Consider the following 60,948-nt stretch of genomic DNA (forward strand, 5'->3'; position numbering starts at 1 on the left):
CGAGGAAGATCCTACACATGGAAGTAAACGCCATCAGGGAAGAGCCTCCCTTGCTGGTCTATGAGGAAAAAGAGGAAATCCAAATCCATCCCAGTTCGTCAGAGGCCACTACCTTCATTGCCTTCGACCTGATAGAGGAGAAGAAGGCAAAGCTGGTCACCTGCCTTAGGAGAAATCACGATGTGTTCGTCTGGTCGACCCATGAGCTCCTGAGCATCTCACCAAGTGTAACTCAGCACGAGCTTCGCGTTCAACTGGACGCTCAGTCGGTGAACCAACGAAAGAGGGACTTCAGTACGGAGCATAACTAGATCATCCAGGTAGAGATAGAAAAACTACTAGAAGCTGGTCATACCCATGAGGTTTAGTTTTCGAGCTGGCTCGCCAACGTCGTGCTAGTCTTCAAGTCAAGTAACAAATGGTGAGTCTGCATCGACTTTCATGATCTGAACAAGGCTTGCCCGAAGGACTCTATCCCCTGCACATGATAGACCAGATGGTGGACTCCACGGTGAGTTACGAGCTGATTTGAATGTTCGACGCATACCAAGGTTATCACCAAGTGTTGCTCCCCCGAGAGGATCAAGAGAAGGTCATCTTTATCACAACCGATGGGACTTACTGTTACAATATCATGTCATTCAAATTGAAGAATGTCAGCACCACCTATTAGAGACTGATGAACAAGATGTTTCGATGGTAAATTGATAACGTTGTTTATCACACTCGTAAAACAAATTAATAATGTATATTCCATGAACCCCTTATCTACACAATCATGTTGTAGTAACGAGCCCAGGATCGAACCTCGAGGAACTAACGGTAGGATGTAATTTTAGGATCGTATTTTATTCCTATTTTTGGGGTTTTTAATATAGAAATGGGGGTTTAAGGTTGAATCTAAATCTAACAAAAGTAAAGCACAACAAATAAGAAATTAATCTAAAGCAAGGGTGAAACCTAACTAGATGTCAATGATCAAATCATAACGCATTGTCACCCTACGTCATAATTAAACCATCAACACACTTAAACTAAATATGAAATTACGAGACGCAATTAAAATCTAATCTAAGCATTGAATTAAATCGGGAATGAAATAACCATAAGCATTTAAATCTGATTTAAACAGAAATTAAACCCTAGCTTAAAAATTAAACACTAAACAATTAACCTAACATCAAATAAAACTTAAACTAAGCTTCAACAAGTTAATGAAATGCTAGATTACTTGCTAAAACATAACAAACATTAAAAGAAATATGTTCTAAGCTATAAAACAGTAGCAAAATGAAATAAAACCCTAAACCAATTCATTCTCACAATCAATCTATACAAGCTTCACACTCTTGCCGTCACACAAGAATGCCAAAGTCGAGAACACCCAACTCTGGACCTCAGCGGAGAAGCTCTACAACGTATCAACTCGAGGAATGCTCAACAGTGCCGACAGACCACCCCCGACACGCTGTGAACACCTCAAAACCAATCACCGGCCCGAAAATGCTGGAAATATGAAAATCTGGTCTCTGGATATGGGATGAAGATGCGGATGATGGATTGTGGTCGGATGAAGCTCAGTAACGCTGGAGGACCACCGCCGAACGTTTCTGATGGGAATCGGAGCTCAGATTTGGAAGAACACCTCCAAATCTGAGGTGAACATAGAGATGCTGGGAGAAGAATAACGCCGAAGAGAACACCCTCCGATGATTCCAGATGATCGGAATGGGTTGCCGTGAAGCTCTACAACGAAGTTGAAGATCGAGAGGTTGATTGGAGAAGGAATCGGGGCTGAAATCCGGAAGAAGTCACGCGCCGGGATGAAGAACAGCGTGAAGAGATCGACACTGGAAAACACTGTAGCTTCTGTGTTTTAAATCAGATCCAGATCTGAACAGACGGCTGTGAGCGATTCGGGGCTAAATCAATGGTGAAAGTTCGCCAAAACTCCGATCCGAAGGTACTAATCTTGAGCTAGGGTCTGGATCTACTCTCCCTTAGGTCGGATCAACCAGATCATCACTGGATGGTTCAGATCTGCCCAATCTTCGATGAACGGTCCAGATTAATTCGGGCTTGATCAATGGCTGTATGAACTTAGATCTAGATCAAAACCTCTGGATCTTCATCTATGGCTGAGATCTCCTCCTCATTAGTTTGGATGGGCCATATCTTCAATGGATGACTCATATCTGCTTGATTGTAGATGAACGGTCCAAATAACTCCAAGGTTTGATCGTCTCATTTAAACTCCGATTCGAGCTCAATTTTGGTTCGAATAGATCCAAATCCAAGATCCTTTGATGCCTACAAAATAAGAATCGAATATTAGCATCAAATAACACCAAAAATACAATAATTTACAATTATATCCAAAATTGATACAATGCATAAAATGTGATGTAACCATGATTTAAACCTATGAAATTAACATCAAACCATGCATATATGAATCAAAATAATACAGTAAAATCATGGTTATCAAATCCCCCACACTTAGTTTTGAACGTCCTGTGAAAGTAAAGAAAACTAAAAATCATCTCCACAAAAAATTCCCTAGCAATACTTAGAAGATAGTAAAAAGAATTTAACTAAGACCATCTAAAGATCACAAACAATCATGAATACAATCCAAATAATAATCAGTAGATATGGTAATTTCAATCCAATTGAAAAAATTAAGCAAATTGCAATCTCACAAGGGATTTACCTATTCTAACTCTCCCACTCAAAAATATGTATAAGTGGAGCTCACTCAATGCAACTCACAACATTTCACTACCATAAGCTTGCTTATTTTCTACTTCTCCACCACTATAAACATAGCATACATGAATAAAAAGGAATTTATCATGAAGAATTAAAATGGAATCAAAAAGAACAATGAAAGTGAATGAAATGGCAAAAGAAAATAATTCAATGAAGAATTGAGGAGATGAGAGTATTGGAGGAATATACTTGATGAGTTGACCATTTTAATGTGAAAAGAGATGAATACCATTTGTCATTACCAATTCAAAATATCAAGCTAACCTCCCCTTCAATTTGATGGCAAATAAAAAATCTTGATACTCTATCTTCCACTTGATACTCTCTTGATGTACCATTTTTCAAAAAAAAATTTCTTTCTTTCACCGTCTTTTTTTTCACTTGTTTCCATCACTTGAAAACTCAAATAATCTCAACTCAACTTATGGAGAAGAGTTCCCTCCCCAACACTTAAAATATCGACTGTCTCGGGCAATTAAGCATAGTATGGCACTCTTCTAACCACTTGCTTGATACACTCCTTAAGCCACTATTTCCATCTCAAGCAATTCAGCACATAAGTTTGGCACTAAACAGTGCAATGCAATTAAACAATTCCATAAATCAGTTGCTCCTTATTCCTGATACAACTTTGATACAAGTTTTTATTTCTGAATTGCAATCTGTTTATCCACTATCCTCCTTATCCCAGCAACCACACCATGCCATAGAAGTCTAGCAATATACTTAATCACAGAAATTGGTAGCCAATACTCAGTTTGGAATTTTGTAATAAAATTCCAGAAAGTCATTGATTACAGCTTTCCTTCAATTCTTCCTAAATCCTTTGTAGCTATCAACTGAAACTTATCATTCAACAGCCCCATTTGATACTCAACATTTATGCTACTTAACTCAGCTCCATCGATCAGTTTTCAGAATTCAAATTCATCAACATAAACTTCACAACTTGAGCTATGAGAAAGTTGGACTTGTATCACTTATGAATTACATGGATCCACGTCAGATTCTGCAAACCTTTTTGAATTCTAGATTCCTGAATCTCTCATGATCTCTGATCCGTAACACTTAGACAACTAGTATAGTTGCTGTGAAGAATTAGTCTCTCCAGCAGATTCCAATTGCAGCATTTTCAGGTTTCAGCAACACTAGCTCTTCTCTGGAAATGCATACTCATAATATTCCAGCAAGTTACTGATTATTTCATATATGCAGTATCAAATGCAGTTCAGTAGAGTAATCAGTTCCAATTCTAATTCTTTTGCATTGTTTTCATTGCTTGTTTTGAGTTTGAGGTCATTCATAAGGAGGCCAGTGACAACAACATAGATAGCCCTGGTTTCTGAAATTTCTGTTGTTGTCAATAGATTGAAGTAAATCAGGGATTTGGCACTTGAGCAAGAATTACAAAGACTTAGTTCCACCTTGTTGTTCACTTACAGCAACAACAGATTTCAGTTTCCTACTTGATTCTATTCCTTTTATACATTTTGATTTCTCATGGTCTCTGGACAGAATTCGAATCTGAATCTGATCTTCAGCAATTCCAGCAATTCATCATTTGAGTATGTTCATCACTAATCTATCATATCAACACACAAATTACTTGAAATTTATATTTCAAACTGATCAAAAATCAACAGGCATTGAAAATTCCAAACAGTTTCTTCTTACTATATCATTTCCAGAGGAAGCCAATTTCATCACTTAGTTCTTGAACCAACAGAATCAGCACACATTGGAAGTGATACAAAATTTCCAGGCTTCTTGTTGCTGCAGAATACTCTGCTGAACACTTTAATAGGTATCATAATTCAGTTCTTAGTCTTTTAATTTTCAGAAATGAAGCTATACGTAACTTTGCCTTAGCTCTAATTTTCATAAATGAAGCTATACGTAACTTTGCCTTAGTTCTAATTTTCAGAAATGAATCTATACGTAACCGTCCTAGCAAGTTCGACATATAATATCAAGCTCGGACGGTGATCAAGGCCTAGGCCTTAGCTAATTTTGTCACTAAGGTCCAGAACGCCAAGCCAGACATAACTTGGAAAATATATGTAGACAGATCGTCTACTCGGCAAGGTAGCAGGATTAGCATTCTCTTGATTTCTCCACGGGAGGACAGGATGCAATTGCTCATGCGGCTAGATTATCAGGCTACAAATAATGAAGTCGAGTACGAGACCCTAATAGACGGCTTGCAGGCGGCTCGGCATGTTGGAGCTGTAAAAGTCCACATCAAACTCATATTCTCAGCTGGCCGCCCAACAACTATTGGGGGCATTCAAAATAAGCAGCTCCCCACTCAAGCTATATGCAAAAGCTTTCGAGAAGTTGAAGAAAAACTTCCCAGAAATTGTTATACAGAAGATCCCTCAATTAGACAACCAGGCCACAGACGAGCTGGCTAAGTTGGCCAATTCGTTATTGTTGGAGATCTTGGATCTTGTATGGCCAGCTAGAAGGGGAGTTGAATAGTTGATGCCCCCAAATTGATAGCTTTCTACACATGTTAGTTTGCGCAGCGGAATACAAACAATACAAACACAAATACAAAAGCTAAAGACAAAGAAGAAACAAGCAAACCACTACACGTTGTTTAATGTGGTTCGAAGATAAAGCTCCTACCCCACGACTGTGCGTAAGGTAGGTGATTCATATTCGTCAGTGGATTACTCCCCGGAAGACCTCCGGCTAGCTTACATAGTTCCTTGTGGGTGGAGAAACCTTACCACAACTCTTACAAGAACTCTTGAGAAGCTAGAGCACTGGTAGATTACTAATAGGGGTTGACCACCTCTATTTCATCAACATTAACCAAACTTCCAAGCCTTGGTTATATAGGCCACGGGTTGGAAAACCCCGTCTACTAGTCGACTGATGAAACCACCAATCGACTACCCTCTGTGGAAATTTAACCATTACAATCCAACGACTCGATACCAATCGACTGGTGAAAGTACCAGTCGATTGCTCCACACTAGTCAAGTAAACAGAAACATTCTGTTCACTCCCAGTCAATTGGACCAGTCGATTGCTATTTCTATCAGTCGACTGGTACCCCAAATACAGTCTCTTAGCATTCGGACTCTCACCCTTACGACTCACTTGATGCCTCTTTACAGCCTTGACCTCTTATCTTCAAGCCTACTTCCTTTAGCTCTCATTCCTCGGATGCATCCAAGCTCACGGCTCGTCCCCAATGCCATCCTTCGCGTATGCTTTAAAGTCGTTTCCCTCGGCCCTTGTCCTTACTGCCTTGCCCACAGTCCCTCGGATGCTCCATCCTTCATCGGATCCGAAGCCATCAAGCTGAATCATATGTGTATCTTACAAACCTGCACACTCACATACACATATCAATACAAGGGTGAAACAAACTTAAACCCTTTGCCCAAATACCAAAACACATGGTCGCACGGACCATTAGGATTACTCCAACAATCTCCCTTTTTTTTATGTTTGGCAATACGTTTAAGTTAGGAAAAACATAATAGCAAATAAACATGCTAAAAATAATGGACTTACGTTGCCAAGGCTACACACTTGGACTTACACCGCCGAATGGACTTACGTTGTCAAGGCTACACACTTCGACTTACACCGCTAAATGGACTTACGTTACTAAGGCTACACACTTGGACTTACATTGCCGAAACAAATATGCAAACATGCATTAGAACCTATCCCAATGCTCCCCCTATACCTAAGCTCCCTATTGAGCTAGGAATTTCATGCAAAGGCATTTAAGTTTTTTCTAACTAAATCTTACTTCTCCCCCTTTGCCTAACATTAAAAAACTCTAACAATATTCCAATTGTTGAAACTTATCATCAAACTGACCCTAAACTCATGTACTTATCCCCCAAGGATCTCATACACCTATACGAGCTGACCTGGTCACTAACCAATGCTGAAAAAGTTTTAGGTTGGTATATTAGTCGACTGTCAGAAGCATCAGCCGACTGCCCTTATCGAAACAAACCCATAGAACCATTCTATGTTCAAAATACATTATTACCAGTCAACTGGTAATTGTACTAGTCGATTGGCACTCTGATTTCAACCCAAATAATATTCTGAACCTAATTTCAGAAATGCATAAAAAATTTCACAGACATCCAAAAATCTCCAAATTTTATGGAGAGGTCTGTTTTACCCATGTCTATTTAGGAAAAATACATCTAAAACTATATCTATCACCAATCTTAAGATTGACACAAAATCCAAAACTAACTAAATAGTTCAATTTAATCTTGACATAAAGTCTTAGTTTTAACTTCCTCTTGATGTATTTGCCCGTACTAAATCACAATGCATCCCTAGCATTAGTTTATATGACATTTCTACATCCAAAACCAATTATCATGCAATATGACCCCCAATGTCATATTTCTTGCATGAAACGCATCCCAATTGTGTCAATTTACTAAGGTTGAGACTCAAATCCGTCTCCAAACCACTTGACACATTCCATGACCCAATCTAGACTCCCAAGTAAAACCCACCTAAGATCCATTTGTCATGAGTCCCAAATTGACTCTTTGAGCTCCCCCTAGAGCTCTTAACCTTGGTCACCTCCCTAGGTGACTCATCCACAATTGCTAGTCCACATCGGTGCACCTTCGGTGACATTTGGCCTACAAATCTAACCTTCTTAACCTTGGACACCTTATCCTTGGTTAACTTCTCCTTACCATTAAATGGATTTCCCTTGCAATTTATTGACTTTTCCTTTCTATAGTCATATGCAACCATAGTATAAGACTTTCCCTTAGCCTTGGAGACACTAGATCTATATCTCAAACCCGATCTATCTTTGTTGGGTCTTTAGCTACCCAACACTATACTTAACCCTCTAGATCAAACATTGAATCTATCTAGGGTTTTCTCTAATTGATTAGGCTTTCCCTTCAAAGCTTGATTTTCCCATTCTAGATTCCTAACCCTAGAATTGACTTATCCACATTGGACATTCCTAGACCTACCCTTCTTAGGCATGTGTCTCCCCTTCTTGGGATTGATGCTTAAGTTCTCCATTACCTTCTTCTCCTTAGGTAATGAGAATTTGACATCTCTAGATCTATCATGCATAGGTACCTTAGGGTTATCTCTAATATTTACCCTATTTCTATCATAATACCTAAAGCCAGAATTTACATGGGTAAATAATGAAAATTATTTCTAGCATGTATGAGAGTATAAGAATTTAAATTTGAATTACACTTTAAATTAGGGTATACCTACCTTACCCTTGAAGCTCCCCCTTGACTTGAGCTCCTCTTCTTCTCTTTCTCCCATTACTTCAATTGCCCCAACTTCTTGACTCTCTCTTCCTTAGGCATTTTGTGTGATAGTGCCCCATTTCACCACACATGAAGCATCTAATGTGCTTCTTCTCCTTCTTCTTCCTACAACCCTTGTTAGTATTTAAATTAACTTGAATGAGTTTAGGAGTTACCTTGTTCTTATCCAATGGACATCTACTCTTGTAGTGTCCCTTCTCATTGCACCCGAAGTAAATGATGTGGTCCTTTAACTTCACTTTGGTGGAGATGCTCACTAGGTTAACTTCCAAGACTTCTTCTTCTTCACTTGTCTTGGATTCTTCTTCAACCTTTGAGGTTGTTTCCTCATCCACACTTGGATGACATTTCATCATCCTTCTCCTCCTCGTAAGTTGAACATATGGCATCTTCCGGTTGCTCCTCCTCTATTTGAGCCACTTCATGCTCTTCTTCGCATTCTTCTTCTTCTTGTGTAGGCATAGGTTCTTCCCAAGGAACCTTCTTTATCTTGCTCCACAAATCGTGAGCATTTTTGTATTCACCTACATGGCTCATCACATCATTAGATAAAATATCAATCAAAATAGATATTACCTTATCATTTGCCTTTGATCGTGAGGTTTGCTCCTCTGTCTAAGGATGTGGTCGAAGTCTCTTCCCTTTCTTATCTCTTGGGACTTCGAATGGCTCCTTGACCACCATTATGGTGTCCCAATCTGTATTGAAGAAGACATCCATCTTCATTATCCAATAGGTGATGTCCCACAAGCCTCCTCCTTCAAACTTCGGAGGTGCTATCAATTCGGACATCTTTTGTTGGACCCCGTGGTGTTTTGATGTGATCAACCAAGTTGGTTAGGTCCTGCTTTGTGTTTGATCCCTGTGTCTGAGTGTGCAGGAGCTTAAGAGCACAGGAAGTCGAGTGGAAGATGTAGCTAGCGAGAAGGACGACACTGGAAGGGACCCGACGGGCTCGGTGCATCCGAAGTACGAGAGAGCTGCGGAAGAGTACTCTGGTGGGCGTGAAGAGCATGCACGACGTTCGAGGGACGTTAAGCCGGGATGGAAGGCTGCTCGAGGAGAAGGCCGGGAATTGGGTTCGGGTGAGCCCTATTCCGGTTGGCCGGAATCACCCAAAAGAACGGAACATCGGAAGCCCACGCAAAGGAGCTGGAAAAAGGAGTTGTGCTGGAAAATCCAACTCAAGGCGCCTTCAACAAACTTGAAGGTGCCTTCAAGGCTTGTTCAAGGCGCCTTCAACAGTCAAAGTTGACCCTTTACGCATCGGATAAAGTTTTATCCACTGACCGAGCTGGAGGCGCCTTGGACTCTCGGGATAAGATTTCCAGGACCTATATAAAGGCCCCTGGAGCTAGGAAAGAAACAACAACTCAAGCAATCAACTATGTACTCTTTCCTAGCAATAGTTCTAAGCTTCCAAAGTGTAAAAGGCTTATCTGCCTTCAGCAAAGGAGATTTTTCTACTGAGCTTTTTCTACTGCCCTGGATTAACAGCCTCCTTGGTTGTAACCAAGTTAAATCCTGTCTACTACTTAATTTCTATTTCCTTGCTTGTTTTAATTTTGCTATTGCTTTTCTGAGTTGAAATCCGAGGAGGGTATAGTTTTATTTTTGTTTTCAGCAATTCACCCTCCTCTTGCCGGCCTCCGCTGCACCTACAATTGGTATCAGAGCCTGATCACCTCAGAAGGACTAACCGCCAACTGAAGCACTATGATCAAGACGATGGTCGGAGCGAACATCCATCCCCCGAAGTTCGACGGAGACTTTGCCACATGGAAGCGCAAAATGGAGGTATTTTTTAAAACTGAATTTGACATTCTTTTAATAATGAAATATGGCTATGCAATTCCGAAAGATAAGGAGGAAAATACCTGGACGAAAAAGGAGCAAGCAGATTTCGTCACCAACGGAAAGGCTGAGTTCCACCTACTCAGCATTCTGCCGCCTCAAGAGGTAAATCAGATCGGAAGCTACGACTTCACGAAAGATCTCTAGGAAAAATTTCTGGAGCTTCACGAAGGTACCTCCGAAGCAAAGCTAGCGAGGCGCGACATCCTCCGGAACCAGTTGACGAACCTCCGGATGAACCAAGGCGAGAAGGTAGCGCAGCTCCAAGCAAGGATCAAAGAGCTGATCACGCAACTAACCAATCTTGGAGAAGAGGTAACAAACCGAGATTCCATCCGATACGCGCTCAATGCCTTCCCGAGGACTTCAGAATGGGCATCCTTAGTAGATGCTTATTACATCTCTAAGGACTTTGAGGTAAGTAGTTTAGAACAATTGTTTTCGACTTTTGAACTTCATGAATCTCGAGTTTTAGAGCCCACTGGAGTAGAAAAAGTCAGTCAGAATATTGCCCTAAAGGCAAAAGTAAACGGTTCTGACTCCGAAGCCTCAGTCGACGAATCCGAAGCGACACTACTGGTAAGATGCTTCAATAAGTTTTTCAGTACTAATAAATTTAAATCGTAGAGGCATCATCGAAAAAAGAGGACGGTTCGTTGCTACAACTGCAACGAAGAGGGGTACATCAAAGATGACTGCCCAAAGCTAAAGAGAAAGGAGAAAGAAAGGGAAAAGTCAAAATACAAGAAACCAGAACCCTCCAAGCACAAGAACCTGAAGGCTACTTGGTCAGATTCAGAGGACGACATCCTCTGAGTCAGACATCGAAGAATTCTCGGGGCTAGCGCTAATGGCGAACCATCAGCCGGAAGAAGACTCAAGCACAGAGATGAGCATCGATGAAGGGGGAGGAACATCAGAAGAAGAAAGCAGCAGTGAAGGAGGAGCATCACCAGATCAGGTAAGTAAGGTACGCAATCTAACCCCGACTCAATCTTTTAAATTTATTAAAGCTCTTTCTAAAGAATTAGATAAATTAGAAAAAGAAAATGAAAATTTGAAATCAGAAAATAAAAATTTAAAATTAGAAATTGAAAAATTGAAATCTGATGCATGCTTAAAGATAATTGTTTTTCCAAAATCAAAACTTAAAATTTATGGAAAATTAAACTGGTATATAAGGAAGTATCAGGGTCAACTTAGGAAAATTCCTAAGAATTATATACCCCCTAAGTTTTTGACTAATCCTGTAGGAAGGAACCTTTATTGGGTTCCAAAATCTTTGCTGGTTTAAATTTCTCTTTTAGTTAAAAGCTTACAGTGAGAAAATTAAACATTGAAATTCTTTATGGAAGTTTTGTCTAAGGAAGTGGTTGTTGCTCCAATAACCAAGAAGGCCTAGTGCCTTGCCACGACCTGGAAGCTAAAATATTGAAAGAAAATGTTTAATTAACTTTCTGAAAAAGCATTAAATAAGAATTAAATAATGCTTTGAAAGTTTATCAAATATTTTTTAAAATAAACAAAAAATTTCTTTTATTTAGAAATTTTTTCTTGAAAATTCTAACTTAAAATTTTTTTTTGTTAGAATTTTTTTTTCCTGGAAAAATTCTAGAAAACTTCATTTGACTTAGACCTTTTTTTGGAAACATTCAAAAATTAAGTTTAACTTAGAAATTTTTTTGTAAAATTCTAAAAATTTATTTTTGCTTAGAAAATTTTTCTGGAAATTCAATTTAACTTAGAATTTTTTTTAAAAAAAATTCATTTTTGCTCAGAATTTTTCTATCTTAATAATTTTCTTAGTATTCTCTTATTAGTAGCCCATTTTTGCTATGATCAAAGGGAGAGAGAAAGGTACAAGTTTAGGGGGAGTTAGGAAAATTAAAATTTTACCAATTTTTTTTTAAATGTGTTGCAATTTTATTTATTGCAAAAGTTATGCTTAACTGGTTAGTTTAGTAATTTATCTTTAAAATTACTTTTTATGTCTATTTTTTCCCTAACTTGAACTTGGGTTGATGCACATCAAAAGGGGGAGATTGTTGGACCCCGTGGTGTTTTGATGTGATCAACCAAGTTGGTTAGGTCCTGCTTTATGTTTGATCCCTGTGTCTGAGTGTGCAGGAGCTTAGGAGCACAGGAAGTCGAGCGGAAGACGCAGCTAGCGAGAAACACGGCACAGGAAGGGAGCCGACAGGCTCGGTGCGTCCGAAGTACGAGAGAGCTGCGGAATCGTACTCCGGTGGGCGTGAAGAGCGTGCACGACGTTCGAGGGATGTTAAGCTGGGACGGAAGGCTGGTCGAGGAGAAGGCCGGGAATTGGGTTCGGGTGAGCCCTATTCCGGTTGGCCGGAATCACCCAAAAGAACGGAACATCGGAAGCTCACGCAAAGGAGCTGGAAAAAGGAGCTGTGCTGGAAAATCCAGCTCAAGGCGCCTTCAAGGCTTGTTCAAGGCACCTTCAACAGTCAAAGTTGACCGTTTGCGCAGCGGATAAAGTTTTATCCGCTGACCGAGCTGGAGGCTACTTGAACCCAGTTGGAGGCGCCTTGGACTCTCGAGATAAGTTTCCAGGACCTATATAAAGGCCCCTGGAGCTAGGAAAGAAACAACAACTCAAGCAATCAACTGTGTACTCTTTCCTAGCAATAGTTCTAAGCTTCCAAAGTGTAAAAGGCTTCTCCGCCTTCAGCAAAGGAGATTTTTCTACTGAGCCTTTTCTACTGCCCTGGATTAACAACCTCCTTGGTTGTAACCAAGTTAAATCCTGTCTACTACTTAATTTTTATTTCCTTGCTTGTTTTAATTTTGCTATTGCTTTTCTGAGTTGAAATCCGAGGAGGGTATAGTTTTATTTTTGTTTTCAACAATTCACCCCCCTCTTGCCGGCCTCCGCTGCACCTACATCTTTTACTTCCTCGACGGTTATTCCAAAGGAGAGCGTCCTCGTTCTGATACCACTTGTTGGAGATCTTGGATCTTGTATGGCTGGCTAGAAGGGGGGTTGAATAGTCGGTGCCCCTAAATCGATAGCTTCCTACACTTGTTAGTTTGCGCGGTGGAATACAAATAATATAAACACAAATACGAAAGCTAAAGACAAAGAAGAAATAAGCAAACCACTACATGTTGTTTAACATGGTTCGAAGATAAGGCTCCTACTTCATGGTTGTCCGTAAGGTGGACGATCCCTATCAGTTAGTGGATTATTTCCCAAAAGACCTCTGTCTAGCTTATGTAGCTCCTTCTGGGTGGAGAAACCTCACAACAACTCTCACAAGAACTCTTAAGAAGCTAGAGCACTGGTAGACTACTAATAGAGGTTGACCACTTCTATTTCGTCAACCTTAACCAAGCTTCTAAACCTTGGTTATATAGGCCATGGGTTGGAAAACTCCACCTACCAATCGACTGATGAAACCACCAATTGACTGCCTCTGTGGAAATTCGACTGTTTCAACTCAATGGCTCGATACCAGTCAACTAGTGAAAGTACCAGTCGACTGCTCCACACTGGTCGAGCGAACAGAAACATTCTGTTTGCTCCCACTCGACTTCCCAGTCGAATGCTATTTCCATCAGTCGATTGGTACCCTGAGTATAGTCTCTTAGCACTCGGACCCTCACTCTTATGACTCACTTGACACTTCTTTGCAGTCTTGACCTCTTACCTTCAAGCCTACTTCCTTTGGTTGTCATCCCTCGGATGCATCCAAGCCCCCAGCTCATCCCTAATGTCATCCTTCGTGTATACCTCGAAGTCGATTCCCTCGGCCCTTGTCCTTACTACCTTGTCCACGGTCCCTCGGATACTCCATCTTTCACCAGACTCAAAGCCATCAAGCTGAGTCATATGTGCATCCTGCAAACCTACACACTCATATACACATGTCAAATAATATAATGGTTAACCTAACTTAACCCTTTGTCCAAACACCAAAACATATGGTCGCACGGACCATTGGGATTGCTCCAACAATTATCATCGATCGTGATAAGCCAGCCGATCGAGCAGGTCTCACTGGTGGCACACATCAATGGGATGGACGGAATAACCTTTCCAAGCAACTAGAGAACCCCATTGATAGAGTTCCTCCGATCGGATAGCACTCTAGTCGATTAGGAAGAAGCTCGCTTAGCTTGTTGAAAAAGAGGGTCAGACAGTTCACTCTGATCGAAAAACAGCTATATAAAATAGCTTTCTCAAGGCCACTGCTCAAGTGTATCAAATCAGAGAACGTGAAATACATCCTTCAAGAAGTACATCAGGACTCCTTGGAAGTCATCCGGGCGACAGATCGTTGGCCCAAAAGATCCTGTTAGCAAGATATTTTTGGCCCACACTGCAAGATGATGTTGCTTGGATAGTGGTCACCTGCCTGTCGTGTCAAAAATATCACAACATCCCTCACCGACCAACCGAGGAGATAAAGGCATCCATGGTGTCTTATCCGTTCGACCAATGAGGCATGAATATCGTTGGACCATTTCTAATGGCGATCGGTCAACGTAGATTTCTCTTTGTCGCAATAGATTATTTCTTAAAGTGGGTGGAGGCCGAGCGCTAGCCAAGATAACCGAACACATGGTCATCAAGTTTATATGGCAGAATATCTTATGTCGGTTCGGCATCCCTCGCTGGCTCGTCTCAGATAATGGATGACAATTTGTAGGACGCAGGCTCAAGGAGTGGTGCAAAGGTTATGTCATTGTACAGGCTTTCACCTTGGTGGCCTACCCCTAGAGCAACGGTCAGGCAAAAGTCACCAACCGGGAGATCCTCAAAGGGTTACGAGCTTGACTCGACCACACTGGAGCCAGCTGGGTCGATGAGCTCCCCAGCGTACTGTGGGCTCATCGCACTATACCAAGAGAGGCGACCGGCGTCACACCATTTCATCTGGTGTATGGCGGTGAAGCGGTGGTTCTAGTGGAAGTATGAGTAGAATCCGATCGGGTATAACTCTACAACGAGGGGAGCGCTGAGCGGAGACTCATAGAGCTCGACTTGGTAGATGAAGTCCGAGATAAGGCCGCCTCCTGGCTCACAACGTACAAGCAGCGAATGAAGCAAAACTACAACCGGAGGGTGATCCCAAGGTCATTCCAGATCGGTGACCTAGTGTAGAAAAGAATAAAGTCAGTCAGCGATGTCACCAAGCTGGAGGCACCCTGGGGAGGACCTTTTAAAGTCATCCAGAAGCTACACTCGGGAGCCTACTACCTACAAGATAAAGATAGGATAAGGCTCGAACAATCCTGGAGCGCGAACCATCTCCAGCCCTATACAGCCGGGTGAGAGGTGCGTGGTTAAATCAAATGTACTTGTATAAGTGTATGTTTTGTGGATGCAGGAAGATAATGAATAAAAATTCCAAGTGTTTCAGACTCTTATGTCGTTCGGCCAAGTTAAAAGTTGAGTGGCAACTATAAATCCTAGTCTTCATCAATAGTCGAGCGACGACTATAAATCCTAATCTTCGTCAATAGTCGAGTGACAACTATAAACCCTAGTTTTCGTCAACAGTCGAACGACGACTATAAACCCTAGTCTTCGTCAACAGTTGAGTGACGACTATAAACTCTAGTCTTCGTCAACAGTCAAGCAGTGACTATAAACCCTAGTCTTTGTCAACAGTCGAGCGACGACTATAAACCCTAGTCTTCGCCAACAGTTGAGCGGTGACTATAACCCAAGTCTATGCATCAACAGTCAAATAACGACTATAAACCCAAGTTTACACATCAACAACCGAGCGGCGATTATAAACTCGAGTCTACGATGAACAACTATCAAGTGGCGGCTATAAACTCGAGTCTACGACAAATAATAGCCGAGTGGAGGCCTAAAACCAAACCGGTGATGAATAAAGTCGAGCAGCTTCCATAAAGCTCAAAAGTAAAGTTGACAGGTCAAGTAGTGACCAAAGCAGGAGCGCATCGCTGCGGCATGGGCGTTCGACTTATGCTGGAATGAGCATTCGGATGTCTTAGAGACTAGTTTTACTGACGAACGAGAAAGTAGTGAATTATACTTAGAGAAATTTCACAAAACGCTAAGTAGTACACAACTCACTGGAGCTGAACGGCGAGGCGTGAAGGAGTGTTTGCAAAATTTAACAAAGTAAAGGAACACTAAACGGCAGGGCATGAAGGAGCATTTGTTAAATCTAGAGAAGTGAAGAGACGTTAAATGACAATGCATAAGGGAACACTTGCAAAAAATAACTAAAGAAATTAAGATACGCCAAACGAGCGATCATGCATTGACACGTAGAAATTTTTTACAAGGCATTAGGAGACAGTACAAAAGAAGGCATGTGGGGCAGGGGAATCACTCGAGATAATCTAGTACGTCATCTGGCAGCGAGTCGGTCAATTTCTCCCGATTGATGATTGCGTTGGTCACTGTGGAAGGGAGATAGTTGTCGTCCTTCAGCTGGTTGAGGGTCCCATCAATGCCAAAGTTGAAGAGGCGGAGCACGCGATCTGTGAACCGGTCATTGAAGGAGTCCGAGCGGAGATAATCCCGCTTGAAGACTTCAAGCCGACCGAGCTCTGCATCTTGATAAATTTAGAAGGCCGATCGGGATGCCTTCAATTTGGCCTCCAGCGAGGCAAAGTTAGCATCCTTGGCGGGGAGTTGGACCTTCGCCGCAGCTTGCTCTGCCAATTAACTCTCTCACTCGGCACTTAATGCGACCTCTGTTAGAGTGTATACTAAAAGTCTAGCTTTTTGTAAATATTTACTTTGAAATAAAGAATCACATTGGTCAAATGTCTACATTTATATGCTAAATGTAGTTGTTCAATTAATTTATATTGTAGATAACATGGTGTGTGATGTCACACACAGAATATCATGTTATCAGTTCCTTATAAATTATAAATAGTAGCTCACGACTAAAATGGATAGGAACAAACCATTGGAATAGTCGTAGTGTAATTTGGTATTAGTTTATCTTAACTATAAAATTATACTAGTACACTCTGAGTGTATTGAGCAGGACCATTTGAGGTAGTTTCTTTTTATACTGACTCTTTAAAAGAACAAGACCTCTGTTATTATGAAAATATATACTCTTAATCATGATATAATAATAAGCACGTATACTTAATATTTCTTTCTTTAATTTATCAAAGGGTACGATTTAGTTCGATAAATCAATAAACCCGATAAGTTGGAAAATGATATTATTTATATGGTGTGTTGTTGATTATAGAATGAAATCATGTCCTAGTAATCTAGGTTGATGATATCCCCTTAAGGAGCTCATAAGGATTGTCATGTAAACTCTGCAGGTGGACTTAGTCCGACATGACAATAAGGTTCAGTGATACTACTCTTGGAGCTAGATATTAATTAAATAAGTTGTCAGTAACTCATTTAATTAGTGGGCATTCGATATCTTAAGCACAGAGAGATTAACACACTCATGATAAGAATGAGCCTATATAGTAATATGGGATTGGTGCGGTAGTTCAATAATAACATTTTAGTGGTATGGGTTATTATTGATGAACTCGAGTTGGGTGTTCGGGGCGAACACGGGAAGCTCAAGTTCATCGGGAGATCAAAATCAATTCCTCCTCTCGGTCCTTGTCGTAGCCTCTTATTTATAAAGTCTTATACCCACCCAAATCCAACTTCTTACCCACCTTAAGGTGGCCGGCCAAGCCTAGCTTGGAGCCCAAGCTAGGGTCGGCCAAACCAAGGCTAGATGGGTTCAAGTGGTGGTCGACCCTAGCTTGGAGCCCAAGTAGGTGGTCGACCACAATAAATTAAAAGGGGATTTTAATTTTAAAATCTTTCCTTATGTGGAAGCAATAATTTTAAAAGAGAGCTAAAGTTTTAAATCTTCCCTTTTATAGCTTTCTACAATGGATTAAGAGAAAGGTTTGATATCTTTCCTTATTTGTAGTTAAAAGAAAGATTTTAATTTTGGAGAAAACTTTCCTTAATTATAGCCATCCACATGTTTTAAAAGAGAGATTTTAATTTATAAAAATTTCCTTTTATAACCAACCATGAAGGGAATTTTAAAAGAGAAATTTTATTAAAATTTCTTATCGGAAATAATTAAGGAAGTTTTAATTTTTTTGTTTAAAACTTTCCTTATTTGGAGGGCAAGGTAGGGGCCGACCATTAAAGGTTTATAAGAAAGTTTTTAATTAAATTTTCCTTCTTAGACATTGGCAAGGAAAATAAGGAAATTTTAATTATGTTTTAAAACTTTCCTTATTTGCTAAGACCAAAGAATATAAAAGAGAGGGTAGAGGTGCATCACCTCACAACACATCTATTATTTCTCTCCTCTCTTTTCCTTGGTGGTGGTCGGCCCTATTCTCTTGCTCATCCTCTTCTCTTCTTCCTTGGAGGCCAGCGGCATCACATCTCTTGGAGCTTTTGGTGGTCGGATCTTGCTTGAGGAAGAAGGAGAGAAAGGAGGCTTTGTTTCCTAGCATCCCTTGGAGCTTGGTGGTGGTGGACAAACTTGCAAGGAGAAGAAGGAGGCTTGGGTGGATTCTCATCTCGGTAGATTATTACCCACACGACGTCTGAGATAAGAAGAGGAATATGACAGAAGGTCATGAGGTCTGTAAGCTACAAAAGGTCTAACTAGTTATTAGTTTCCGCATCATAACTAGTTCATTCTTTTGTTTAGATCTTGAAATACCAAACACAAGAGGCTAACGATTCTAGGCTATCGAATTTATATTTCAATTTTGCGTTTCTTTTATTTTTCGATCTTATGATTCGATTGTTCTTAGTGGTTAAACCTAGGGTTACTATAAGGAGATTAAATATTGAATTTCGTTGAAAGGCTTTGTCTAAGAAGTGGTGGATCATCTCATATCCAAGAAGACCTAGTGCCTCACCATGTTTAACCTGGAAGTCGATCTCTGAAATAAATATTTAATCAAATTTGTAACATGGGTGGATTTGGATTAATAATGTCAAGCATCATTTGCGATCCAAGTCTAAACCTCTTAGAACAGATAAGTTAAATTTGGAATCAATAATGTTAAGTTCTATTTGCGATTCCAAATTTAATTTCTAAAGAACACAATAAGTTGTTAGGAAATGTTCGGGGCTTGTACAAAATTTTTGTACAGGGGAACCAGTACGATATTCCGAGTAGCAGCCAACAATTGGTTTCAGAGCTAGGGTTTGCCTCTGTGTGTTTGGTTTTTCAATTTAATTATGCACATGTCATACATAATTTAGGCAGGATAATAGTAGGATATGCTAACTCTGTGGTTGTAGGCTCCAACTATTATGGTTTATTGTGATTGTGTGTGATTGGACCCTTGGACATGTCAAGGGCATTTTATATGTGTGCATGATTGTATTTATTAAATACAGCAGGAGCTGTATTAGCCCTAGAATTTTACATTTTTGTTCGATCTAGACTTCATGTACATTCCCTTGTGGAATATAAGATCGATATATGTAAAATTCTATTTTTGTCGCGGAACGTATCCTTGCAAGGTGTGGTACTATTGGAGGACCAGAGACGCAGCAGAAAAGGAAGCTCGATGGACCCGACGACATGAATGCTAGGGCTAGCAACACATAGAGGACAGTGATGGAAGAAGCCATAATAGTTGAAAAATTAATTTTCATATTTATTGCTTTTATTTACTGTGATGTGTGTGTGCATGCGATGTGTGCTTGCATGATAAAATTCCTCACCTTAAATAACTAAGTGGGAGAGGGATTTTAAATAAATTCCACGGTCTCCATTACTGGTTTGAAAGTGATGCAAGCAAACTTGCGTGTTGCCTCTGAGTGTCTTCCTCCACAACGGATGAGTTTGTTTGCGGGTCACTAGATCAAACTTCTTTTTATGGATGATTATAGGAAATTATTTAGGAGCGTGTGATCTTCTCCAACTGAAGGGGTGCAATCCTATTTAATGGACTAAGTATCAAGTAATGGTATACACTTAGACGCATTCAATAGTATTCTCCCCAACGGAGTCACTGCTATTTTTTGCGTGACCAAAGGAAAACCAACTATTAATTTTATTTGTCATAAAGTTAGGATGACAAGATAATAAAATTAATGGGTAAAACCTCCTCTTACAAATGTTTGAATTTGTATACGTCCACACTAACGTGGTATGCAAAATTCACGGTGTTTTGAGGTGTTGGTAAATTTAAATAGTATTGTTTGAGGAATCAATATTATTCTAAATTTAGAGTCTTGACCAAAACTTATTTTGTGATTCTTAGGATGACTTTCAACCCACTGGCTATTATACTGAAAGAGCAAACTTACTAGTCCCAATTACATAGATTGGAAAAGAAACCTAAACATTGTCCTAACTGCTAAAGGCTGTAAATTTGTACTGTTAGAGGTCTGCCCTAATGTGCCTAATAGTGATTCTAGTGAAGAGGAGATTGAGTATCATAAGGGTAAAGGCGATGAGATGACGCGGTGTTACATTTTGGCTTCAATATCAAATGTGTTGCAACATCAGCATCAGGACTTACCTACTGCTTATGACATGATGAACAATCTCAAGGAACTCTTCAAACACCAAAATCGGACTGCTAGGCAAGAGGCAATGAGAAAATTAATGACAGCCACCATGTCAGAGGGGACACCCGTAAGGGATCATATCCTAAAGATGATGGCTTACTTGAACGAAATACAAATCCTTGGAGCTGAAATCGATGGGAAAACCTAAATCGATATTATTCTCTAAACGCTACCCAGAAGTTTTAAGCAGTTCCACCTGAACTATAACATGAACAAAAGGGCTTATATGTTGGTGGAACTTCTGACAGAACTTCAGGTAGCAGAAGGTATATTTCGTCATAGTTCTCAGATTCACTTTGTTGAAAATGTTTCTACTTCTAAGTCGAAAGGCAAGAAGAAGAAAAAGAAACAAACTGGTTCAGCAAAGAAAGTGAATCGATCTCTAGGTACTAGACTAAAGGCTGGAGTGAAGAAGCCGAAAGGCAAGTGCTTCATTTACAAGCAGGCAGGACATTGGAAGGTCGACTGTCCTCGTAGGAAGGAGAACAATAAAGGTATATCTTATTCTCTAGTTGTTGAAACATGTTTAACGGTGTTATCTACCGGAACCTGGTGTGTAGATACGGGAGCCACTGATCATGTCTACAATTCATTGCAGGGGTTCCAGGAAACTCGACAACTATACGAAGGAGAGATAACCGTCTAAATGGGCAATGCTAAGAAAGTGACGGTTGTTATAGTGGGAGACGTCTACTTATCATTTGATAGGAATAGAACTTTGATTTTGAGAAATTATCTTTATGTACCAAGTTTCAGAAAGAATTTAATTTCAGTTTCTAAACTATTTTTGGATGGATATTCTGTTACTTTTGATAACAATGTGGTTGTCAAGAAAAGTAGAGTAATTATCTGTTCAGGTACATTGGTTGACAATTTGTATACTCTAAATTCAATTACTCCCACAAAACAACAAATGAAAATTAATAATACATCTTCTAATTCTAATAAGAGAAAAAAACCTTCGGAAATGAACCAAACATATCTTTGGCATCTTAGGCTAGGTCATATTAACTTGAGTAGAATTCAAAGGTTAATAGCCGATGGACTTTTGGGCTCATTGGTGGTGGAAAATTTTCCAACCTGCGAATCTTGCTTGGAAGAAAAGATGACCAAGAGACCTTTTAAGGCCAAGGGGTATAGAGCCAAAGATGTGTTATAACTGGTTCATTCTGATTTGTGTGGTCAGGCAAAAGGTGGTTTCGAATATTTTGTCTCTTTTATATACGACTATTCGAGATATGAGTACATTTACTTGATGCGCCGCAAGTCTGAATGCTTTGATAAGTTCAAAGAGTACAAGGTTGATGTGGAGAAACGTCATGGTAAAAGTATCAAGACACTACGGTCTGATCGTGGTGGCGAGTACCTCTTAGGAGAGTTTAGGAATTACTTATCAGAGGCTGGGATTCAATCCCAACTGTCTGCATCTGGTACACCCCAACAGAATGGTGTGGCAGAACGAAGGAATAGGACTCTTATGGAAATGGTTAGATCGATGATGAGTTATTCAGAATTACCAAATTCATTTTGGGGATATGCTCTGGAAACAACAGTATACATTTTGAATATGGTACCTTCTAAATCAGTACCCTTTACTCCCATAGAATTGTGGAATAGGCGTAAGCCTAGTCTGAAACATATTCGAATTTGGGGTAGTCCAACACATGTGCTGAAGGGAGACACTGACAAGTTGGAATCACGTACAGAAGTTTGTCTGTTTGTGGGATATCCTAAGGGAACGAAAGATGGTTTGTTTTATAATGCTAAAAATCAGAAAATCATTGTTAGCACCAATGCTCGATTTTTAGAGGAAGGTTATGTAATGAACCATAAGCCCATGAGTGAAATTGTTCTAGAAGAAATTAAAGAGGACACGTCTATTCTAGTACCAACAGTACAAGATGAAATATCACAAGAAACTGCAACACGTATCACAAATGATACATAACCACAGACAGTGTCTCGTCGTAGTGGGAGGGTTGTGAGACAACCTGAAATATTCATGTTTTTGGGAGAGTCTTCGGACTTGATCCCAGGTAAACATGAACATGATCCATGAACATATGACAAAACACTCCAAGATAAAGTTGTAGCATCTTGGCAAAGAGCAATGAATTCAGAAATAGAATCTATGTATTCTAATAAAGTCTAGGAGCTTGTAGAACCACCAAATGGTGTAAAAGCCGTTGGATGTAAGTGGATCTACAAAAGGAAAAAAGGGATAGATGGGAATGTGGAAAGCTGAGTATGTGTTAAGCAGGAATGGATGGGAATGTGGATAGATGGGATAGAGGAGTGTAAGCAGAAATGCGTTTCAGACTCAACCATGGAAGCTGAGTATGTGACAGTCTCTAAGGCAACCAAAGAAGTTGTATGGCTTAGGAACTTCCTAATGGACTTAGATGTGATTCCTGGTTTGCCCAAAATCATCATAATTTATTGTGATAATAGCGGTGTAGTAGCAAACTCGAAGGAACCATGAGCTCATAAGGCAAGTAAACACATAGAGCGCAAGTACCACCTGATACGAGACATAGTAAAGTGAGGAGAAGTTGTTGTCGCCAAGATTGCATCAGCAGATAACCTGGCAGATCCTTTCACTAAGGCCCTTCCGGCGAAATATTTTGATCGGCATGTTGAAGGAATGGGAATGAGATGTATGGCAGCGTTTATGGCAGCATAGTCTTTTAATATAAGTGGGAGATTGTTAGAGTGTATACTAAAGGCTTAGCTTTTTGTAAACATTTACTTTGAAATAAAGAATCACATTGGTCAAATGTCTACATTTATATGCTAAGTGTGGTTATTCAATTAATTTATATTGTAGATAACATGGTGTGTGGTGTCACACACAGAAGATCATGTTATCAGTTCCTTATAAGTTATAAATAGTAGCTCATGACTAAGATGGATAGGAACAAACTATTGGAATAGTCATAGTGTAATTTGGTATTAGTTTATCTTAACTATAATATTACACTAGTACACTCTGAGTGTATTGAGCAGGACCATTTGAGGTAGTTTCTTTTTATACTGACTCTTTAAAAGAACAAGACCTCTGTTATTATGAAAATATGTACTCTTAATCATGATATAATAACAAGCACGTATACTTAATATTTATTTCTTTAATTTATCAAAGGGTACGATTTAATTCGATAAATCAATAGGCCCGATAAGTTAGAAAATGATATTATTTATATGGTGTGTTATTGATTATAGAATGAAACTGTGTCCTAGTAATTTAGGTTGATGATGTCCCCTTGAGGAGCTCATAAGGATTGTCATGTAAACCCTGCAGGTGGACTTAGTCCGACATGACAATAAGGTTGAGTGGTACTACTCTTGGAGCTAGATATTAATTAAGTGAGTTGTCAGTAACTCATTTAATTAGTGGGCATTCGATATCTTAAACACAGGGAGATTAACACACTCATGATAAGAAGGAGCCTATATAGTAATATGGGATTGTTGTGGTAGGTCAATAATAACTATTTAGTGGTATGAGTTATTATTGATGAACTCGAGTTGGGTGTTCGAGGCGAACACCGGAAGCTCAAGTTCATCGGGAGACTAAAATCAATTCTTCCTCTCGGTCTCTGTCGTAGCCTCTTATTTATAAAGTCTTATACCCACCCAAACCCAACTTCTTACCCACCTTAAGATGGCCAGCCAAGCCTAGCTTGAAGCCCAAGCTAAGGTAGGCCAAACCAAGGCTAGATGGGTTCAAGTGGTGGTCGACCCTAGCTTGGAGCCCAAGTAGGTGGCCGACCACAATAAATTAAAAGGGGATTTTAATTTTAAAATCTTTCCTTATGTGGAAGCAATGGTTTTAAAAGATAGTTTAAAAATTTAAATCTGTCCTTTTATAGCTTTCTACAATGGATTAAGAGAAAGGTTTGATATCTTTCCTTATTTGTAGTTAAAAATAATATTTTAATTTTGGAGAAAACTTTCCTTAATTGTAACCATCCATATGTTTTTAAAGAGAAATTTTAATTTATAAAAGTTTTCTTTTTTAACCAACCATGAAGGGAATTTTAAAAGAGAAATTTTATTAAAATTTCTTACCGAAAATAATTTAGGAAGTTTTAATTTTTTTTTTTGTTTAAAATTTTCCTTATTTGGAGGACAAGGTAGGGGCCGACCATTAAAGGTTTATAAGGAAGTTTTTAATTAAATTTTCCTTCTTAGACATTGGCAAGAAAAATAAGGAAATTTTAATTGTGTTTTAAAACTTTCCTTATTTGCCAAGACCAAGGAATATAAAAGAGAGGGTAGAGGTGCCTCACCTCACAACACATCTATTATTTCTCTCTTCTCTTTTCCTTGGTGGTGGCCGACTCTATTCTCTTGCTCATCCTCTTCTCTTCTTCCTTGGAGGCCAGCGGCATCACATCTCTTGGAGCTTTTGGTGGTCGGATCTTGCTTAAGGAAGAAGGAGAGAAAGGAGGCTTTGTTTCCTAGCATCCCTTGGAGCTTGGTGGTGGTGGGCAAAACTTGCAAGGAGAAGAAGGAGACTTGGGTGGATTCTCATAACGGTAGATCGTCGCTCACACGACGTCCGAGATAAGAAGAGGAATATGACAGAAGGTCGTGAGGTCTATAAGCTACAAAAGGTATAACTAGTTATTAGTTTCCGCATTATAACTAGTTCATTCTTTTGTTTAGATCTTGAAATACCAAACACAAGAGACTAATGATTCTAGGCTATCGAATTTATGTTTCGATTTTATGTTTCTTTTATTTTTCGATCTTGTGATTCGATTGTTCTTAGTGGTTAAACCTAGGGTTACTAAAAGGAGATTAAATATTGAATTTCGTTGAAAGGCTTTGTCTAAGAAGTGGTGGATGATCCCATACCCAAGAAGGCATAGTGTCTCACCATGTTTAACCTGGAAACCGATCTTTGAAATAAATATTTAATCAAATTTGTAACATAGGTGGATTTGGATTAATAATGTTAAGCATAGTTTGTGATCCAATTCTAAACCTCTAAGAACAGATAAGTTGAATTTGGAATCAATAATGTTAAGTTCTGTTTGCGATTCCAAATTTAATTTCTAAAGAACACAATAGGTTGTTAGGAAAGGTTCGGGGCTTGTACAAAATTTTTATACAAGGGAACCAGTATGATATTCCGAGTAACAACCTCAGCCTCCTTTAGATTCTGAGTCAGGACCCGAGCCTCTTTATTCTTAATATCCAGGTCTTCAATGACTTGAAACTTCCTAGCGTTGGCCAAATTGATCTTCGACTCAAAGGAGCTGGCCTATTTGTTAAGCCTCGCTAGTTGGGAAGTCTATTCGGCGTTCCTGCTCCTTTCCTCCTATAGCAACTCAGAGCTCTTCTGTAGATCGGCCTTTAGCTGAGCCGCATCGGCGGTCAGCTATTCAAGTTGAGCATGGGAGGCTTCGGAGACACCGCTCGAGGTGTGAAGCTACTGGACTTCATGCTCCAAAAATGATAGCCTTTGGCACATGATCAGGCTCTCGACCCAGTACTACAGTGGCAATAAGATTGTAAGTGTTGAGAGGGGTATAAGCAAGTATATCTATAAGCAATATACATACTCCGGTGGCCATCCGGGTGTAGTTGTCTGCGAGTTCCCCTAGGGAGATGACCGTCGCGCGGGCCCTAGCATTGGCCCACACCTGTGCTAGCGGCCCTTGGATCTGAATTTGGTGCTCGAGGGAAAAGCCCTCGGCGTCACCCGGTTAACACCATTCAGCAGTGGGTAAGTGGATGACGGTCGTTATATACCTCTGGTCGCTCGGACCAAAGGGCTCCGAAGTCGCCTTGCCCATAGACTTAGGCATCAGGGGCGGTCGGATGATGGATATTTGTGTTGCCGGGGAGGATTGCGGTGGCATATATGCAATCTACGGCGCATAGATAGTCCTCGACAGTAGCTTGGACAACGAAGGCGTCCGGTCGGATGATAGTGAAGTATGGAGCGTTGCGGCTCCTTGCTCGGGAAGAGCAGGCGTTGATGTCTCACCCTTCTCGGATGATGGGCGAGAACCGGTATAGATGGAGGTTTGTAGGGCGGAAGTGGCGGAGCAGGAGGAAGCTTCCCCGCGGTGCCTCTTGCGTCTTATCAGAGGCTCACCGGAGGTAGCAGACTCTGAGACCACCGCGATCGGCAGCATTGATGGTCGTTCGGGAGGAAGGTTAGTTGTAGCAGCTGCAGCTCTGCTAGCCGCTGTCTGACTCGCTCCACCTTCGCTGGCCGGTGCATGTGTCTCTCCCGTCTCACCGAGCGGATTGTTAGAGTGGGTGACCGGATGTAGGTCGCGACTCTCCAACTTGGTCACGCCCGTAGCATTGATTTCTATGTCTGCAAGCCTGGTCTTGTCAGCTAGATGTGCCCTCGGCATGTTTTGGGCTATAAATAAAAAGAAAAATCAGTTAGATTCAAAGATGAGGAGAAGAAAGAGCATACCTAGGCTGGACGACAGCTACATGCAGATCGGACTTAGTCCAAACACGTATAGGACGCTCTCCGACTGTAGCCGATGGATGTGATATTTTGGGTCGGCCAAACTGGATGCTGCTTGGAGATAGCCCGATCGACTTCGGTACCTCCCAAGTGATGGAGGTTACATCACTTCCATCTGCCATCCGGTCGGGAAGTCTGGCCGAACGGAAAAGCGAATAAAGAAATAGTGTTTCCTCCAATACTTATTGGAGGTCGACATTTTGTTAAAGAAAATTAAGCCCACTCAGGCTTGGAATAAAAAGGTGCTGGGCTCAGATAACTTAGGATAATAAAAGTAATGGAAGACCTAAGGCGTTAAAGGGATGTCGTGCAGGCAGAACAATACTACTACCCTGCACAACAACCTAAAGGAGTTCGGAACCAGTTGGTGCAAGGATATATGAAAATATTTATAGACGGCAGAAAAGAAAGGATGAACAAGAAATCGAAGACCCGCACAAAACTGGTCCTTAAAATAGGGAAGGAAGCCAGCGGGAGGTTCGTGTGGTCGGTTGTAGGCAGAGGGAATGATAGTTTGATAGTCAGATGGGAAATAGTATGTGGATTTCATCTGGTCTATCTAGTTCCCATTAAATTTGGATTTGGACACAGTGGAAATGTATCACAGCCCCAGGGACGGGCACAGGAGGTTGCGGAGAATCGATCATCGAAAACTAGGAAAGCGAGAAGAAGTAAAGCACGGATTCGGCAAAAGGAAAAAAAAAACCTTACTGAGAGAGGTCATCGGCGAAGATGAGGAGCAGAAGTGTCGCAGAGAGTGCTCGAAAATGAAAACACAAGGCAATGTGAAGATGACGACGAGCAGATGAAGGTTTATATACCTCACGGTCGATCACCCAGAGTCGTTTAATCAAGGGTTGCGCAAACCAAGATGAAATTTGGCCATGGAATTTGAAAAGACACCTATCACATCATTAGCAAATATCTGCCTATCATATCAAACGTGTGGCAGCAGAAGGTAGGATACGTGGTAGTCGATTATGAGAGAGCATTAATGGGACTTAATTAAAAGGTATAGCCGCGTGCTCGGCCATAATGATCAAAAATTTGCATAGTCTTCTAGAAATTTAGATGGCATCGACCACTATGAAAGGACGCTCATCCAAGGAAAACACAGAGAAATGGAAAACTTCGCTAAATGTTGTTGTCAACGATCTCGATCGGCACAAATATCTTACTATGATATAGCCGAGCGGCCGATCCCCCACCAGGCTTATGAGGTATGATCTGAGCGGTAGACACTCATGTCAAAAAATGAAATAGAACGACCAAGATTATGTGATCTGATCAAGAGCTCGAGAATAGAGAAAAGAATGGCCGGTCGGCGGATTAGATCTCCGAGTCAACAATAAAACTTCGATGCTTAGTATATCCGAATGGAGCTTGGGCTCAAGCTAATAAACTAAAGTTAAACGGCCATTAGAAGATATGAGTCGATCGGCAGCCAGAGTACAAAGAGTGTCCGATCGGCGAAAGCCAACTGGGGCACTACTTGTCCGGTCAGTCAGACTTGTAATTTCCTTTGACTAGACTTGAGGGGAAGACTTGTGATACAGTGATAAAGGGGTCTACTATGTGCGGGTCAAAGGACAGGGATAGCAGACAACGTGAAGGTCAAAGTTAAGGAGGTCAACGTCAGTGAATCAACGGGCTCACCAAAGGTGGGCCTAGCGGAGACCGACTACACTGGTCGATCAGTGCAAGCAATGGTCGATCGGCAAGAGACTAGTTCGAGCAAAGCGCTCGTGCAGCCAAGATCATCATACGTTCACGACGGAGTAGAGGTGCGTTGGGGCGACCAAAGCGTTAGTTCGATCGAGCGAAAACAAACTATCAAGACTCGTCACCGAGTGGAAGAGTAGCCAAGGTCGCTCGAGCGGAGGTGTATTTAGCCGAGCGGCTATCCCGTTCAACTGAGCAGATGGATCACTAACGTATCTTTGAATATCCTTTTGGAAGATAGTGTCGCTGACATAAGGCATAGTCAACAAGCGGATCGTACGACGAAAGCTTCTACTGTCTTATCAAAGATATGCATGCCCTGTTAAGGTATGATATTAGAGGTATTTTTCTGACAAGCACTTTCATATGATAAATTGGAGAACGTACACATACCTCGAGAAGTGTGCATGTTGCCTACTAGTGCGCTATCTAAAGGGGATATATATATATATTTTGATGAATGATGATGCTGGGATGGAAAGAAGAAAAAATATTAGTATAAAAGATATTCATTCCTTAATTGAATATGAGTATGAGAATGAATATGTGATCTTTTATAATTATAAATATGAAGATGGAGTATATAAAATTTGACTTGATCCATTACCATCTATATACTTGAGGTGAGAGTTATTATTATTATTATTATTATTATTATTATTATTTATAACATAGCTCCAACCAAGCCGTTAGGCATGGTAAATGGTAAAGCATTTGACGGATTCATAGTAGCATGGTTCAAAACAAAAAAATTAAAAACAAAAAATTATAAACAGCTCGAACAAATGGTAGTGGCAATTTGGGGAGCAATAAAGGGAATGACAGTCCAACTTATAATTTTTTGAGTAAAGTAACACACAAAACAAATGATGAAATCAACTTAGCAGGGTGAACTAAATGCTGTTAAACATTTATGATTTTTTATATTTGCTTTTTATTTTTTATTTTTTTTTTGCCGAAAGTGTGCGTCTCCAACAGTCCAAGTCACTATGATAACTTTACTTTAAAAAAGAAGAAAAAAAAGGCTTCTTAAAAGTTTAGTGATAAGTAATAATATAAAAATACTTCTTTACAAATGAAAAAAAAATTATATAGTAACAAAAAAACAAATTAAAGTATTTTTCTCAAATGCACTTATCATTTTGATTAAAAAGAATAGAAATTCCCTACAACAAAATCCATTATGAAATTTAACTCTTTCGAATATGCAAAACTTCCAAACGGCCCCGGTCAAAATGTCTCGTAATTTAACTCGTGGACCAAGTCGTAGGCGCTGGTAGATTTCCCCGAATCCGATATAATCGAAGCCGACAGTCGACAGGGATAGCGCATAAATGATTGGTCCGCGATAAGGATTAGGGTTAGGGTTCGACTTACGGCTTTGCGACGAACATCGGAGGAGGAGGCTGCGTGAAGGCGATCGAATCAACCATGACGGGGAAGGCGAAGCCGAAGAAGCACACAGCGAAGGAGATCGCTGCGAAAGTCGACGCCGCGACGACCAATCGGGGCGGCGGCAAGGCGGGGCAGTCGGATCGCACCGGACAGGAAAAGGGCGGCCACGCCAAGCTGGAATGCCCTCTTTGCAAGACCACCGCTCCCGATATAAAGTCCATGCAGATCCACCACGACGCCCGCCACCCGAAGGTCCCTTTCGATGATTCCAAGCTTGTCAACCTCCACGCTACCGTCGCCGTTGATGCCTCCAAGCCCCGTCCTGGCGTCCGTGGAAGCCACAAGAAGTAATTTTGTTCTATGTTTGTACCGCAATTCTCGCCTATACTTCTACTTGTTATAGTAGTACCTCCGTCATCGTCGTTGATCTACATGTTGGTCTTCCTTAACATTTGTTCTTGTACTCTTACACGCGCTTAAGCAATCAGTTATGGTGTGACCATACGTTTACCGTATCTGGTGTTGAGAGGTTAAGGACATGTGAATAAGTTGTCGAAGTATTGGATATTGAACTTTATTAATGCCTATGCTATTCCTACTTTGGTTATTTGTATCTTCTATTTTTGCTCTTTTTGCTATGCTTTTGCCTGAAATTTGGTTGTGCCAGATTTTTGAATTTGTTTTGTGTGTCTCATTCTAGATTCCATCTCTGTTGTTGATGCTTGTTAAGATTTTCTTTCCCCCAAATTATTTGAAATAGCAACTAGTGTTAATAAGACAGATGTTAGACCAGTCTCAATACAAAGTGAAGAAAGTGCTTTAGGAATCTCAGTGAACAGGTCTAGTTCCGTTAGAAATTACAATGCTAGGGGGTTGAATGCAGACAATAATCTAGTGGTAGAACTGGTATCTAGAGTGTCTTGAATCTTGGTAGACTATTATGTTGTGTATGTGGATTAGCTAGCTTATAAAGCCATTATTCAAAATGGAGAACACAGGTAGAAGTGTATGCATATAGGAGTGGAACTATAGGAGTGCCAATCATGTCAAAGCCAACAGCCTCTAAAATTTCCCTACATAAGCTTTGAAATAGAGATTTGATGAGAATGTAACTGTGTTTTCCCCCTTCTTTTAATAAATTTAGATATATGGCAATTAAAATTTTGGAGGCCGAGGAGCCATTTGTAGCAAGTGAGGAAAAGATTGAGAATTCTCTTGATATTAAATACAAATATTGTATTAGGAATTTAAGCCTATGCGAACTTGCATATTAGTTTCTTTTGTTTGTCATTGTGTAAGTCATATTATTGCCTTACAAGGAAGTAACTCCTCAGATTCTTGCTGTTACTGGGAAAAGAAATTGTGAGCTCTTGTATAAGTTAAAATTTTCTGATTGAATGACACTAAAGAAATAAATCAAAGAACAGTTTATAGATCCAACTCAGATATTGGGACTCGAGCATGTTTAATATTGTCTAGGCATCGAAATATGGCTATCGATTTGCATTTAAGGTTTTGATGGCAGTGATTAAAAAAAAATCCCATGATTTTATTTGTTTAATTGTTGTCTTTAATACTCGACAAGGCCTTATGTTCACTCCATTTGTTTGTGTTTTATAGCTGCTGCACTACCAAATTTTAGCCTTCTAGATCCATAGCAAACTTGGCTATACCAATTTCTATGTCAAAACATTTTAGCAGGTTGAGATTGTTGCACATGTATAATATACAATAAGACGTTAGTGTATTGGTATCGTGTAGGTTAATTATGGCATAATTTTGACACTAAATGATGCTTATCTTGTTTTTGGAAAATAGTTTGTTCTCGTATTTGAGTGTGTGATAATCTATTTCGAGTATCTGTTTGATCAGTTTTAAACAAATCTTGTTATTTTTGAAAGACCATCATGAGATTGCAAAACTGACCAATGATATGAACATTATGACTACAAAATAGTTTCTGAACAAGTTCTTTGGCTACTTTTGAAGAGAATAAATTGGTTATTCCTTCTCCCCTGTAATTCTTAACTAGTAGTGTTAAGTTCTAATTACTTCATTGTCCCCCACTCTGTGCAATAAGATACTAATTAATTCATTTGCGCCACTCTGTGAGTCATTCTTTTGTTTGTCTGGAGAAGGCTTTGAGTTAGATTCTTCCAATCTCATCTATTGTAGAGTACTTCACAAACTTGTGCCTTGAAGCCTGAAAAGAAGAGTTCACGTCATGATATTTATTCGTTGATTTACTATCTTTATCTGTTTAAGAATGAATTATACTTGAACTAACCATTTTGAGTCAAGTGTCTCAAGAGGAAAAGATGTTTTATTTTTTTTCCTGTTGTATTTAGCTACAAAATTAGCCATTGGAAACACATTCTGGTAGTTTGTATCTTTACAAACAAACGAATAGTAGTTAGATGCAGTTATAATCTCATCTTGGAGAAGATTAGTTTATAGATAGATTATTGGCAAATTTATACATGTAGAAGTAAGCTATCCGTTAGGCTGAGTCATGAAAATGAGGTTAGTTTAAAACTACTGTAGTAACCATGAATGCATGAAAACGAGGAAGGAAAAAAAAACTATGTCCTACTGGACATACTACTGTATAAATTTTTTCATCTATACTGATCCTTTCACACAGATTTTTACATTTAAATTCAAGAGCTTGGTGTTGCGAGATGAAGAGGACACCGGCATTTCAAGATGTTGCACTAAATTTTGAATAACAAGAAACCAAAATGGTATAAGTTTCATACTCATGCTGCCACACTGGTCAGAGGTAACTTGCTCATTGTTTTTTTAATATTTTTTTTTTTTCAAAAACATGGTGCACCTCTTGCTTGCATACTTTTGTCAAAGTCCTTTTTGTCCACTACTCCAGTCATGTGAGATGCAATAGCATTTTAGCATGTCAATTAATTATTCCAACTGCAAGCAATCCTTGTGGAACAAGTGGAATGACTTTGTTTGTTAGATTCTTGTCCAAGTTCACTGCTTTGAAATGATGGCATGTGCATTGAATTCATCACTGTGCCTTATTCCTATCACAAACAGTCTTCAAAGGTATCTTTGCCTCACAATTCACAGGCTGATCATAACTTTCATAAGTTGGACACACTGCCAAGTTTGAAAGGAAAGAGGGAGAGAGAAGAAAAGAGCTTGTTGTCTACTACTACTGATGTTTCATATATTTATTGTCTTCATTTATTTATTTAGTTTTTAAATTAGTGTTAGATATTATTGATTAATTTTAAGATGATTAATTTAATTTTATAATAAAAAAATATTAATTATCTGAATAAATTAGGGAGTACTTACAGTAAATAATTTATCAATTTAATGTTCTTAAATCAACCCTTTATTAAAAAATATTAATTTATTAAAATTAAGATTTGAATTTTATATGTCTAAACAATTAAGAAGATGTTTCCATCTGAGGCACCTTTATTTATTTTATCTCACGTGGCTGCTGTAGATATTTGGCATGTTTTCTGTTTATTAATAATCCCATGTGAAGAGATCGAGATTTGAGTCAAAATTAGTGGTATTTTGATTTTTTTTTTAAAAAAAAAAAGAAAAATCTTAGTTTATAGAATAAAATAGATGATTCAGTTTCATATGGCTGCAAAATAATTCCTTGTAATATTAAATTATTCATATAAAAATATTGGTAGAAAATAAAAAATGTAACTTTTTTTATTTATTAGAACAAATTTTCATTCCTAATTTTATTTTTAAAATATTTTTTTTTTGTTTCATCTTAAAATTATTTTATATAAAATAAAATAGTTTTATTTTCTTTACAAAGTTATTTTGTTTTTTCCGGTTAGAAGGGCTCTGTAATAGTCTAATAGAGACGCAAGGATCTACGGTTAATTTTATCAGTGATCTGGACCGATGGGTTCGGGATATGATTTCCTTTGTTCCCACGTGTCGTGATCTTGTTCATTCATTTTGTGCATAAATTGCACCACCCGTTCGAGTCCAGATCTCGAGTTGCGTTTGCTTAGTTGTCGTCGCGTTCACTTTCTCGGTGACCAACTTGCCGCCGCCGCCGCCCCCAGCTTTTTCCGGCGACGGATGTGATCTGGGATTGGAGTCGCGGCCGCCTCTGGTTCGCTTGGTGCAGGTCGGGAACCTCTCGATCCTTCGGCGGACGAGCTGCTTCCTGCCTTGCGCCAACTGAATCGGAGTCGGAGAGCGACGATTGCGCGCCCCATGCGGTTACTTGTCAACGGATCTCGATATTTTCAGGTCAGATCGAGCTTCTGTTCTTTCGATTTTGGCGATTGATCGCCCTTTTCTGCCGATCGAGGTCTTTCTTCGTGCGTTGATGAGTTTTCTGCGGCGCATTCGCCGTTCGAACTGTTTCCTCAGAACGTGGGAAGATTAAATGTCTTTTGAGCATTTCCCCCTAATTTCTCCGTTATTAATTTTTTGTATCTTTATCATTTGTTCCTTATGTTGATTTAGCTTCTTGTTGTTTTCCTTCAGTGAAGGCCACTTCAATATCTTGTTCGAATTTCCAAGTAGATTTTAGTGCCGTTGATGTTTTCGTTTCAAATTATCCGTTTCATTGTTGGCTAAATTTTTAGAATCTCGATTGATGATGTTGCCATTTCTGTATTAATTGGATTTGTCTTTTATCTTGATGGGAAAAAATTCCCTGCAAACTATAAATTACTGCTATAAAAGAGATGATTTTCTTTGTCATTGATGATCAGTCCAATGAGACGCTTAATGAATGCATCCACAAAATTGCACATTTATTAGTTGTTTTCTAGTTTTTGTACGTTGTTAGATTTTATCCACCATGATATGTCTTAAGTTCATTATCTGAAAAAGGAGAACTTATGAAGTTATGCTAGCACCAGAAAGGTCTTCTGTATATTTTAAAGAAAAAAAAATGTTTGCTAGCCCAATTTTTTTTTTTTTTCTTCATGTAACTGAGTGGGTCAGGAGTTGGACTATTTTGAAACACTTTTCTCGTCGACAGCAAACTTTTTGCTGTTGGTATGTTACGATAATAATCTTATTGTTTTAACAAAAAAAAAAAAAATTGTTCATCATCTATATTCACTTAAGGTGAGAGGGAGCTCAGGAATTCATGCTTATGACTGATGTAATTCAAGTTGTGTTGTTCTAAATCAAGTTAACAGTTTGAAGTCACTGCAAATTATGCCAAAGGCTGTACTATTAGTATAGAGGTTGATCCTATCCGAAAGTCGATGAGATAAAAAGTTGAGGATGTGACACTTCCATTGACCGTCTATAGATTCCGTTCGGACCTACAATACAAATTACGTCAGTGCCGAGCCAGGAAAGGGGTCCGGCGTTGGCCCTCCGACTCTCAAGTCAGTCACCGGAGATAAAGTAGAAGGTGGAGCAAATAAGAATGAACAGTAGCGAGAACAGTCTTTATCGCGTATTGCCTCCTCCGCCAATGTTTGGATCCCCCTTTTATATAGAGCTTCTGTAGCGTGCGTGCACGCTCCCCAAGACGAGCATGCTTCCTAAAGTTTGTCCTGAAAAGACTTGTCAATAAAGTATCCCTGATACAGTATCTCAACAGGTCGAGCATATTTCTGAAGTGATAGTAGAAATTTTTGTCGTACGATCTTCTAGTTGTCCATGCCCGGTGTCGGCGGCACTAACTCCCAAAAGGATGTCGATGGATACCAGAGACAGTATGCTGCTAGGCCGAGCGGGTTGGCCGCTCGGCCGGAACTTCGCTGTTCCTGTGTCCCGTCCACTCAGCCGGAACTCCACTGTATTTGTGTCGCATCCGCTCGGTCAAAATTCCACTGTGTTTGTGTTGCGTTCACTCGGCCGAAGTTCTACTCTGCCTACCGAGTCCTGCTGCCTAGTTAAGCGGGGTAGCCGCTCGGCCTAGCCTTTGCACACCGTTTCTTCCTCTGTTCGGCGTTCAATACTCCATTAAGCGTCGGTCATTTGACACCTCCCCGCGAGGTCGGATCGGACCCTTCTCTCTCTTGTCGAGGCATGACCGTCCGATCGGCCGATGATGTTTTAACGTTGACTTGATTGCCCGAACGACCGATGTTATCTCAGCATTGACCGCCTTGACTTTGATCTCCACCGTGGCAACTATCCTCCGCTGGGTGGGGCCCCTTCTGATCACCGCATCATATGTCTCCCCCTCAAGTCTAGTCGAAGGAGGTTACAAGTCCAACTGACTGGACAAAATTGTATGTGAAGCTTTCCACCCGATCGACTTTGACACTCCTTGATTTCTGATCAGACTAACGTGGCGCCACGGTGGGCTATGTGTTCGCTCTCTGTCGGTCGGCCTGTTGAAGCTTGTCGTTCGGTCGTAGGTCTGCTACCTTAAGTCGATCGGCACAACGAACATTTATACTTATGAAATCTTTTCTTAGGTTGTCTTGAGCGAGCGCGATCCGGGCTTACGTCACCCATATTTTTGGGAAATCGTGCAAATCCCTGCGCATTATGGCTGAGCGCCCCCCCCCCCATGCCTTTTAATTGCCTTCATTAAATGCCGACTCATGGTGAGGCGCCACATGTCACGCCTATTGCCACCGCACGCTTGACGTGACAGGCAGATATCCGCTGGCGATGTGACCTTTGGCGCTTCAAATTCAACGGCGCGATCTCTACCTGGGTTTCCGCGACCTAGATCGAATAACTCTGGTCGGGCGACCCCGAGGCTTATAAGCCCGTACGCGTCGCCGCCTCTTTTACATCTTCGTCTTCGAGCTTCTCCGACAATAACTCAGTTTGTGCTCCGGCGACATTTCTCCTTTCCTGCTCCGGCGACCCTTTTTCCAATATGCTTCCTTCCAATCACACCCGTCTTCGAGTTTTCGATGTTTCTTTGTGTTCCGACGATATTCCGGTAATCTTCCTTCTCCTTTGCATCCTCTCACTGCATGTGTTTTTTGCAATGGTGAGTTCCTCGCACCCGCCTGTCGGCATCCTGGGCTTTAGTATACTTCTACTGAGTCCAGGTTTGACGCTAGCGACGCTGAGAGTTTGGCCGCCGCCTTTGAGTTTCCTTCTGGATATAAAATTGTTCTTCCTTCTTCTTTCGATCAGCCAAACTCTCCATCACTTGGCTGTCTTACCTTCTTTAGGGATCAGTTTACCGCAGGTCTGCGGTTTCCTATTCATCCCTTTTTCCCTCCGTTTGTAAATACTTTGGCATCTCCCTTCACCAATTAATGTCGAACTCCTTTTGGATGCTGTGCGGGGTAATTGTTATGTTCCGCCTGCACGACATTCCTTTCACTCCCCAGATCTTCCACTATTTTTATTACCTGAAATTGTCCGAGTCGGAGACTTTTCTTTTCCAACCCCGAGTGAGCTTAGTTTTCTTTGACAAAATATTGACCTCCAACAAGTATTGGAGGGAATACTTCTTTTTTGTACGCCTTCCCAAGCGGTCAGACTTCCCGACCCACTGGCAGCTCGAAGTAGCGAATCAGCCTCCCTTGAAATAGTACAAGAGCCGATCGGACTACCTCAACGCAGCTTCGATGTTGGCCGGTCAAAAGTATGGCATTCACAAGTTGCTGTTGGAGGGTGTCATCTAAATTTTCGGCCTGAGCCCGATCCGCACCCGGCTTCCGTCCAGCCTAGGTATACAACTTCTTCACTCCTTCCTTTAATTCTAACTGATTTTTCTTTCTCTTTTGCAACCGAAGTCATGCTACGTGAGCGTCTGACCAGCAAGGCTAAACTTGCGGACGCCACGATCAATGCGGCAACTGTGGAGGAGTTAGAAAGTCGTGGCCTGCATCCTCTCGGCTCTCAAGAAGACCCCCAAGATGAGAGCGAAGCGGCTCCAGTCTTGAGTGGTGGATCACACCCTCCCTCCGAATGGCATCCGATCGTTCAAGTTGAGGGGGCATCGTTCTCGGCCTCCTCAGGAGAGCCGCTAATCAGGCATAAGAGGCGTCGGGCAGAGCCCTCATCCCGTTCCGCCTCCTCGGTGGTGCGGTCCATCGAACGGGTTGAAACATCAACCCCCGCTCCCCTCCAAGAGACCGCTCCCCTAAGTCGTCCGATCGGACGCCATCATTGTCTGGCCTGCCAGAAGGAACTCTCTGCGCATCGTCAGTGGCCTTCATGCCACCGCCATCCAAGGTCAAAAAGTCCAGTATCTGTCCGGCATCCTCGTCTCGGGCGTCCGGACGAGCAACATCTGGCCAATCAGCTCCGAGCAGTCAACGCCATATAACGGCGATTCTTCATCTGCCGACTGAAGAATGGCGCGAGTCGGCGAGCGTTGAATCCCGAGCCCCCGAGCACCAAATAATCATCCAAGATCCGCTCACACAGATATGGGCTGACGCCCGAGTCCGTGCAGGGATATCCCTCCGGGGGCGCTGGCGGACAACCATACCCAGATGTCGACTGGGGTAAGTGTTATATTCTTCTTAATCTATCTTCGCTTGGCACTTATATTTTCCTGGTTTGCAGTATTGGGTAGAAAGCCTGGTCATGTGCCCGAGGCTCATATTTTTGGAGGAGGAAGTCAAGAAGTTGAAGACGTCAAGCGGCCAATCCTCCGCCTATCGGGAGCAGATAAATACTGAGGTGGCGAAGCTGAAGGCCGATCTGGTGAAGAGCACTGCGCTACTCGAGACCGAGCGGGAAAAGAGCACAGAGCAGACCTCTCTGCTAGTTCGGCTTAACAAGCAGGTCACTACTTTTGACGTCAAGATCGTGTCAGCTAATGCGAGGAAGCTTCGGGCCATCGAAGACCTGGACCTGAAGAATAAAGAGGCACAGACCCTCGCTAAGAAGCTCAAAGAAGCTAAAGATTTTTTGATCGCCGAACGGAAAAGCCGGTCTGTCGAAGAAACTGCCCTCTGAGGCCAGCTCTCTGTAAAATATGATGAGCTAGCCACCATAAAGGATGAGCTGGAGGCCTCCCGAATGGCTTTGAAGACCTATCAAAATGTCGAGTCTAGCCGGTTTAAGGCTATGAAAAAGAACTACATCTGCTCGGATGCTATCAACGAAAAGGTCGTCGATCGGGCCCTTCGCCTTTTTGATCTTGCGATTGAAGGGACGTTCGGCCAACTCCAGGCAAGCGGCTACATTTATGCTGCTTTATCAAGTAAGGTCATCAGTCGGAACAAGCTGGCCGAATCTCTGCCCGATGATGCCTTGGATTATCTAGAGTGAGCCTTGAGTGAGTGGGTAATCCCCCTGCAAGATATTTGTAATCTTTTTGAAGTATTAATGAATGATCGTCCATTCGGTGATCTTTTATCTTCTTCTAGTTTTTGTTTTTTTCAACGTCTTTCAAGCATTGCACAAAGTCATGGCCCCATGATTCCTCCGATCGGCATCGACTAGCCTATCTAGTCGATCGACCCGTTTTGCTTTTAGAGTGCTCATTAAGATTCGACGACCTTCCGATTGGTGGAAGTATTTTGAAGAATAGTCCCGAGTGGTCACTATATTTTGAAAACTTGAGGATTTTGAGTAGCTCGTGTTCGTGGTCGGCCGTTCATCATTAAGATCGTCATTCGACCAATCATCGAGCCAAGGGTTTAGAAAGTCGATGAGATGGAAAACTGAGGATGTGGCGCTCCCACTGACCACCTGTAGACTCCACTTAGACATGCAACACAAATGACGTCAGTGCCGAACCAAGGAAGAAGTCCCCGGCGTTGACCCTCTGACGTTCAAATCAATCATCGACGATGAAGTAGAAGGCAGAGCAAATAAGAATGAACAATCGCGAGAACAGTGTCCATCGTGTATTGCCTCCTCTGCCAATGCTTGGACCACCCCCTTTATATAGAGCTCATGTAGCGCGCGTGCACTCTTCCCTGAAAAAACTTGTCAATAAAGTGTTCCTGACATAGTACCTCAACGGGTCGAGTATATCTCTGAAGTGATAGTGGAAGCTTCCGTCGTACGATCTTCTAGTTGTCCATGCTCAGTGTCAGTGACAGTAACTCCCAAAAGAATGTCGATGGATACTAGAGAGAGTATGCTGCTAGGCCGAGCGAGTTAGTCGCTTGGCCGGAACTTCGTTGTTCCTGTGTCCCGTCTGCTCGGTCGAAACTCCAATGTGTTTGTGTCGCGTCCGATCGGCCGGGTCAACGGCAGGGTCGGATCGGACCCTTCTCCCTCCGGTCGGGGCACGATCGCCCGACCAGCCGATGATGTCTTGACGTTGACTTGATTGCTTGAACGGTCGATGTTATCTCAGCATTGGCCACCTTGACTTTGACCTCCACCGTGGCAACTATCCTCCACGGGATGGGGCCCCTCCTTATCACCGCATCACATGCCTTCCCCTCAAGTCTAGTCGACAGAGGCTGCAAGTCCAACTGACTGGACAAAATTGTCTATGAAGTTTTCCACCTGATCGGCTTTGACACTCCTGGATTTATGATCGGACTAACGTGGCGCCACGGTGGGCTATGTGTTCGCTCTCTGCCAGTCGGCCTGTTGAAGCTTGTCGTTCGGCCGTAGGTTTGCTACCTTAAGACGATCGGTACAATGAGCATTTATACTTGTGAAATCTTTTCTTGGGCTGTCTTGGGCGAGCGCGATCCGGGCTTACGTCACTCATATTTCTAGGAAATCGTGCAAATCTCTGCACATTATGGCTGAGCGCGCCCCCATGCCTTTTAATTGCCTTCATTAAATGTCAACCCGTGGTGAGGCGCCACGTGTCATGCCCACTGTCACCGCACGCCTGACGTGATAGGCGGATATCTGCTGGCAATGTGACCTTTGGCGCTTCAAATTCAACAGCCCGATCTCTGCTTGGGTTTCCGCGACCTAGATCGGACAGCTCTGGTCGGTCGGCCCCGAGGCTTATAAGCCCGTGCGCATCGCCGCCTCCTTCGCATCTTCGTCTTCAAGCTTCTTCGACAATAACTCAGTCTATGCTCCGGCGACATTCCTCCTTTCCTGCTCCTCCGGCGACCCTTTTTCCTGATTGTATGATCGTCGCCTTTGAGTTTCCTTCTGGATACAAAATTATTCTTCCTTCTTCTTCCGATCGACCAAACTCTCCGCCGCCTAGCTGTCTTACCTTCTTTAGGGATCAGTTTACCGTTGGTCTGCGGTTCGCTATTCATCCCTTCTTTCCCGCAATTTATAAATACTTCCGTATCTCTCTTCACCAATTAGTGTTGAACTCCTTTCGGCTGCTGTGCGAGGTAGTTGTTCTATTCTGCTTGCATGTCATTTCTCTCACTCCCCGAATCTTTCATTATTATTACCCAAAATTGTCCGAGCCGGGGACTTTTCTTTTCCAAGTCCGAGTAGGCGTAGTTTTCTTTGACAAAATGTCGACCTCCAACAAGCATTGGAGGGAATATTTTTTTTTTGTACACCTTCCCGAGCGGCCAGACTCCCCGATCCACTGGCAACTCGAAGTGGCGAATTAGCCTCCCTTGAAATAGTACAAGAGCTGATCGGACTACCTCAACGAAACTTCAATGTTGGCCGGTCAGAAGTATGACATCCACAAGTTATTGTTGGAGGGTGTCCTCTACATTTTCGGCCTGAGTCCGATCCACACCTGGCTTCCGTCCAGCCTAGGCATGCAACTTCGTCACTCTTTCCTTTAATTCTAACTAATTTTTCTTCCTCTTTTGCAGCCGAAGTCATGCTACGTGCGTGTCTGGCCGACAAGGCTAAGCTTGCAGATGTTGCGATCAACGCGGCGATTGTGGAGGAGTTGGAGAGCTGCGGCCTGCAATCGGTCGGCTCTCAAGAAGATCCCCAAAACGAGAGCGAGGCGGCTCCAGCCTTGGCGAGCGTGGGGGCGGCCAGCCGGACGTCTAGTGGTGGAGCGGTTGGTGGATCACAACCTACATCCAAACAGCATCCGGTCGTTCAAGTTGAGGGGGTGTTGGGCTCGGCCTCCTCAGGAGAGCTACTAATCAGGCGCAAGAGGTATCGGGCGGAGCCTTCATCACACTCTGCATCCTCGGTGGTGTGGTCTACTGAGCAGGTTGAAACTTCGACCCCCGCTCCCACTCAAGAGATTGCTACCCCCACGTCGTTTGATCGGACGTCATCATTGTCCGGTCTTCTGCAAGGGACTTTCTGTGCGTCGTCGGTGGCCTTCATGCCACTACCATCGAAGGTCAAGAAATTAGGCATCCGCCCGGCGTCCTCATCCCGGTCGTCTGGATGAGCGACCTCTGCCCAATCAGCACCGAGTGGCCAGCGCCATATAACGACGGTTCTTCACCTGCCAACTGAAGAATGGTGCGAGTCGACCAGCATTGAGTCCCGAACCCCCGAGCACCAAATAATCATCCAGGGGTCGCTCACACAGATATGGGCTGACGCCCGAACCCATGCAGTGATGATGCCTCCGGGGATGTTGGTGGACAGCCGTACCCAGATGTCAACTGGGATAAGTGGTATATTCTTCTTAATCTATCTCCGCTCGACACTTATATTTTCCTCGTTCACAGTATTGGGTAGAGAGCCTGACCATATGCCAAAAGCTCACATTTTTGGAGGAGGAAGTCAAGAAGTTGAAGGCGTCGAGCGGCCAATCCTCCGCCTCTCAAGAGCATACAAATGCTGAGGTGGCGAAACTGAAGGTCGATCTGGCGAAGAGCACTGCGCTGCTCGAGGCTGAGCGGGGAAAAAGCGCAGAGCAGGCCTCTCTGTTGGCTCGGCTCAATAAGCAAGTCACCACCTCTGACGCCAAGGTTGAATCGACCAATACAAGGAAACTCCGGGCCATTGAAGACCTCGACCTGAAGAATAAAGAGGCCCAGGCTCTCGCTAAGTAGTTCAAAGAGGCTGAAGACTTCCTGGTTGCCGAACTACAGAGCCGGTTGGCCGAAGAAACTGCCCTTCAAGGCCAACTTGCCATAAAAAATAATGAGCTGGCCACCATGAAGGATGAGCTGGAGGCCACCCGAGCAGCCTTGAAAACTCACTACAACAAAATCGCTCATAGACATCGGTTTTCCACCGGTGTCTATTTGATTTTCGACCGATGTCTATGAAGCCGATGTTAAAAGTCTGCCATTTTAGACATCGGGTTAAAACCGGTGTAGTATCACTTAACGACACCGGTTTTTGAATCGGTTATTAACCGGTGTAGTATCACTTAACGACACCGTTTCATACACGGTGTAAAACCGATGTAATAGCTTTTGTTAATAACACCAGTTTTGGCAGCGATAAATGACCGATGTAATATTACTTTATAACACCGGTTTTACATCGGTGGAAAACCGATGTAATATGTATTTTTTCTAACAGCACAGATTTGATTTTAAAACCGACAATAATAAAAAAAAATACACAAATATTCACAAATTGTACAAATATTCTTCATTCAATAATATCCATAAAATACACAAATATTCACAAATTATATAAATAATCTTCTTACAACAATATTCATAAAATACCCAAACATTCTTTTTACATCAAAAGCTAGCTAATAGATATCAAAATCAAAGTATAACATTCTGTTAACACATTAAGGTACAACTGTCTCAAATGTAATCTAGCATGCATTCAGCCCACTTCATCAATTTCAACTCTGGAGTACTTGAGATTTGTAAACTGTAAAAACACATAAATTCACCATATGTCAAATAACTAAAACAAATGTGTGCATGTATCAAATAAAATAGAATACTGAGTTTTTAAAGGCTGCTGTGGAAGATAACGAATATAACAGTGAAGGAAGCATAGAAGAACAAAGAAAATGTTCATAGTTAACAAGCAAATGAAGAGATATACTATTTATTGTACTACCTCTGATGCCATCTTCCAAATCTCATAAGCAAGAATGTAACTGTTCAGAATCATTCCCTGGCAATGAATGAAGAATGTTTATGTTGCTGCTTTTGATGAGTGCTATATTGTTTGTATCTTAAAACATTGGCTTCTAGAAAAACATTAGACATAATTAAACAGATATTACCTGGAGTTTCCAAGTTGCTATGTTCTGGTAGTGCAGCATAATTGTCTGATTGTTGGATGTCAGCAAAAGTATCTGGTGTTGACGATAGATATCTGAGATGATAACTGAGAAGTGATGGCCCAAACCATCCATATTTTCTGGCACTACTAAAAGCCATCTCGGCATCAGTAAGTCGCTTAAAAATTAGTTTGACGCTGTTGCTCTCCTGTTGAACTTCTGTTGCTACTTCCACTATGGGCCCATAGCGACAGAAAATCCTAATCAGATCAACTTCAGAAGGAAGAGGACTGGATTTATTGAAATTCAAAACCAAAGCTGTAGGCATACACCTATCGACTATCTTTGCATTGACACTGATTATGGGCCTATCTGAGGATAGCACTTGCTTCATAGTGGGACAAGCTATTCCAATTTGAATATGTTCTGTGGCTTGTACAACAGGAACAGAAATCAGAGCAGATGTTTGTCTTGAAGTTTTCCTCTTTTTCCTTTGAGCCGGAGCATGAACTTCGACTTCGATTTTAGTAGGGCGGTTATGAGATATCAAGTCAGACCAGTAAGAATCCATCATGTGATCAGTTTCTATCATCTCAGAAAAAACCGACAAAGCTTCAACTCTCCGTTTCTTATCCTTTTCAGCTCTTTCTTCCTCAAGATGTTTCTCTTCACTAGCAGAAGAAGAAACACAGTAGTTCCTAAATTAGTGAAGAAACTAATTAGACTAGAGAGATAATCATACCCTTCAATAGGATCTCTGGCTGCCAAATGCAGCAGCAAGAACATTTCAATATTTTAAAATATTTTTTTAAAATAAAAATAAAAAGAAGGAAACAAATAACAGCTACCGTTACAATTGCTAGCGTTGGAGTTGTCGAGGTTGCAAGCACCGGGCAGCATGAGCAGGCGTTCGACCTTGAGCCCTAAGGCGCTCTAGGGGGAGGAGCAGTTGTGCGTCTGCTGTACGGCGTAGCAGAGGCAGACGGGGTTTGTGCCCCGGATGTTCCTCACGGTGTCGCAGCAGTCGCTGTTGGGTCGGTCGCTGCTGCCGCTGCCATAGTCCATGCAGGGGGTCAGCCTGCTGGTGGCATCCGTGCACTGATGCTGCAGCGAAGTATCGGCTGCTGGTCACTTCTCTTGTCTGTTGTCAACTTTTTTCTTCCTGGTCTTCTACATATGTAGATGCAACCATATAAGATATGTAAGATAACAGAAAATATTGGACCGATGGTGCCATATTGTAAGGTTGTAATATGTTATAGTTCCATGTTTGTTGTGTACAAAAAGAATTACAAAGAACATCACTGGGAAGCTTCAGGTAACCTGATGTTGATACTGAAGTATACTGGTATTGGCAGTCCTCTTGCTGAAGAGAAATTTGGCGAAGAGCAGCATTACCCCTGTCCACGACTAGAAGAGAACAAGTTCTTCCAACATATATCACATCAAAGTCATTAGAAAACTTAGCATCCTCACTCGGGCCATCTCTATAACCTGCTATATTTGATTTTCCTCCAGCAATAGTAGTCACACCTGAAGAAGCCATCACAAGTAAAAAATAGACTTTTTGACTCAATTGCAGAATTGTGGTCTTTAATTTTACATTTCTTTGAATCTAAATACAGGAATTTGCTCAAGTGTTGTACCTGATTCAGTTATCTTTCGAATAGCCATATTGGAGATATCAGCAACATACACATTCCCTTTGTCATCCACAGCGGCACCTTTTGGACGATAGAAACGAGCATCTGCAGGTTTACCATCTCTACATGTCCAGAGAATCCCTTAAATGACCCGGCAACCAAATCTTGCTCTGCTATCTGCAACGCGATTTTTGTCGAAACCAGCTCGCAAAACTTTATAAAGTGAAGATCTCCAAATAGACACAAAAAGCTATAAGGGAAAATGATGGCATATATCTGATACAACTTCCAATCTCTTATGGTAGATCGCAATAGAAAAACTAGGAAGTGAAGGGAACGGGGGAATTACACTGGGAGAGAGGCGGAGTGATCCGAACTATATTGTTATTTGTGGCGTCGACTGCGAAGAGCTCCCCCTCGAGGGAGACCCGGATAGTGTGCGGAAGTACGCCTAGCTTGTCCCCCACCACAAGCGTCTCTACAAAGTACCCACTAAGTCGACAACGTCCCCATCTGAACACACGGCTTTAGACGCGAAGAACAAACTTTTAAGAAAATGGAAGGAAAAAGAACACACTGCTCTCGAACAGGCCCTTTCCACCGGCAGCGCTCCGCCCTCGCCTCCCCCGGCGGAAAACTCCATCTGGAAGGAAGAGACAGTGCTGTTGGGCGACGACGATGCCGCCGCCACCTCCTCGGCTTCCCCGGCAGACGGCGCCCGGTTCACATCGAAGCCTCGCATCGACAGTTCCACGTTCCCTGCGGCACAAAAAAACACGAGTCGAGTATCCATCACCATTTCTCGCAGTAGAGATGTTGATAGACAAAGATATCTCAGATCTCAAAACCCTCGTTCGAAAAATGATCGAGAAGACAACAAGCAGAAACCGTCCCCAAATCGTCCAACCCCTAAAAATTTCCGAAACTCCGACAGATCCCTTACCGGCCTCGGACGCCCATGGGAACCGCAGCTGGGAAAACGAAGGCTGCGCGGAATTAGGCAAGAGAGGAAGGAGCTTAAGCTGCAGCGGCGCCGCAGCGGAACCCCTCTCCTCCTCCTCCTCCATTGCGTCCTCTTTTTCCCCTAATCTCATCCCAAACAAAATCCCCAGACTCCCTCTCTCCACCGTCTCCGCCGTCTTCGCGGCCCAGAAGGGCCTACCGGCCGGAATACGAAGAAGGCCTCCTCTTCTACGGAGAAGCAAGGGCGTCGTGTCTTGATCCTGATCGGGAGAGGAAGGGGCGTCAATCTAGGAAGGGGGAAGAGGGAGATGAGGTTGAGAGAGATGGTCGGAGGTTTAGGTTTAGACTGAGAGAGATGGTCGGATGGTCGGAGGTTTAGGTTTAGGTTTAGGCGAGAGAGATGGTCGCGCGGAGGAAGGGGCGCGATATAGATTTAGGTTTGGAGGGAACTTCACAGTGTTGCAAATTTTGGCTGGTGGGAATATTAAAATATTTTTTTTGGTTCATTAACACCGAGTTTTAAAAACCGATGTTAAAATCGGTGTCTATTAACGAAAAAAAAGGCGCTCATAGACATCGCTTAAAAAACCGATGTCTATGAGCTAAAATCTGCGCTCATAGACACCGGTTTTTAGAAAAACCGGTGTAAAATACTCAAAGACTTCGATTTTAGCCAAAAACCGTTGTTGTTCCACTGATGTCTATGAGCGATTTTGTTGTAGTGACTTATCAAGATGCCGAGTCTAGCCGGTTTGAGGCTATGAGGAGGAACTACATCCGCTTATATGCTTTCAACGACAAGGTCGCTCACCGAGCCCTTCGCCTGTTCGATCTGGCAATCGAAGGGGCGTTCGGCCAACTCTAGGCGGGTGGCTACATCTCCGCTGCTTTATCGAGTAAGGTCATCAGTCGGGACAAGCTGACTAAATCGTTGTCCAACGATGCCTTAGATTACCTTGAGTGAGGTTGAGAGTTCTTCTGTAAAATTTTGAAGTTTCAATGAATGTTGGTCCGTTCGGCTAAGCTCTATGTTCTCCTAGTATTTGTTTCCTTAACTCGTCTTTCAAACATTGTACTCGTGGCATAGTGGCTCCTCCGATCGGCAACGACTACTCTTATCCAGCCGATCGATCTGTTTTGTTTTCAAAGTTGCTCATTATGGTTCTACGACCTTCCGATTGGCGACGCATATTTTGAAGAATAGTCTCAAACGATCGCTGTACTTCGAAGACTTGAACCTTTTGAGTAGCTCGTATTCATTGTCGGTCGTTCATCGCTCTCATATTATAAGACCGGCACTTGCCCGCTCATCGAGTCAAGGATTTAAGGTCGCCGCTCGACCGTTGGGGAACATAGGGTTTAATGTCGCCGCTCGATCGTTGGGGAACATAGGGTTTAAGGTCGCCGCTCGACTGTTGGTGTAGACCAGGTGAAGACTGGGTTTAAGGTCGTCGCTCGACCGTTGATGTAAACAAAGGTTTAAGGTCGCCGCTTGACCGGTGACGTAGACTAGGGTTTAAGGTCGTCGCTTGACCGTTGACATAAAGTAGGGTTTAAGGTCGCCACTCGACCGTTGGTGTAGACTAGAGTTTAAGGTTGCTGCTCGACCGTTGACGTAGACTAGGGTTTAAGGTCGCCGCTTGACCGTTAGTATAGACTAGTGTTTAAGGTCGTCGCTCGACCATTGGTGTAGACTAGGGTTTAAGGTCACCGCTTGACCGTTGGTGTAGTCCAGGGTTTAAGGTCGTCGCTCGACTGTTGGTGTAGACCAAGGTTTAAGGTCATCACTCAACCGTTGATGAAGAATAGGTGAAGACTTGGGTTTAAGATCGCCGCTCGACCGTTGACATAGACTAAGGTTTAAGGTCGCCGCTCGACCGTTGACGTAGACTAGGATCTAAGGTCGCCGCTCGACCATTGACGTAGACTAGGGTTTAAGGTCGTCGCTCGACCATTGGTGTAGACTAGGATTTAAGGTCACCGCTCGACCGTTGGTATAGAATAGGGTTTAAGGTCGTCGCTCGACCGTTGATGTAGACTAGGGTTTAAGGTCGCTGCTCGACCGTTGATATAGACTAGGGTTTAAGGTCGCCGCTCAACCGTTGGAGAAGACGAGGTTTTAAGGTCGTCGCTCGACCGTTGATATAGACCAGGGTTTATAGTCGTCGCTCGACCGTTGACGTAGACTAGAGTTTAAGGTCGTCACTTGACCATTGACGTATACTAGGGTTTAAAGTCGTCGCTCGACCGTTGATGAAGAATAGGCGAAGACTTGGGTTTAAAGTCGTCGCTTGACCGTTGACGTAGACTAGGGTTTAAGGTCGTCACTCGACTGTTGATGTAGACTAGGCGAAGACTAGGGTTTAAGGTCGCCGCTCGACCGTTGATGTAGACAAGGGTTTAAGGTCGTCGCTCGATGTTGATGAAGAATAGGTGAAGACTTAGGTTTAAGGTCGCCACTCGACCGTTGACGTAGACTAGGGTTTAAGGTCGCTGCTCAACCGTTGATGGAAAATAGGCGAAGACTTGGGTTTAAGGTTGTCGCTCGTCCATTGACGTAGACCAGGGTTTAACGTCGTCGCTAGACCATTGATGCAGACTAGGCAAAGATTAGGGTTTAAGGTCGTCACTCGACCGTTAATGTAGACAAGGGTTTAAGGTCGTCGCTTGACCGTTGGGGAAGACGAGTCGCAAGAGTGGCATTCTTCGCTTTTATTCATATTTGCCATGCGTTCAGGAAACATACAAAAATACATGTATTCACTCGTGAACCTCTCATCTAACCCTGTAGGGTTGGAGATGGTTTGTGCTCCACGGCCTCTCGAGCTACCTTCCCCCCTCCCCTTCCAAGTAGTAGGCGCCCAAACGGAGCTTTTGCACGATCTTGAAAGGTCTCGCTCCATGAGCCTCCGAGCTTGGTGATGTCGCCGACCAGCTTCACTTTCTTCCACACGAGATCTCCGACCTGAAAGGACCTCAGGATCACCCTCCGATTATAGTTCTGCTTCATCCATTGTCGGTACGTCGTTAGCTGAACAGTTACTTTCGCCTGCGTTTCGTCCACCAAGTCGAGCTTCATGAGCCTCCGTTCGGCATTTCCTTCATCGTAGTGTTGCACCCGATCGGATTCTACTCCGACCTCCACGGGGATGACTGCTTCGCCGTCGTATACTAAGTGGAAGGGGGTTATGTCGGTCACCTCCTTCGGGGTCGTGTGAAGGGCCCATAACACATTAGGGAGCTCGTCGACCCAGCTACCTCTAACGTGGTCGAGCCGAGCATGTAAAACTCTGAGAATCTCCCGATTGACGACTTCGGCTTAATTGTTGCCTTGGGGGTAGACCACAGAGGTGAAGGCCTATTGGATGTCATAACTCTCGCACCACTCTCTGTGCCCCTGACCGGCGAATTGTCTCTCATTGTCTGATATGAGTCTGCGTGGGATGTCAAATCGATATATGATTTTCTGCCAAACAAACTTAATAACCATATGCTCGGTTATTCTTGCAAGCGGCTCGGCTTCCACCCACTTCAAGAAGTAGCCGACCGCGATGAGCAGAAATTTTCGCTAACCGGTCGCCATGGGGAATGCCCCAACGATATACATGCCCATTGGTCGAATGGGCAAGATACTGTGGGCGTCTTCATTTCTTTGGTCGGTCGGTGCGGAAGGTTGTGATACTTCTGGCAGGACAAGAAGGTGGCCACCATCCGAGCGGCATCTTCTTGGAGGGTCTGCCAAAAATATCCGGCCAGGAGTATCTTTTGAGCTAACGCATGACCGCCCGGATGGCCTCCGCAGGAACCTTGGTGCACCTTCCGCAGAATATATTTGACATCTTCCGATCCGACACACTTGAGTAGGGGCCTGGAGAAGGCACTCTTATAAAATTGGTCCCCCACCAGAGTGAACCATCCGGTCCTCTTCTTTAGTAAGTGAGCTTCTTCCTGATCGACAGGTGTAACTCCCGTCCGTAGAAACTCTGTCAAAGACATCCTCCAGTCGTTCGGGAAGGTCATTCCTTCCATTTGGTCAATGTGTACCACGAGCGAGACATGTTCGATCGACTGCCCTATGACGATCGGTGATAACGAACTAGCTAATTTTGTCAATTCATCTACCGCCTGGTTCTTCGATCGAGGGATCTTTTGTATAATGACCTCTTGAAAGTTTGTCTTCAGCTTCTCAAATGCCTCCGCATAGAGCCTGAGTTGGGTATTGCTTATTTCGAACGTCCCGGATAGCTACTGAGTGGCCAACTAAGAGTCCAAGTGGATGAGGACTTTAACGACTTCCACATGTCGCGTTGTTTGTAGGTCGGCTATCAATGCCTCATATTCTGCTTTATTATTGGTGACTTTGTAGTCTAGTCGAACGAAGAGCTGCATCCGGTCTTCCCGTGGTGAGATGAGCAATATGTCAATTCCGCTACCTTGCCGAGTGGACGAACCATCAACATATATCTTCCACATTGCCTCCGGTTCGTCATTCTGGACTTCTATGACAAAATCCGCCAAGGCCTGAACCTTGATTGTCATTCGGGGTTGATATTATATGTCAAATTCGCTCAACTCGATCGTCCATTTGATCAGCCTTCCTGACGCCTCGGGGTTGAGAAGAACACATCCCAAGGAGCTGTTAGTGAGCACGATGATTGAGTGTGTGAGGAAATACGAACGAAGCCTCCGAGCGGTGAGAATTAAAACATATGCTAATTTTTCCAGACCGGTGTAGCGAGACTTTGCATCATTCAATATATGGCTTAAAAAGTATACAGGTTGTTGCTCTTGGTCGTTCTGCCTAACTAAAGTCGACCCAACCGCATACTCATTGGATGATAAATAGATCCAGAGTGGCTCACCAATAATTGGCTTGGCTAATACAGGTAAGGAGTTAAGATATTCTTTAAGCTCTTCCAATGCCCAATCGCACTCGGTGCCCCACTGGAATTTTGTAGCTCGGCGAAGCACTTTAAAGAATGGCAGGCTCCGGTCGGACAACTTAGATACGAATCTGGACAGCGCCATATCCGACCAGTCAACTATTGAGATTCCTTCAAGTTCCGAGGTGGCGGCATATCTGTTGGTGCAGGAAGCATCCGACGATCGAACCCAAGTTTTGATAATGGCAAAGGATTCAAAGTTAAGTCTTGTTGTTATCTAACATATTGAATGAGTGTTTCAGGAAAGTCCTAACTGCGGTTAGGCAGGTGAAAATCCTAGGGGGTGGTAACCCTAGGTCCTAGGGGGCGGTAACCCTAGGTGGAGAAAAGTCCTAGCTGCGGTTAGGCAAAGGAAAAACCCTAGGGGGTGGTAACCCTAGGTCATAGGGGGTGGTAACCCTATGCGGAAAGTTTTGGTAGGTCGATGACTTCAGGCAAAAGTCCTAGGGGGTGGTAACCCTAGGTGGAAAGTCCTGGTGTCGCGAACCAGGTGAAAGACTGGACTAGCCGGGAAGCGGATGTCCAGCAGAAAGTCCGGAAGCGTCGACCAGTCGATCTGGAGGATCGCACTGGCAACAGGTAAATCTCCTGAGTGGAGTAGGTGAGGACGCGTTCCCCGTAGAGGGAACAGTAGGCGTCGGGTCAACCTAGGGTTTCCGGTTGGAAACCCGAAGTCAGGCTCGGATAGTCCGGAGACTATCATTATCACTTCTATTATGCTTTATGTGTTAACTTTGTGTTGCAGGGTATATTTGAGATTAATATATTTTGCAGGGACCAAAGTGCAAAGATTAACCTCGGATGAACAGTGTCTGAGGCGCCTCCATGGAGCTTGGAGGCACCTCGAGTGCAAAAGCTGACCTGGCCGCGAAGCAGGGCTGAAGGCGCCTCGGTTGGCTATGGAGGCGCCTTGGAAGGCGCCTTGAAGACCTATGAAGGCGCCTTCAAGGTGATAAGCACAGAATGGTCAGCGCTCATCTGCACGGTGGACTCGGAGCTATGGAGGCGCCTTCGGAGGCTCTCAAGGCGCCTTGGATGCCCTTTATAAGGGGACTTCGAGCAGCACCTTAGACAATAAAGTTCCAGGCTTTCTTTCTTCAGCGTGTTGCTAATAAGATCATTCCGAAGTGCTGCTGCGACATTCCGACGACCCGGAGCTCCGTAACTTGTGATTTCAATACTGTTATCGGTATAATCGTAGTTCTTTTTACTGTACTTATTTGCAATACTTGTACTCTATTCGAAATTATAGTTGTTGCCCACGGAAAGCGATCAAGGATCGCGGGCCTTCGAGTAGGAGTCGCCTTAGGCTCCGAACGAAGTAATTCCTTCGTGTCTGTGTTTGATTATTTTTATTCCGCTGCTTATTACTCTGTTAGTTTCTCGTACGATTTACGGATTCGGAAAATGAAATAGTCGCGAGCGCTATTCACCCCCCCCCCCTCTAGCGCATCTCGATCCAACAATATCTTGCAATGCTTTGACTTTGGTTGGATTGACTTCAATGCCTTTCTCGATGACAATGTAACCCAGGAAACGACCACTCTTCACTCCGAACAGACAGTTGCTCGGGTTCAGCTTTATTCCATACGCCCTCAGAGTTCGTCAGGTCTCCTCGATATTTGTGCATAGGTCAGTAGCTCGGAGGAATTTTATTAATATGTCGTCGACGTATACTTCCATATTACGGTCGATTTGCTATCGGAACACCTTGTTCATCAGCCTCTGTAAGTGGCTCCGACATTCTTGAGTCCGAACGACATGACATTGTAGCAGTACGTTCCGTCGACCGTAATGAAGCTGACCTTCTCTTGGTCTTCGCGGGCTAGCGGCACTTGGTGATACCCTTGGTATGCATGGAGCATGCAGATGAGCTCGCAACCCACCGTTGAGTCCACCATATGATCTATCCTGGGTAACAGATAGAAGTCTTTCGGGCACGCCTTGTTCAAATCGCGGAAGTCGATGCAGACTAGCCATTTATTCCCCGGCTTGTAGACTAGCACGACATTGGTTAGTGAGCTCGAGAATTGAACTTCCCTAATATGGTCGGCCTCCAGCAACTTCTCTATCTCTACCCGGATGATCAAATTTGCTCCACACTGAAGTCCCTCTTTCTTTGCTTCACTGGCCGAGCGTCCGGTCGAACATGAATCTTATGTTGAGCCACACTAGGGGAGATACCGGGAATCTCGTGTGTCGACCATGTGAACACATCGTGATTTTGTCTAAGGCAGGCGATCAACTCTGCCTTCTTCTCCACCTCCAGGTCGGCAGCTAGAAAAGTGATTGTTTTCGGTCGGCTGGGTGGATCTGAACCTCCTCCTTTTCTTCGTACACCAATGTAGATCGTTTTTTTAGGATCGAAAAGCGCTAGAGGGAGGTTGAATATTGTTCGTGGCTAATTCGTTTGTTTCGAGTAAACTCAAAGTAAATACACAGCGAAAATAAGAGAGAGACAAACAAAACACAAACACCAAGGATTTACTTGGTTCGGAGCCTGTGGCGACTCCCACTCCAAGGTCCACATGTGAGAATGCTTTCGATGGCCAATCACTATAAGCTCGAGAAATTTTTACAAGATTAATTATAAGTACTGAATTTAAAAAGATTATACCGACAATAAAGATTATGGAAGTAGTCGTCGATTGTCGGAGCAGCAGATGAGCGTTATTGAGTCATTTCGGCGTAGAGTGCAGCTTCGAACATTGCTTGTAAAATTGTTGTGCGAAGTAGCTGGCCAAAACCCCCATTTTATAGCAGTTTCGAGCCTGATCCAAATCCCCTGATCTTCGGAATCAAGCCTTGACTTGACTTGGATCGGTTAACCGATCCCCTGGTTTGGTCGACAAAACCTGCTGAACTTGCCCGACCTTTTGTCCAGATGCAACCTCTCTGGATAGCGCCTATGTTCGGTCGATCGATCCCTCTGTTCAGTCGACCGATCAGCTGATGATCTCTGCTTCATCTGATCCGATCAACTCGCTCGACCATGTCTCTGTCTATCTTCGGTTCGGTTGACCGATCCCTCTGGCCAACCCTTTATCGAGAGCTGGATTCTGATCCTTTGTGTACTAGGGTTCGGTCGACCGATCAGGTCATTTGGTCGACCGATCAAGGTTGAGTCCGACCTTGTAGAAATGTTAATTTCCTGCAAAACAGAGTTAGGCAACTAAAGAAAATAATATTAAACAATTAAGTTGGCAGCCTTTGGACTGTCCGGTTCTGACTTTGGATTTTCTCCGGAAATCCTAGGTCGAACTGACGCCTACTGTTCTCTCAACGGGGAACGCATCCTCACCTACTCCTCTCAGGAGAGTTTACCTATTGCCAGATTGATCCTCTAGACCAATTGGACTTTTGCTCAGCGTCCGAAGGTTCCGGTCTTCATGTTGGACGTCCGCTCCATAACCCGTCGAGACTTCCACCCGGTTCGCGACACCAGGATTTCAACCTAGAGTGTTGGTACCCCAAGGTTGGTTTGATGTGATCAAACAAGTTAAGTTAGGTCCTATTATATTTTAATCTCTATGTCTAAGTGTGCAGGAGTTTAGGAGCAAAGGAAGTCGAATGGAAGACGCGATTAGTGAGAAGGACGGAACGGGAGGGAGCCGACGGGCTCGGTGCGTCCGAGGGATGAGACGTCGTGGAAGAGTACGCCGGTGGACGAGAAGGACATGCGCAACGTTCGAGGGATTAGAAGCTGGAACGGAAGTCTGTTCAAGGAGATGGTCAAAAATTGGGTTCGGATGAGCCCTATTCCGGTGGCCGAAATCACCCAAGAGATAGCAGCAGCAAAGGAGCGAAATGGAGCTGCAAGTGCTACTGGAGGCGCCTTCAAAGGCTGTTGAAGGTGCCACCGCACCTTCTGTAGAAGGCGTCTTCGATGACTGGAAGGCACCTTCGATGAACAGTATGAAGGCGCCTGGCTACGGAAGGTGCCTTCGACCAGGCAATTATAATCGTTGTGGGAAAGGATAAAGTTTTATCCTTGGCCTGGTTGGAGGCGCCTTCCAGCCCTATGTAAGGCACCATCATCTTGTGGATAAGCTTTCTCAGGGGCTATAAAAAGACCCCCTAGACCTAGGAAAGAAAGAACAACTTGTATATTCATTTCCTAGCAATAGTCTAAGCTATTAACGAGTGTAAGAGGCTTCTCCTCCTTCATCAAAGGAGATTCTTAAGAGCTATCATTTGTCTTGGATTAATAACCAGGTAGGTTGTAACCAAATAAACTTTGGTGCCTCTTTTCTTTAGTTTCTTATTGTTTAATTTTACTTTTATGCTATTGCTGCTAACCTGAGTTGAAAGATCGAGAAGGTATTGTTTTAAGTATTTCAGACAACTCAACGCTCTCCAGCCGGGCGACCTGGACCAACATAAAGTCCCTGACTCTAGGATTTTTCCCGAAGCACTCGACCCGCCAAGACTTTTCACCTAGGGTTACCACCCCCTAGGGTTTTCCATCTGCCTAACCGTAGTTAGGACTTTTCTTCACCTAAGGTTACCACCCCTAAAATCTAGGGTTACCACCCCCTAAGACCTAGGGTTACCACCCCTTAGGGTTTTCACCCCTTAGGGTTTTCCACTTGTCTAACCGTAACTAGGACTTCTGCCTAAGAACACTTAGGACTTTCCTGCAATCTCATTCAAACTTGTTAGACCACAAATAACCTTAACTTTGAACCCTTTGATATAATCAAAACTCAGGTTCGATCGTCGGATGCTTCCTGCACCAACACTTTTCAATGATTGCATTCACCTCCAAGTGTGGATTCTTCCGAGCGCTTCTCGATTTGGTCTTGACCATCTTGACGTAGCATCACCAAGTGGTCAGCTAATCGCCTTTGACTTCGCCCACCCGATTGTCCACCAGGAACTTAATCTTTTGGCAATAGGTAGACACCACCGCCCGGAATTCATTGAGGGTCAATTGTCCCAAGATGACGTTGTAGGCCGACGATGCGTCCACCACGATGAAGTTTATGATCCTTGTTCTCCTCAGTGGCTCTTCCCCGAGCGAGATGGCCAATCGGGCCTGTCCGAGTGGCAGTAACTCGTTGCTCGTGAAGCCGTAGAGTGGGGTCATCATGGGCAGCAACTCATTTCAATCGATTTGTGATTGATCAAACGCCTTCTTGAAGATGATGTTCATTGAATTCCCTATATCAACGAAAGTTCTATGAATAGTGTAATTAGCAATTACCGTTAGGATGATCAGCGCGTCATCGTGAGGGATCTCCACTCCCTCCAAATTACTGGGGCCGAAGTTGATTTATACCCTATGGTTTTCTCCCTGCTGCATCCCACGGCATGGATCTCCAGTCCCCGAGCATACAACTTCCTAGCTCTGTTGGAGTCACCGCCGATCAACCCGCCTGCGATCATGCATATTTCTCCTCGGGCGGCGTTGCTTCTGTTTTCTTCTTCCTAAGCAGAGAGTCTATTTCGCTCGGGCGGGACTCAGGAAGGATCAACATTATCCCTCCCCTTGGTGCTGATCGTGCCACTCTGGCGCTCTTCTTTCATCCTCTCATCGCCCGATAGATCGTTGTCTATGTCACCGATTGGGAGTTGGAGATCGACGGTGTATCCTCTCGTCGCAGGTCGGCTATCGATCGGTAGCGGTCACGCGTGTTGTGCGTCGCCGACTGGTGAAAGGAGCATAACATTGGCATCCATACCTTGCCTCTTGTCGTCTTCTACCGACTGGAGGTCACATGCTGCACGACATGTGTCCTAGCCTCCTGGTGTGGTCGCACTCCCTTCTCTCTTGGCCCTTTGGGCGGTTGTGGCTACTCATCAGTCGTCACTCGGGCATCAACGCGGGTTCAGCCAGTGTTTCCTTCTTCCTTGCTGCCTGAGGTTCTTCCACATTTATGTACTCATTGACTTTCCTGAGCATGTAGTCGAAGTCCCTGGACGGCTTCCGGATGAGCGATCAGAAGAACTCTTCTTCAACCAGCCCTTGACGGAAGACGTTCATCATCGTCTCGAATGAGACCGAGGGAATATCCATGGCTACTTGATTGAAACATCTGATGTACGCTCGGAGTGCTTCCTTAGGCCCCTGCTTTAGGGCAAAGAGGCTGGCGTTCGTCTTCTGATAGCGTCGGCTGCTGGCGAAATGGTGCTGGAATGCAGCTCGGAAGTCCTTGAAGCTATGTATTAAGTCGTCCAACAGTCTTCAGAACCAGCACTATGCCGAGCCAGAGAGAGTAGTGGGAAAGGCTTGGCACTTCACCCCGTTTGTATACTGGTGCAACGTGGCCGCGTTATCAAACTTATCCAAATGATCATTTGGATCGTCGTCCCATTGTATTCTCCGATCGCCAGTGAGGTATAGTGCCTAGGTAGAGGGTCACTCAAGATCTCCCGAGAGAACTGCAGATTGATTCACTCGGGCGATGTGTGACTTCTAGGCGTCTTTCCTTTTCTCGCATCCCAAACAGGAGCGTCATCTGAAGATGACCTCCTCTCCTGGTTGGCTTGAGCTATTTCTAAGGGGGTTTGGAACAAGGCGCGATGAAAGGGGATGGGCACGGGTGACATTTCCTGCGTGCCGGTCGGACCTCTATTCTGCTCCCATATGGAAACTGGTTCTGGTCGGTCTTCCAATCCCGCTCACCCTCATGCTATCGACGTCGCCGGCTGTTGTACTAGCCAATTGGCTAGTGCCTGCTATTGCTACTTCTCGAACATGTTCGACGCTCGAGCTTGCACGAGCATGTCGAGCTCCTCCTTGGTGAGCGTCATGGTGGTGAGTCGTCCAACGTTTTCCATCTTTTAAACTTGGATGCAGGTTAAGTTCCCACAGACGGCGCTAAATATGTTCCTATCCAAAAGTAGATAAAATGGAAACCTGGGGATGTGGTCCTCCCACTGACCGCCTGTAGACTCTGCTCGGACCTGCAACACAAATGACGTCAGTGTTGAGCCAGGGAAGGGGTCTCCAGCGTTGACCCTCCGACACTCAAGTTAGTCACCGATGATAAAGTAGAAGGCGGAGCAAACAAGAATGAACAGTAGTGAGAACAATGTCTATCGCGTATTGCGTACCTCTGCCGATGCTTGGACCCCCTTTTATATAGAGTTCATGTAACGCGCGTGCACATTCCCCAAGGCGAGTACGCTTCCCCATGTTTTCCTGAAAAGACTTGTCAATAAAATGCCCCTGACATAGTACCTCAACAAGCCAAGCATATCTCTGAAGTGACAGTGGAATATTCCGTCGTACAATCTTCTAGTTATCCATGCCTAGTGTCGGCAGCACTAACTCCCAAAAAGATGTCGATGGATATTAGAAAGAGTATGCTGCTAGGCCGAGCGGGTTGGCCGCTCGGCAGGAACTTCGTTGTTCATGTATCTTGTCCGCCCGGCCAGAACTCTACTGTGTTTGTGTCGCGTCCGCTCAGCCGGAATTCCACTGTGCATGTGTCACGTCTGCTCGGCCGAAGTTCCACTCTGCCTGCCGAGTCTTGCTGCCTAGCTGAGCGAGATAGCCGCTTGGCCTAGCCTCTGCACACCGTTTCTTCCTCCGTCCGGCATTCAATACTCCATTAATCGTCGATCATTTGACACCTCCCCGTGTCAACGGCGGGGTCGAATCGGACCCTTCTCCCTCCAGTCAGGGCATGATCGCCCAACCGGCTGATGATGTCTTAACGTTGACTTGATCGTCTAAACGGCCGATGTTATCTCAGCATTGACCGCCTTGACTTTAATCTCCATCGTGATAGTTATCCTCTACGGGGTGAGATCCTCCTTATCACCGCATTAGAGTGAGGTTTATAACTTTTGGCTTCTGCGTGTGAGTGGAAATAGGATTGTGCCAAAACTAGAATCTAGTAAGAAGGTAGTTCAGGAATGGAAGAACTTTCTCTGGTAAATAGTTGATGAAATCTTAATTAGTTCTGTAGTCATATTTTAAATCATGGTTTTAGACTTAAGTTTCTTTCTTGGATTTCTCAACTGGTCTGTTATATTTCATGGGGTAGCTTCAACTAGCATTTGTACGAGTTCTATTAAGACTAATGAGGAAAATAATTCTTCGATTCGAAATTCTACTGTTAATGTGAGGTGGCACAGAGAGTTTTACGCTTACACTTGTTCTTATTTTAGTGTATAAATAGAACTGTCCTTCAGCTTTCAGGTAGCAGAGTGACTTCTATTTATATGAGAAATGCAGCCCACTTAAATTATTAATACAAAGAGATTAATGATGGAGAGTTGTTTTCAAAGGTTGGTGAATGCATCATTAGCGTCAATAAATTTCCTTCCAAGCCATTAAGCACAGGAGGATGGAATAATGGAGGGGAGAAATGAAGAAATGATGGTCTTAGATATTTCTTCAATTGTCCTGTATCAGTTATAAGCTAGGAGGAATTGATGTTAGATTTCATCCTCGTAAATGGTTGTTTTTCTCCCCTTTAATTTGTTGTAGCATATAACAAATTAAAGTTGACGGATTTTCATCCATAAAATTATTTGACGCGGCGATATAGGAAGCCCCACTTGGTACGAGATCAATTATTAAGGTGGAGGTTAAAATTAAGATGGTCAACGTCAGGATGTAAAAGAGCCGAACAGAGGATGATTGCAACTGCCGATCAGGACAATTAGTGCTCGACTGACGGGAGACATGTCTAAGCGGACCACCTGTCCAACTCGGGATAATATGATAAGATAATTAAACGCTCAATGTGGAGCAACAGAATGCCAAGGAGACCGGAGAGCTTGTCCGAACGGGGAGATCATGCTACTACACAGTCATCGTAGGGAAGAACAACTGAGGTTGACAGAGCAGATGAGTCCCCGGCTGAGTGGATATCCTGCTCGGCCAAGAGGCGGGGTCATTGTCAACTCTGAGGCCGACAGAGCGGAGGAATCCCAGCCGAACGGCTATCCCGATCGACCAAGCAGCGGGACCTGACCACTAACGCGGTGGAGGAGTCCCAGCCGAATGACTACCCACTCGGCCAAGCAGCGGGACTATGATCGTATCTCTCGATATCGTTCTGGGAGATAGTGTCGCTGACACGAGGCATGGTCGACAAGCGAATCGTACGGCGGAAACTTCTATTGTCTTGTTAGGGATACACATGTCCTGTTAAGGTATGATGTCAGAGGTACTTTCCTGACATGTCCTTTCATAGGACATATTGGAGAACGTGCTCATGCCTCGAGAAGCGTGCACGTCGCCCACCAGGGCTCTAAATAAAGAGGGGTCCATTACCGACGGAGGTACGCATTATTTACTGTTTGCGCTAGGATTACTGTTGCTCCACTTTCTTCCACTATTTCGGTGACTGACTTGAGTGTCGGAGGGCCAACGCCAGGGACCCCTTTCCTGGCTCGGCACTGACATTA

The 60,948-nt window shown here is 43.2% G+C and overlaps 4 protein-coding genes across 4 annotated transcripts; 1 reads left to right on the top strand and 3 right to left on the bottom strand.

Annotated features, from left to right (window-relative positions):
* The first annotated feature begins 30,017 nt into the window (after nt 1–30,017).
* Nucleotides 30,018–30,713, top strand: LOC121977791 (protein METHYLENE BLUE SENSITIVITY 1-like). Its single transcript, XM_042530213.1, has one exon. The coding sequence runs from the start codon at nt 30,143–30,145 to the stop codon at nt 30,455–30,457; it is 315 nt and encodes a 104-aa protein (XP_042386147.1). The 5' UTR covers nt 30,018–30,142; the 3' UTR covers nt 30,458–30,713.
* A 13,158-nt stretch (nt 30,714–43,871) lies between these two features.
* On the bottom strand, nt 43,872–45,122 carry LOC121975854. Its single transcript, XM_042527746.1, has 3 exons — nt 44,879–45,122; nt 44,034–44,728; nt 43,872–43,921 (listed from the first exon to the last, which is right to left on the bottom strand). Exons 2-3 carry the CDS (start codon nt 44,620–44,622, stop codon nt 43,887–43,889), a joined length of 624 nt encoding a protein of 207 aa, XP_042383680.1. The 5' UTR covers nt 44,623–44,728; nt 44,879–45,122; the 3' UTR covers nt 43,872–43,886.
* A 55-nt stretch (nt 45,123–45,177) lies between these two features.
* On the bottom strand, nt 45,178–45,941 carry LOC121978499. The gene is made up of 2 exons (XM_042530840.1): nt 45,677–45,941; nt 45,178–45,563 (listed from the first exon to the last, which is right to left on the bottom strand). The coding sequence occupies exons 1-2, from the start codon at nt 45,702–45,704 to the stop codon at nt 45,178–45,180; spliced, it is 414 nt and encodes a 137-aa protein (XP_042386774.1). The 5' UTR covers nt 45,705–45,941.
* On the bottom strand, nt 45,816–46,790 carry LOC121978500 (homeobox-leucine zipper protein HOX11-like). Its single transcript, XM_042530841.1, has 3 exons — nt 46,617–46,790; nt 46,251–46,432; nt 45,816–45,923 (listed from the first exon to the last, which is right to left on the bottom strand). Exons 1-3 carry the CDS (start codon nt 46,765–46,767, stop codon nt 45,816–45,818), a joined length of 441 nt encoding a protein of 146 aa, XP_042386775.1. The 5' UTR covers nt 46,768–46,790.
* Nucleotides 46,791–60,948: the final 14,158 nt, after the last annotated feature.

Source organism: Zingiber officinale, chromosome 4B, assembly GCF_018446385.1.
Source record: "Zingiber officinale cultivar Zhangliang chromosome 4B, Zo_v1.1, whole genome shotgun sequence".
NCBI classification, from domain to species: domain Eukaryota; kingdom Viridiplantae; phylum Streptophyta; class Magnoliopsida; order Zingiberales; family Zingiberaceae; genus Zingiber; species Zingiber officinale.

What these genes read in the sequence shown, in the direction of transcription:
- LOC121977791 (XM_042530213.1), top strand. Translation starts at nt 30,143, where the DNA reads ATGACGGGGAAGGCGAAGCCGAAGAAGCACACAGCGAAGGAGATCGCT.
- LOC121975854 (XM_042527746.1), bottom strand. Translation starts at nt 44,622, where the DNA reads ATGATAGAAACTGATCACATGATGGATTCTTACTGGTCTGACTTGATA. An exon ending in TAGCAACTTGGAAACTCCAG is followed by an intron (nt 43,922 to 44,033) that starts GTAATATCTGTT and finishes ATTCATTGCCAG; the next exon opens with GGAATGATTCTGAACAGTTA.
- LOC121978499 (XM_042530840.1), bottom strand. Translation starts at nt 45,704, where the DNA reads ATGGCTATTCGAAAGATAACTGAATCAG. An exon ending in TCGAAAGATAACTGAATCAG is followed by an intron (nt 45,564 to 45,676) that starts GTACAACACTTG and finishes TGGCTTCTTCAG; the next exon opens with GTGTGACTACTATTGCTGGA.
- LOC121978500 (XM_042530841.1), bottom strand. Translation starts at nt 46,767, where the DNA reads ATGAGATTAGGGGAAAAAGAGGACGCAATGGAGGAGGAGGAGGAGAGG. An exon ending in CCCATGGGCGTCCGAGGCCG is followed by an intron (nt 46,433 to 46,616) that starts GTAAGGGATCTG and finishes TTTGTGCCGCAG; the next exon opens with GGAACGTGGAACTGTCGATG. An exon ending in AAAGGGCCTGTTCGAGAGCA is followed by an intron (nt 45,924 to 46,250) that starts GTGTGTTCTTTT and finishes TTTCCCTTATAG; the next exon opens with CTTTTTGTGTCTATTTGGAG.